General features: G+C 38.7%; 1 protein-coding gene across 4 annotated transcripts; it reads left to right on the top strand.

Annotated features, from left to right (window-relative positions):
* Positions 1-38,015: 38,015 nt before the first annotated feature.
* LOC309797493 (dual specificity protein kinase CLK4-like) lies at positions 38,016-56,319 on the top strand (the record flags this gene model as incomplete). Of its 4 annotated transcripts, none has more annotated exons than XM_082646008.1 (14): positions 38,020-38,176; positions 38,944-39,010; positions 43,008-43,094; positions 43,770-43,905; positions 44,956-45,046; positions 45,443-45,509; positions 48,464-48,580; positions 48,673-48,839; positions 49,046-49,140; positions 49,391-49,520; positions 52,298-52,380; positions 55,193-55,272; positions 55,995-56,085; positions 56,170-56,319. In XM_082646008.1, the coding sequence occupies 14 exons, from the start codon at positions 38,074-38,076 to the stop codon at positions 56,308-56,310; spliced, it is 1,455 nt and encodes a 484-aa protein (XP_082502134.1). In that variant the 3' UTR covers positions 56,311-56,319. The 4 variants fall into 4 exon arrangements, with proteins under 4 accessions (XP_082502132.1, XP_082502133.1, XP_082502134.1 ...); XM_082646009.1 differs by having other exon boundaries at positions 43,008-43,098; positions 43,774-43,905; XM_082646006.1 differs by lacking the exon at positions 38,944-39,010 and having other exon boundaries at positions 38,016-38,176.
* Between the last annotated feature and the right edge of the window lie 15,770 nt (positions 56,320-72,089).

Here is a 72,089-nt window from a genome sequence, read left to right as displayed (position 1 = left end):
TTGGAGCAAAAATTCATTTACATTTAAAGGAATTATTGATAGGTATATACTCATTGCCATTTTAATTGTTTTGGGGTTGTTTTGTAGTCCTTTTTCATTTATTTCTTCTTTCCCTTACTTCCCTTGTGATTTGATGACTATCTTTGGTGTTATGTTTGGATTCCTTTCTCTTTTGTGTGTGTGTATCTATTATAGATTCTTGGTTTGTGGTTACCATGAGGTTTATATGTAACAACATATATACATATATATATATATATATATGATTATTTTAAGCTTAAAATCTCTTAAATTCGAACACATTTAACAATGCTGAATTTTTACTCCCCTCGTCCATATGTACTGTTCTCTGCATCATATTTTACGTCATTTTGTTTTGTGTATCCCTTAACTACTTATTATAGGTATAGATGATTTTACTACTTTTGTCTTTTAACCTTTCTACTAGCCTTATAAGTGGTTGATCTACACCTTTACTGTATATTGCCTTTACCAATGAGGTTTTTCCTTTTATAATTTTAATATTTCTAGTTGTGATCTTTACTTTTCCACTTAGAGAAATCCCTTTAATAATTGTTATCAATCAGTTTAGTGGTGCTGAATTCTTTGAGCTTTTGCTCATCTGTAATATGCTTTATCTTTCCTTCAAATCTAAATGATAGCCTTGCCAAGTAGAGTATTCTTGGTTACAGGCTTTTTCCTTTCATCACCTTAAATATATCATGCCACTCCTTTCTGCCCTGCAAACTTTCTGCTGAAAAGTCAGCTTGTGGTCTTACAGGAGTTCCCTTGTAGCTATCTAGTTGCTTTTCTTGATTCTCTCTTCATCTTTAATTTTTGCCATGTTAATTACAGTGTCTTGGTGTGGCTCTCTTTGGGTTCATCTTGTTTGCAACTCTGTGCTTCCTGGACCTGGATGTCTGTTGTCTTTCCAAGGTTAGGGAAGTTTTCAACTATTTTGTCTTCAAATATGTTATCAGTCCCTTTCTCTCTCTCTTCTCCTTCTACGACCCCTATGATGTGAATGTTAGTATATGTGACATTGTTTCAGAGGTCTCTTAAACTATCCTTATTTCTTTTAATTCTTTTTTTCTGTTCAGCTTGGGTGATTTCCACTATTCTGACTTCCATTCACTGCTTCATTCTTCTGTATCATCTAATCTATTGTTGCTTCCTTCTAGTGTATTTTTTATTGATTGTTGTATTATTCAGCTCCATTTGGTTCTTTATATTTTCTAGCTCTTTGTTAAGTTCTCACTGTGTTCTTCCATTCTTCTCCCAAGTTCGTTGAGCATCTTTATGATTATTTCCTTGAACTCTTTATTGGGTAGATGGCTTATCTCCACCTCACTTAGTTCTTCTTCTGCAGTTTAGCCTTGTTCCTTTGTTTACAACACATTCCTCTATCTCCTCATTTTGCTGAATTCTCTGTGTTTATTTCTGTGTATTAGGCAGTTCAGTTATGTTTCCCAATCTTGAAGAAGTGGCCTTATGTAGGAGATGTCCTATGGGGTCCAGCAGCACCCTCCCCTCTGGACATCAGATCTATATGCTCTAGGGGTGCCCCCTATGTGGGCTGCATGGGCCCTTCTGTTGTAATGGGGCTGACAACTGTGGGCATGCTGGTAGGCAGGGCTAGCCCCTGGGCTTACTTAGCTATTAGGCCCTGCTTTGTGTGTAGGCGCCAGCTTGCTGATGGGTGGCATCAGTTCACAGTGTGCCTGGCTGCATGGCCTAGGGGACCTAGAGTTGTGGTGACCCACTGGTGGAAGGGGCTGGGTCCCAGCAGCTGGCCGTGAGCCTTGGGGGACAAGGCCCAGGACTGGTGCTGGCCCACTGGTGAGCAGGGCTGTGTCCCTTATGGCTGAATTCTGAGCCTGGGGAGTCCTGGGACTGGTGCCAACCAGTTGGTGGACAGGTAAGCTCCCAGCACTATTAGGCCTGAGGGAGGACTCCAAATGGGGTTTGCCTGCACCAGTGTCCTCATGGTAGAACGAACTTCCATAAATGGCTCTCACCTGTGTCTGTGTCCCCCGAGGGAGTCCCAGTTGCCTCTTGCCTCTCCAGGAGGCTCTCAAATATCAACAAGTGGATTTAACCCAATCTCCTTTCAAATTACTGCCTCCACACTTAGTGTTGAAGCATGTGAGATTTTTCATGCGCTGTATAAGAACAGAGTCTCTGTTTCCTACAGCTCTCCAACTCTTCCATATACAAGCCCCACTAGCCTTCCATGTCAGGCATTCTAGGGGCTCATCATCCTGGTGTAGGACCCCTAGGCTAAAGAGCCTAATGTGGGGCTTGGACCCCTCACTCCTTTGAGAGACCCTCTGCAATTATGATTATCCTCCAGTTTGTTGGTTGTGGATCTTGACCATACCTTGTCTCCGCCCCTCCTACCCATCACATCGTGGTTCCTTCTTTATATATTTTGTTATGGAATATCATTTTTGGCTAGTCTTTAGGTCATTCTCATCAATAGATTCTCTGTAAATAGTTGTAATTTGGCCTTTCTGGCAGAATATCTGTCTGGCAGAACATCTTCTGTCCATCTGTCCAAACATCCAGTCATCTGAGGTTTGTCCTTCTGTCTGATCATCCATGTGTCAGAACAGCCATCTGTTAGTATGTCTGTCCACCGTTTGGAACATTCATCTGCCTCATCATAGGTCTCTGTGTCTGAATACAAGCATACTGTGGAGATACTGTAGGTTCAGTTCCAGGCCACCACAATAAAGCAGACAATGCAGGAGAGTCACATGAAGTTTTTGGTTTTCCTGTGCATATAAAATGACATTCACATTGTACTGTAGTATATTAAATGTGTAATAGAATTATGTCTAAAAAATAATGTATATACCTTAATTTAAATGTACTTTCTTGCTAAAAATTGCTAACCATCATCTGAGCCTTCAGCAAGTTAGTTGTAATCTTTGTGCTTGTGGAGGGTCTTGCCTCACTGTTGATGGCTGCTGACTGATCAGCATGGTGGTTGCTGAAGGTGACTGGGGTGGTTGTGGCAATTTCTTAAAATAAGATAATAATGAAGTTTGTGGCATCGATTGACTTCCTTTCACGAATGATTTCTCTGTAACATACAATGCTCTTCGGTAGCATTTTACCAAGAGTAGAACTTCTTTCAAAATTGTAGTCAATCCTCTAAACCCTGCCACTGCTTTATCAACTAAGTTTATGAACTATTCTTAATCCTTTGTTTTCATGTCAACAATCTTCATAGCATCTTTACTAGGAGTAGATTCTATCTCAAGAAACCACTTTTCTTGCTCATCTGTATGAAACAACTCCTCCACTAAGTTTTATCATGAGATTGCAGCGATTCGCTCACATCTTCAGGCTCCACTTGTAGTGCTAGTTTTCTTGCTATTTCCACCACATCCGCAGTTACTTCTTCCACTGAGGTCTTGAACCTCTCAAAAAGTCGTCCACGAGGGTTAGAATCAGCTTCTTCCAAATTCCTGTTAATGTTTATATTTTGACCTCTTCCCATGAATCACGAATGTCCTTAAATTTACTTTGCCAAGATCCATCAGAGGAATCACTACCGATGGCATCTATAGCCTTACAAAATGTGTTTCTTTCTTTCCTTTTTTTTTTTTTTTTTTTTTGCTGTGCTGCATGGCTTGTGGGATTTTAGTTCCCCAAAAAGGGACTGAACCCAGGCCCTTGGCAATGAGAGCATGGAGTCCTAACCACTGACCACCAGGGAATTCCCAAAATGTATTTCTTAAATAAGAAGACTTGAAAGTCAAAATTACTCCTTGGCCCAGAATGGATGCAGCCATGAAAACATTAATCTTGTTGTACATCTCCATCAGAGCTCTTGGGTAATCAGGTGCATTGTCAGTGAGCAGTAATATTTTGAAAGGAGTCTTTTTTTCTGAGTGAAAGATCTGAACAGTGGGCTTAGAATATTCAGTAAACCATTTGAAAACAGATGCGCTGTCATCCAGGCTTTGTTGTTTCATTTATAGAACACAGGCAGAGTAGATATAGCATAATTCCTAAGATCCCTAGGATTTTCAGAATGGTAACTAAGCATTGGCTTCAACTTCAAATCACCAGCTGCATTAACCCCTAATAAGAGAGTCAGCCTGTCATTTGAAGACTTAAAGCCAAGCATTGACTTCTTTCTAGCTATGCAAGTCCTAGATGACATCATCTTCCAGTATGAGGCTGTATTAAAAATCTGTTGTTTGATATAGCCACCTTCATTAATTATCTTAGCTAGATGTCCTAGATTACTTGCTGTATCTTCTACATCAGCCCCTGCACTTTGATGTTGTAGAGACAGCTACTTTCCGTAAACTCATGAATCAACCTATGCTAGCTTCAAACTTTTCTTCTGTAGCTTCCTCACTACTCAAAGCCCTCATAGAATTGAAGAGAGTTAGGACCTTGCTCTGGACTAGGCTTTGGCTTAAGGAAAAGTTGTGGCTGGCTTAATCTTCTATCCAGACCACTAACACTCTTTTCATATCAGCAATAAGTTTGTTTCACTTTCTTATCATTCATGTGTTCAAAGGAGTAGCACTTTTACTTTCCTTCAAGAACTTTTCCTTTGCATTCACTACTTGGCTAATTGTTTGGCATAAGAGGCCTAGATTTTGGCCTATTTGAGCTTTTGATAGGCCTTCCTCCCTAAGTTTAATCATTTCTAGCTTTTGATTTAAAGTGAGGCACATGTGATTTTTCCTTTCACTCGAATATTTAGAGGTCATTGTAGGCCTCTAGATCGACCTAATTTAAATATTGTTGTGTCTTAAGGTAGAGAAAGGCCCAAGGAGAGGGAAAGAGATGGGGGAGCAGCCTGTCAGTGAATCAGTCAGAACACACACATTTATTAATTAAGTTCACCATCTTGTATGGGTGCCATTCTTGGCACCCCAAAACAATTACAATAGTAATATCAAAGATCACTGATCACAGATCACCATAACAAATTAAATGATAATGAAAAAGTTTGAAATATTGCAAGAATTAGCAAAATGTGATACAGAGACACCGAGTGAGCGACTGGTATTGGACAAAATGGCATAGATAGACTCACTTCATGCAGGGTTGCCACAAAACATCTGTCAGCACACCTGTCTGCTGAAATGTCTGTCAGAAGAATTGTTTGTCTGAACTTCCCTCTCTGTGAATAACTGTTCATCTGCCTAACTGTCCATTAGTGGGGACATCCATCCATCTGAACACTGGTCTGTCTGAACACCCATCTGTCCACATGCCCATCTGTCAGAAAGTCTGTCTGCCAGAAAGGTTCTCTGTCAGAATGTGTGTCCATGTGATTGAATGTCCATCTGTAAAAATGTCTTTCTGAATATTAATCTGTCTAAATATGAATCTATCAGAATATCCATTTTTCAGAAAGTCCATCTCAGAACATCTGTGTGTCAGAACACCCATCTCTAAGAATGCCCATCTGTCTGAATGTGTATCAATCTGTTCCAATGTCCATCTGTTTGTATGTCCATCTTTCTTAACTTATGTCCATCTGTCTGAACACCCACTGTCCGAACCTCAGTCTGTCTGTGCGAACATCCATCTGTCTGCATGCTTATCTGCAAAAATGGCTCTCTGTCTGAACATCTGTCCATCTGTCCAACCAACCATCTGTCTGAACATCTGTTCACTTTTCTGAATGTGAGTCTGTTTAAACGTCAGTCTGAACCCCTGTCCATGTGTCTGATAATCGTGTTTCTGAATGTCCGTGTGTCCAAAACTTGTGTGTCGGAACATCTGTCAATCTGTTGAAATCAGTCTGAACATCTGTCTGTCTGTTATACCAAGCAGGACTCTTTAGGACCCTCTCAGGTATACAAGCCCACCACCCCGTGCTCCGGCTCTCTTAAGTAAAAGGCTTTGCTTCAGGCTCCCCTGAGTCTCAAAAGCTGGCTCAAGAGTTAATGATTAGGAAAATGTGAACATGTAGAAACAAAGAATAGCTGTCAGGCAGGGAAACTGGTAAAAATTTAAACAATAGATCAGCCATATAGCAGAGCCACCAGACCTTCCATTTCTCACTGAAAGACATAGATAATAAGGTCTGACGCACATTCCTAAGTTGTTTTTACAGAAACCAGATTCCCACCAGATGGAAACTGCTGACCACAAGTACACAGACTCTGAACTCATTGGGACCAGAGGTCGATGATTCAGATTCTTGAAACTTCACCCTGTTACCTCACCACCAACCAGTCAGAAGAGTGTCCATGAGCTGATCAGACACCCTGAAACCCACAACCCTAATGTTGCCTTTAAAAACACTTCCCTGAATGCCATTAGGGAGTTCTGGTCTTTTGAGCAAGAACTGTCCTTTGTCTTTGCTTGGTGCCTTGCAATAAGCACTTTACTTTCCTTCACTACAACCAGTGTCAGTAGATTGTCTTTGCTACATGAAGGGCATGTAGATGCAAGATTGCCAGTAACATCTGGACATCTGTGTGCCTGAACACCCATCTGTTGGCACACCCACCTGCCAGAAAGTCTGTCAAGGGAGGCATGCCTCATTGGAAGGCCATCTTTGGAGAAGAGCCTCCACACACCTTTATTAACCATTCTGGAGGCAGAATTATGTGGTCTGCCATTTATTTGGGGCTGTGGACAACTTTCCTATTCTCATACATCAGGCCGCTCCAGGTTTTCAGTTTTTGCCTTAATTTGTAGTATGTGGCCTCATGGCCAAGAGATGGTACTCAAGTACCCTTTAGATTTAAGGTTGGTTTTACATTTCATGAATCATTACCGTTCTGATTTAAGGTTCTGTTTTACTGGATTCCTTATGCCACTTACAGAGGCTGGCCACTGACAAACAGTTCTGGTTGACAAATCAGCTGAAATATGTCATTACCAGAATTCAAAGCCATGCCTAATGCTGGTCTCTGTGGGCTAAAGTACAGAGATTAGTGCATGGGGAAGCCAACTTTGCTCAGAACCAAGGGTCCAGTTAAAATGCTCATGTGCTGTTCTCCTCAGATTTTTGCCAGCAGACACATAAGAGATTAGGAAAAACAGAAAAATATAGAAGACAACACAAGCAAAACATTCTCTGACATAAATCATAGCAATGTTTTCTTAGATCAGTCTCTCAAGACAATAAAAATAAAAGCAAAAATAAACAAAAGGAACCTGATCAAACTGAAAGCTTTTGCACAGCAAAGGAAACCATAAAACTGGGAGAAAATATTTGCCAGTGATGTGACCAACAAGGGCTTAATTTTCAAAATAGACAAACAGCTCATACAACTCAATAACAAAAAACCAAACAACCCAATCAAAAAATGGGCCTAAATAGACCTAAATAGCCATTTCTCCGAAGAAGACATCCAGATGGCCAACAGGCACACAAAAAGATGCTCAATGTTGCTAATTATTAGAGAAATGCAAATCAAAGCATCAGTGAGGTATAACCTCACACCAGTCAGAATGGCCATTATTAAAAAGTCTACAAATAATAAATACTGGAGAGGACTTCTCTGGTGGTGCAGTGGTTAAGAATCTGCCTGCAAATGCATGGGACACAGGTTCAAGCCCTGGTCTGGGAAGATCCCACATGCCACAGAGCAATTAAGCCCACATGCCACAACTACTGAGCCTGTGCTCTAGAGCATGCGAGACACAACTACTGAGCCCACGTGCCACAACTACTGAATCCCGCGCACCTAGAACCCATGCTCTGCAACAAGAGAGGCCACTACAATGAGAAGCCTGTGCACCAAAACAAAGAGTAGCACCCACTCACCACAGCTCGAGAAAGCCCGCATGCAGCAACAAAGAACCAACGGAGCCAAAAGGTAAATAAATAAAACAATAAAATAAATCAAAAAAAAATAATTAATTCTTTAAATAAACAAATCAATAAATACTAGAGAAGGTGTAGAGAAAAGCAAACCCTCCTACACTGTTGTTGGGAATGTAGATTGGTACAGCCACTATGGTAAACAGTATGGATGTTCCTTTAAAAACTAAAAATAGGGTTACCATATAGAGTTACCAGCTATCCCAGTCCTGGGCATATATCTGGAGAAAACTATAATTCAAAAAGATACATGCATCCCAATGTTCATAGCAGCACTATTTACAATAGCCAAGACAAAGAAGTAACCTAAATGTCCACCAACAGATGAATGGATAAAGAAGAAAAGAATATGTGAGATATATATATATATATATATATATATATATATATATATATATATATATATATAATGTGGACTATTACTCAGCCATTAAAAAGAATGAAATATTGCCATTTGCAACAACATGGACGGACCTAGAGATGATCATACTAAGTGAAGTAAGTCAGTCAGAGAAAGACATATATCATATGATATCACTTATATGTGGAATCCAAAATATGATACAAAATGAACTTATTTACAAAACAGAAACAGAATCACAAACATAGAAAGCAAACTTGTGGTTACCAAAGGGGAAAGGGGAGGTGGGGGATAAATTAGGAGTCTGGGTTTAGCAGATACAAACTACTGTACATAAATTAGGTAAACAACAAGGTCCTACTGTATTGCACAGGGAGTTATATTCAATATCTTATAATAAACCATAATGGAAAAGAATGAATATATATATATATATATATATACACACACACACACACACACACACACACACATATATAACTGAATCACTTTGCTCTACACCAGAAACTAACACAACATTATAAAGCAACTATACTTCAATTTTTTCAATTAAATTTTTAAAAAAGAAAAGAAAAAGAATAGACTGGAAATGTAAGGCATTTTTGACTCTAAATTAGAGGATGTTCAAGGATTTATTGTATTTCTTATTGGTGCATATTTGAAGAAAGTTTGTTTTGCTTTTCTCCTAAACATTACTCCTATAATGACATAAAATTAGTATATATGTAAAGGTTATCATCAAAACACTAAATGCTGCGGTACAGAGGCCCTTACAGTCAGCTCTTACTTTAATAGTATTAATGTTGATGATTTATGTACTTTCAGCTAATTCTTCTCTGTGTAAAGCTCACATTTTTGTATCAGTTGTTCCCCCAGGTTCATCACTGTTAGCAAACACGTTGATGTATTGTCATGAAAACAACCGTGCCAACGATAATAATACGTACATAAGTGTAGGGTCCTGCGAATAAGAGCAGAAGATTTAGGAGACTGGAAGGTGATGAGACTTATGGCACATGTCAACAGACACAGAGAAGATGAACTTCATTTAGGAGATGAAAACCAAAGGAGACATTTACAGACAGCAGGAATTACATGTTCTGATGTCTCTAAAAGAGCTCTCATGAGTAACAGAGATTGGATGAAGCCAAGCAAGGGAGTGGGAATTCCACCAGGCACAAGAAGCTTCCTTCATCTCTCATAAGGTTTTGATCTCCTTTCCCTAGCATCTCTCCTCCACACACAGACATTCATAACTGTTCTCAAGAATGACTATGTGTGTTCACCCTCTCAACAGATATAAGGAAATGGCACACTACTAAAACACCAGTTAATAAACAAAAGTTTGAACATATCCTGTCTTTAAGAAGAAAGGTACCATTGAGGGTGCCTGGGAGGGGATATATTGTCAAGCAACTGTGACGACACATATACATATGCATATGTTTGTATGCATACATACAAATCTGTTGCATGTGCATGTGTGCATTATTCCAGAGAAATAAATTTTTGTCAGAAATTTCATTACCAGAGTTGAGGAATACCCTCTAGAACCTTGCTATATAAAGTGTGGTCCTTGAGCAAGCACCATCATCACCTGGGAGCCTTTTAGAAACTCTCAGGCTCTAACTCAGACCCACTGAATCAGAATCTGCATTAACAAGATCCCTTATGATTCATGTACAGATAAAATGTTGAAAATGCTGATCTACAATACTTTTTTCAAAGAGCCTAATAATCACTCATGAAATCAGTTTAGGCTGTTGGACCCAGCCCTTGAAAGAAAAATCAGGACAGGGGGATGGAAGAAGAGATGGCAGGAGACGGAAAGAGAAATGGAGAGAAGGCGAATCAAAACAAATAGGAGATATGAGAGCATACTGCAGTTAATATGGATAAGTATTATTTCATGAGCATGTGGTTTCCAAGGTCACCATAGCAGAGGAGCAGATATGGAGGCTGCACACTGGCTTTATACAGCCTAAACCAGAAATCTATGAATGCCCACAGTCCATTGGCCAGATTTAGTCCCATGGTTCCAACCTCACTGCAAGGAATGCTGGGAAAAAGAGAGGAGCACATGAATATTCAGTGAACACTGTCTCCTCCACAACCCATGCACTGTTTTACCCCACAAACTTGAATGTGACTTCTATGAGAGATTTATCTGTTAGGCCTCCCTGCTGGATCCCCAGCCATGAGCTCTGTACCTGGCACAGAGTATGCCCTTGTTAAATGTGTAGAGAATGAATAAATGTGCCTTTACCATTAAGTTAACTAGATACTGAGATTACAAAAATAACTCTGATGCCGTTCCTCTTTTCAATGAGCTCCCAGGATTCTTCTCTCACATTTTGGAAAAAAACAGGTTTAAGAAAGTTCACCTTGCCATCTCTATATCTCCTAAGAACTTCCTTTGGCCTTAACTACATCAATCATCACTTCTCTCCCTTGGTCATTACTCTTACTCTACACTTACAGGATTCTCCTGCTGCTCTCCAAGTGGCTTCACATCGTCCCCAACCTAAAATAACCTTCTCTCAAAACTGCTTCCCCTACATGGCTCCACACCTCCCATTCACATGCCACAGTCTTCTATCCTCACCTATTTATACTCTATTTAAAATGCTTCCTCAAAAGCTATTGGTGACATCCTAATTTTTAAAGCAGATTTATTGATATATAGTTCACATACCATACAATTCACCAACTTAAAGCTCAAAATTCAGTCATTTTTAGCATATTCACAGATATGTGTACTCATCACCACTCAATTTTAGAGCATTTTCATCACCTCAAAAAGAAACCCCATACCCTTTAGCAATCACTCCACATCTTCCCACCATCCCATACCAGCCCTGAGCCATCATTAATATACTTTCTGTCACTCTCTTTTCTTTCATATGAATGGAATCTTATAATATATGGCCTTTTGTGACTGGCTACTTTCCTTAGCATAATGTTTTCAAGGTTCACCCATGTTGCAGTGTGTATCAGTACTTCATTGCTTTGTTTTTTTTTTTTTGGTGTACATGGCCCTCTCACTGTTGTGGCCTCTCCCGTTGTGGAGCACAGGCTCTGGACCCGCAGGCTCAGCGGCCATGGCTCACGGGCCTAGCCGCTCCGCGGCATGTGGGATCTTCCCGGACCGGGGCACGAACCCATGTCCCCTGCATCGGCAGGCGGAGTCACAACCACTGCGCCACCAGGGATGCCCCCTTCAATGCTTTTTATTGCCAGATAATATTCCATTGTATGGATATGCCACATTTTGTGCATTATTCATCAGCTGATGGACATCTGGATTATTTCCACCTTCTGGGTATTATGAATAACACTGGTGAGAACATTCATGAACAAGTTCTTATGTGAACATGTGTTCATTTCTCTTGGATATATACCTAGAAGTAGAATTACTAGGTCATATGGTCATGTGGTAACTCCATATTTAACATTTAGATGCTATCAGACTGTACCATTTTAATTCTCTCAGCAGTGGACAAGGGTTCCAGTTTCTACATGTCTCACTAGACTAGTTATTCTCTAACTTTTTGATTTTAGCCATCCTAGGGGCTGTGATATCATACCTTATTATGGTTTTAATTTGCATTTCCTTGAAAATGAAAGACTTCCTAACTTTTTAATTCATTTTTTTCCCTCATTCTTTATCCAATGTGTCCTTTCCTTAGCTTTTAACACAATTCTTGACACAACTCAGTTCTCTCCCCTTATATGGTACCTGAGATCTGCTGCTCACCCCAGGTTCTGTTCCTGAATCTCTGGCCTCTTTTTCTCAGTCTCCTTCACTGTCTCTTACACCCACCCCATAAACTCTGCTGCCCCCCAGGACTCCATCCTCACCCATGCCCATGTCCCTCCATTGTCCGTCCACTGACCCTGTCCCTGCCTGTGCCTCCAACCATCACCCAGATGGAACTTTGGAATGTATATACTTCCCAGGTCTTAATACCAAATTTACTTTTAAAGTAGTTTTAATAAGAAACCCAATTAAAAGTTCAATCAAATATTAATAAAACGTTCATGGCTAAGATGCACAGAAAATATTATAAACTATAATTAGTGATATGATCCCTTCATCAAGCTATCAGTTAAAAATAGGTACATAGATAACATTATATATTAAAAGAAATCCCCAGATAAAAGAACATTAAGTTGTATCGTACTGTTTTCTCAGTGTCTTTGTGGTCCAAGAAGGCAATTCATGCTGTAGCCCAGGAGTCAGTAAACTTTGCTTAAAGAGCCAGATATTCGATATTTTAGGCTTTGCTGGCTATATGGTCTCTGTCATAACTTATCACTCCATCTTTGTAATACAAAAGCAGTTATACACAATATGTAAATAAATAAGCAAGGCTGATTTCCAATAAAACCTTGTTTCTAGAACAGCCAGCCAGCCCACGGGTTGTGGATTCCTGCTCTAGCGGATGTGATGACATCTGCATCACAGCCAGCAGGAGGAGGAAGGAGAATAGAAATGTATACCTTCAACATTTAGGAACATTTCTACTTACTTATCATTGCCTGAAATTTGTTCACAAGGCCTTACCAATCTGCAACAGAGTTGGCAAAATAGAGTCTTTCGTCTGACTATCAGCTGCTAAATATTGGGGAGGAGAACTATTACTGAGGAAGTAGGAAAGAGTAGATTTAGGGACAATTAGCATTCCCTGCATCAGTAAGCTATTTTTATGGGAGAAAGACACGTACTATATGACCTCACATGTAGAATGTTTAAAAAAAAACAACAGAGTTCATCGATACAGAGAACAGATTGGAGGTTGCCAGAGGTGAAGGTGGGGTGAGAGGTGGGGAGGGGGAAACACAGTGTGGGGGGAAGGCCAACATAGGTGAAGAAGTCAAAAGGCACAAACTTCCAATTATAAAATAGATAGGTCATGGAGATGTAACATACAGCATGGTGACTCTAGTTATTAATACTGTATTGCATATTTGAAAGTTGCTAAGAAAATAGATCTTAAAAGTTTTATGACACAAACACAAATGTGTAACAACATATGGTGATGGATGTTAACTAGACTTCTTGTGATCATTTTGCAATATATACAAATATCAAATCATTACATTGTGCACCTGAAACTAATATAATATTATATGTCAATTATACCTCAATAACTTAAAAAATGAATATCAGGTAAAAGGGAAAATGAACCCCTACCATCAGAACATTCCACTATAGCTCCTGAAAATTAATATAATATTACTATTCCTAGGTTCATTTTACATTGGAATAAAATGAGAACATGTATCTTTAATTTAAAAAAATATTATTCTTATGTTGATCTAATTTTTCTGAAAAGTCTCTCTGGTAAACTTTCCCCAGCTTGGGATTGGCTTAAGAAAACAGAAGTTATGGAAACATATGGTCACTGAAGACAACTAATCCCAATCTACATGGCACATGAAGACATGAACAAAAGAATCAGCATTAACAGAATTCTTGGCCAAAAGCAGCCACATTTCTTATTTAAGAAAAATAATATGAAAGTGACATAATGCAACTTCACATTAAGGATGTTAACCAAGAATGGGACCCATCCCTTCACTAGATGCAGATATGGCTCCTAATATTCTAGTTGGGAAGCCTACACCTCATTCTTGCGGTTATATTTTGCAGTTCTATCATCTATTTTTCTCCACAAAATACTCTCTACCCTATAAGAAAGAGAACAAAAATAAGGAAAAGTGAGCTGTTGGCTCAAAAAGGTAGCTTCAACCTGATTGAGACCAAGAAGACCTAAAGTTGTCACCAGCCAGCTCAAAAGTTTCTCTCAGGAGCTTCCATTCACTGAATTCCTTAACTCCCCGTCTGAAATATCCTATCCCTAAATCTCTCAGAATGCCACCGCTTCCATAGGTACCTAAGAGGCTGAGTTCCCTGTGATTCAGCTCAAAATATGACACTACCCTCACCCTCCTTCTCAGCTGTTTAAAAAGGCAATACTTATAACAAAGCAGGGAAGGGGGAAGAGGAGCAGGGAGAAAAAAAGAATATAGATCTACCACAGCAAAAAGGATGCAAAAAAAGGCCAGTTTTCCCATCACCCTTGTAAAATATCTTCATGCATTACCATGACATATCCCTCCCCCTTCATTAAACACACACACACACACACACACACACACACACACACGGAGGAGAAGGCTGTAGCTAACACCTCTTTATCATTCCCCAAAGAATCCACCCCTGTATTAGACACATAACCAGAATTGTGTGTTAGTGAATATGTTCATGCACAAACCTATTCAATCTTCTCATGTCTAGGTAAAGATCTCCAGTGACCCATCTGCTCTTTTACATGCCTACACTCCCATGTTAAAAAGGTATTATGCCCCCGAATGGTAAACACATATCACCTTTCCCTTGAACAAGTCACCTCTGGTAACTCTCCCCAGTGTTGCCCTATTCCCAAGGTCATGTCTCAGATACAGAAAAGAACTTTTCAGATCACTTTTGATGGCCCTCAGACAGCTATCTTGTGGTGCTCCTTGGACTGATGAATTAGCCTGCAGCAATGTGAAAGGGGGTAAGACAGTGAGACAAGATTTATGAGTTCCAGGTTTCTCTAGTATGACTCAAGTAATTCCCAAGACCAAATTATAGGCTATTGTGTGATGTCTCCACCATGAAAGGCATTTGTAAATATTTAGGCTGGTTTTATACAACAAAGAATTATTAACATTAAAGCATAATAATGGCATGTAATATATACATTCTCAGATTATGTAGATAACGGAAAGGTTTTTTTTTCATTTTAAATTGTGAGATATAATGCATGCACAGAAAAGAATATATTGAAAAGTAGAAGCAAGGTTTTTGAAATATTTGGGGTTTTTAAGTTGTAACAGATATGTTCATTTAAAAGCAAGGTATATTTTTTTGCCTATTGACTTGGAAAACATAAAAAAATATCATCTTGTGATATAAAGTTTTTGGGCTATGTATCAGAAAGTCTTAAAAAATGTGTACACACTTCTAGTGGAATTCCACTTCCAGGAAGTTATCCCAAGGAAATAATCTGACCAATGTATAATTATTTAGTTACAGGGATTATTGCTGTGTTTTTAAAAAATCATATTCCCAAATTGGAAAAAAAATGTATCACAGAATCAATGAAATAAGTATAAAAGCAAATGTAAGATCTGGGAAGGAAAAAAAAAGAAATGTATAAGCAGGGTTGACAAACTTTTTCAGTATAGGGCTAGATAGTAACTATTTTAGTCTTTGTGGATCATTCAGCCTGTCACAGCTTTTCAACTCTGCAGTTATAGTGCAAAAGCCACTCCAGAAAATATGTAAGTGAACAAGCATGGCACTGTTCCAATAATACTTTATTTACAAAAAACAGGCTGGATTTGGCCACGCTGGCCATAGTTTGCCCATACCCAGGGTAAAGAAAACTCACAAGGCAAATACATAAGCAATCACTAAGTCCAGAAAGAGTGCATAGCCAACATTCACAGGACTTAATTATAAGAGTAGTAGAAATTCAGAGGTTGACTTCTCAACCCCAGTAAGTCTTCTATGCCGTGGTCAGGACCCTATGTGGGAAGGGGTAGGACCTGACACTTGGAATAAGGCTATCTGAGTTGATGCACTCAAGTATCTTGAATTCTTAGAATGCTCTGAGCCTTCTGGGCATGCAGAAGTAGCCTACTCTTCCCTGTAAAAGGCCAGTGCTGCCCCCCATGCTTGAAGATACTGAGACTTCTGCTTCACAAGTCAGCATGCGCCTTACTCAGGGTCCTCCCACACCTCCCCTCAGGTGACCAACAACTAAGCTGACCAGGGAAGTCCTAGGCCTGTTAAGTGAAGAAAGGGACTGTGGGAAAAATAAGCTCCAGGGCCTTGCCAACAAATACTGGTGAGAACTGAAAGAGTATATATGGACCTGGATCCTCCAGGAACTAGATAAAGAGGCCAGGGTGAGCAGGTCGGTGAAACAGAAGCTTGGAAGAGGGAGAGTTTATCAATATGGGAGAACTCACCTGTGACACAGGATTTTAATATCCTGGCAAGGACCCTGAGAGACAAATCTAGTATGCTTCTAGAATTGCTCTTAGAAGCTTAGAAAAAGTGCCATTCACACTATGTAAAGTACAAGTGCTGGAAATGCTGTGGAAAATGGTAGAGGAAGGAATCAAAAGACCCAGAAGTGGGCATGCTAGAGGGAACATATTCTATAAGACCAGAAAACTCATCAGCTGACTACGTGTTGTAGGAGGGCCTGGAGGATGCTGCATTTCCTAAAGTGATAAGAGAAGTGCTATTGAGAGGGTCACCAGCATCACCAAGAAGCTCAGTGGTGAATATCCTCCAGTGACAGCACTGCGATAGAAGAAGTTATTCAGAAATGGAGCTCAGAGCAGGAAATGGCTATGTAGTAGGTCTAGGCTTCGGTGTACACAGCCTTGCCACTTGGGCTATACAAGCTGGCTGACCTATTGGTATTAGAGGTATCTGTGGTGGGGAAAAATATGCTATGAGGGGAATTTGTGCTCTATTTCCCCACAACTCTATGCTCCGTTGTTCCAGAGGTCTTCATTCTCAGAGGGAGAGTGCTCCCACATGGACACAGAAAGAGTCCCATAAAACTTTAAGCTACGACTGCTGCCCATTCCCTTTGTGCTGCTTGTGCCAAGAGGGAAAGGAGTGAGTCAGAATACTGACCCCGACCATTAGGAGGAGGCAGGATTGCTGTTACACGATGGAGACAGGACGAACATGTTAGACACTGAGATGATCCACTTGGTGCTCCTGGGACTCTATTTTCCAGTCTTGACAGTAAATGGACAAGTATAGCAGCGATGACCTGAGAAGGACACAGTGACTAGGGGCTCAGACCACACAGGGTTGAAGGTCTGACTTACTTCACCAGGTGAGTCACCAAGATCAGTAAAGGAGCTAGCCAAAGACGAAGAGAATCTTTCTTTTCCCCTTGGTGAAATCTCTATTTTCCTACCTGGTATGTGAACAATGTGAACATGAGTCATAAAAGTCAGCTGCACTGAAACACTTCAGCCAGTTGTGGAAGAAGGAGAACATGGTTACCAGCTGTGACCTGGGAACCAGCTGTAGTGGAAGGTGCTATATATACTTCATCCCACTAGCCTACCTCTATTCCTCAGGAGAAGAGAACAACCAGAATCCTGGAAGAGTTGTTCTGGATGGAGTGGATTTATATGAAGGAGGTGGATCTGAGTAGTAGAAGAGGATAGAGTGCTACCCAGATCCCACTTCAGGACCAAGGCACTCGTTCCTCCAGCTGCTAGAAAGTCTGGGCTTTGCTGGCTTATAACTCATTCACTCTCCAGAAAACGCCTTCAGCCAAAAGAAGCTTCTTATCTGAAGTAACATGCTTTCCCTGGTGTCAGCCTACTTCTAATGGCTAGTCAATGTGTGAACATAAATATCTGGACTCAACTGGGACAACTGTGAAAGGTGACTTCAGAACTAGATTTCCTAAGAGGATCAGCTGGAGATCACCTCCACCCAACCCTGCTTCTCTTACATTTTTAGAGGTGTTATGCCCCAAAACATTCCTTAATAAACTTCTTGCCACAAATCTCAGAGTCTCAGGGTCTGTTTCCTGGGGGACCCAACGTATAGATTTCTGTTTCTGGGCTCTCTATTCTGTTCCATTGGTTTACCTACCTTTGTGCCAATACCATACTCTGTTAATGACTATAGACTTACTATAATATTAGAACATGTCCCCTACCTTATTCTTCTTCAAGTCACTTGGCTATTTGGGCCCTTTGTAGTTTCATAGATCTTTTAGAATCAGCTTGTCAGTGTACAAAAAAAGTCTCATTCTGATTTTGCTTGTGACTGCTTTGAACCTAATGGGTCAATGTTTAAGGAACTGGCAGTTTTAAAAAAAAATATTGAGTCCTTCACCCAGTGAATTTGGTATATCTTTATTTAGGTCTTTCAAAGGTATCTTAGTAAAGTTTTTATCATTTTTGCCATAGAGGTTTTATGCATATTGTGTTAAGTTTACTCTCAGCTATCTGACTTTTTAAAAATATTTACTTATTTTATTTATTTAGGCTGCACCGGGTCTTGGTTGCGGCATGCAGGATCTTTAGTTGTGGCATTCAGACTTCTTAGTTGTGGCAGCATGCGATTTGTAGTTGCAGCATGTGGACTCAGTTGCAGCAGGCATGTGTAATCTAGTTCCCCAACCAGGGATCAAACCCGGGCCCCCTGCATTGGGAGCACGGGGTCTTACCCACTGGACCACCAGGAAGTCCCTCAGCTACCTGATTTTTTATGTTAATGAAAATGGCATCCTTCAAATTTAACTTTCCAACAATTTGTTACTTGCATATAGAAATATTTGATTTTTTTACATGATTTTACATCCATCAGACTTGTTCATAATTTATAGGTTATATTGCATTTTCTACCTATATACACTAACATCCACAATTATGATAGTTTGTTTCTTCCTTTGAAATTCATTTATTTCTTTTTCTTGCTTTGATGTGCTAGGATCTCCAGAAAAATACTGAGTAGTGTTGAAAAAAGCTTAAGGCAATGGAGAATAGCATAAGATGCAGCCAGATTTTGTAAAGCCTTATAGGTCATAGTAATGAATTTGGATTTGTTTTTAATTAAGATTTAAAATTATTGATAGCCTTATATAGAGTAATCAGTTTAATATTTTTCAAAGATTACTAGAACTTCTGTGTGGATAATGAATTAAAGGAGAGTAGAGAGAGACCCAATTTATTTCATGGACACAGATACAAAAATCCTTTTAAAAAAAGTTTGCAAACCACAACAATGACCAAAATGTATAGATATGAAAGTTTTATCAGAAATGCAAAGGTAGCTTAAGTTAGAGAATATCTAAATATAATTTTTATGTTACTATAAAAAGCATATGACCATGTCAAAAGAAGCATAAAGAGCAAATTAAATGCCTACCAAGAATGTGTGTGTGTGTTTGTAAATTAAGCAAATTAGAAATAGAAGGCAACCACCTTAATCTAAGGAAAAGTTGCTACCAAAAACCTGTTATACATATCTATCTTAATGGCAGAATCTCAGAAATATTTCCTGTAAAATCAGACAGGACAGTGTTGCCCACTATTGCTGCTTTTATTTATAACTGTCTTAGACATCACAGGAACAGAAGAAAAATAAGTGGTGTAATGGTTGGAACAGGTGAAACAAGTCCATTATTATTTGCAGATGATATGGTCTTATATATAGAAACTCTAAAAGAATCCAAAGACAGAAATTTAGACATAACAAGAGAGTTTAACAAAGTGACCAGACATAAGATTGATATTAAAAATCAATTGCTTTTCTCTACTCTAACAAATGTTAGAGCTGCATGCTCAGTAGAGTAGCCCCTAGCCAATATGCTAAATTGTGACTAATCCAAATTAAGATGAGCTGTAAGGGTAAAATACATATCAGATTGCAAAGACAGTATTTTAAAAAATGTAATGTATTTTATTAATAATATTTATATAACCAAGTCAACATACAAAAACCAGTTGCATTTCTATACACTAGCAATAAACTAGCTAAAAATAATCAAATAAAACACTCCCATTTACAATAGCATCAAAAACAATAAAATATTGGGAATTCCCTGGTGGTCCAGTGGTTAGCACTCTGTGCTTTCACTGCCGAGGGTGCGAGTTCAATCCCTGGTTTGGGAGCTAAGATCCCACAAGCCACGAGGCACAGCCAAAATAAATAAATAAATAAATAAGTAAATACTTATAAATAAATTTAACCAAGGAGGTGAAAGATCTCTACACTGAAAACTATAAGACAGTGATGAAAGAAATTGAAGAGAACACAAATAAATGTAAGAATATCCCATGTTCATGGATCAGAAGAATTAATATTGTTAAAATGTCCATACTACCTAAAGCCATATAGATTTGATGCAATTTCTATCAAAATTTCAATAGCATTTTTCACAGAAATAGATAAAAACAATCCTAAAATTCATAGGGAACCACAAAAGACCCCAAATAGCGAAAGCAATCCTGAGAAAGAAGAACAAAGCTGGAGACATCACACTTCCTGATTTCAAACTATACTAATAAAGCTATAGTAATTATGACAGTATGGTACTGGCACAAAAACAGACACAGAGACTCATGGGAACAGAATCAAGAGCCCAGAAATAAACCCACATGTATATGATCAACTAATATTTGACAAGAGAGCCAAGAACACTCATGGGGAAAGGATAGTCTTCTCAATATAGGGTGTTGTGAAAACTGGATATTCACGTGCAAAATAATAAACTCGGACCCCCCTCTTACACTTCTCACAAAAGTTAACACAGAATGAATTAGAGACTTAAGTGTAAGATCTGAAATCATAGGACTTCTAAACGAAATTACAGGAAAAATCTTCCTGGCATGGCTTGGCAATGAGTTTTTGTATTGGATACCAAAGCACCAAGCAACAGAAGCAAAAGTAAACCCATAAGACTATATCAAGCTAAAAAGCTTCTGCACCAGACACACAAAATTTAACAAAATAAAAAGGCAACCTACTGAATGGTAGAAAATGTTTGAAGCCATATATCTGGTGAGGGGTTAATGTCCAAAATGCATAAGAAGTCATACAATGCAATAGCAAAAAAAACAAAAACAAATAATCCACTTTAAAAATTGGAAAAGGGCCTGAATAGACATTTTTTTTTTCCAAAGAAGATATACATGGTCAACAGGTACATGAAAAGGTACTCAACATCACTAATCATGGAAGTGCAAATCAAAACTACAATGAGATATCACCTTACACTTGTTAGAATGGTTGTTATCAAAAAAAGAGAGAGTGAGAGAGATAAGTGTTGGCAAGGATATAGAGAAAAGGGAATCCTTGTGCCCTGTTGGTGGGAATGTAAGTTGGTGCAGCCACTATGGAAAACACTATGGATGTTCCTCAAAAAATTAAACACAGAATTACCATATAATCCAGAAATCCAACTTCTGTGTATACATCTGGAGAAAATGAATTCACTGTCTCAAAGAGATATCTGCACCTCCATGTTCATTGCAGCATTATTCAAAATAGCCAAGACATAGAAACAACCTAAGTGTCCTTCAAAATTTAAATGAATAAGGAAAATTTGATATATGTACAGTGGAATATTATTTGGCTGTAATAAAGGAGAAAACCCTGCCATTTGCAACATGGATGAATCTTGAGGGCATTAACTAAGTAAAATAAGTCAGACAGAGAAAAACAAACACTATATGATCTCACTTATATGGACTGTACAAAAGCCAAATTCACAGAAAAAAAAAAAGGTAGCTTGGTGGTTGCCAGGGGCTGGGAAGTAGGGGAAATGGGGAGATGTTTGTCAAATGGTACAAGCTTCTAGTTATAAGGTACATAAGTTCTCTGGACCTAATGTACAGCATGGTGACTGTAGTTAACAATACCATATTGTATACATGAAAGTTGCTAAGAGAGTAGATCTTAGATGTTCTCACTGCACAAAAAATAATGGTAACTATATGAGGTGATGAAAGTGTTAACTAATCTTATTGTGGCAATCATTTCACAATATATACTTGTAGCAATCATCACACTGTACAACGTAAACTTACATGATGTTATATGTCAATTATATCTCAATAAAGCTGGAAAAACTATATAAGTTACATGTTTAAATGATAATTTGATATATTGGATTAAATAAAACAATTTAATATTAATTTTAGCTGTTCTTTTTATGTTTTAACCATAAATATTAGAAAAATTTTAATTATACTCATGAAGAGTTTCCAGAAGAACAGATAGAAGACCTTGACACATCTTTTCTCCAAAAGAAGCAACTAAAAAACTGATGAATTACTAGAAACAACCATTTCAGAACTCTGGAAATTAACTAAAGGTATACAAGTTGAGAAACATTTATTCAAGAAAAACTACTGAGCCTCGGTAAGAACAATAGGGTCTGTGACATTTTAACTTGGAACTTGTTCCATCCTCACTTTCCCCGACTCAGCAACATGGTATTATAGACCTTGCTGGTGCCAGAAGGGATTGATATGATTTGGAGTTCCAAGGAAAAGCCCCATGTCCACAGCTCTGTTAAAAACAATAGTGCTTGGTAGCAAACAGTCAAAGGCCAACACGGAAGCTGCCTAAGGCTGTAATAACAATAGGGGCAAGCAAGAGACCAGCCAAAAGTTTAAAATGAAGGGAATAAGACAGTTCAAATAAGGATATGAAAACTCTGACTTTTTCCTGCTGATTTGGAACGCTGTGCACACGGGTAGGCCTACATTCACACACAGGAAACACCAGAGAGGACCCCAGTCTACTGTTCATATCTGACTGACATTTAGACCCTGTGCAAGCAAGAAGTGAAAGCCCAGGCAGACTTGTTAACTCCCTGAATTTTGAATGCATTCCCTAACGCATACATAGATCACCTTTGCACTGAATGGAAGCCTAACCAACTCAAAGTGATAGAGTAGGGTAATTAAATGGTTAATTTGAATATCCCACTGGAGGATTGAAGACAGAGAGAGAATTTTAAGGGAGTCTGCAAGACTGTTGTAAGCTAATGACCATGCAAGAAAAGAATCCAGTAACCTAGCAACAATCTACACTACTTGAAGGAAGACCAGGCACATTCAAGCACCAGGCACACTCAAGCCACAAGTCCTGATAATTAAAATGCAAGACAGTAGATATGGGTTCTGAATCTTGTTACATGAATTCAGGGAGTTAATGGTTCTTGAAGAGTAGCATTTCTGCATGTGGCCAAGGCAGGAATATAGGTGAAAGGGGAAAAAAAACTAGGTGAAAGGGGACATTATACTGAAACCTGATATGAAGTACCATATTTTAGTATATGTTACCACCCCTCTGCTAATATACGTATGTTTAACTAGTACCATGACAGTCCCATTTAGACCATATAGGGCCAAAGGAGGAACTAATGATGTAAGCCTTGATATCCACCACAAAATGAGGAAGAAGGTGGTCTTCTCCCCTCCCCACTTTTTCTTTGATTATAAAAACATAGCCTGCTTTGTTCTTGGGGCTGCTGTGCTCCCTTGCCTGCCCATTTGTATCTCTCACAAGCATCCTATGCTAATAAGCTCACTCTTTGCCAATCACTTTGCCTCACACTGAATTCTTTCTGCATTGAGAAAAAAGAACCTGAGCTTCAATAAGTCCTGACACCAGGTGAGCAGTTTCAATTAAAAGACAGTGGGTGTGAGTCGTCTCCTAAGTCAGGGATCATGGGTTCAAGTCCCAATCTGAGTTTTGGCTGAGTTCGAGTCACATTCAAGAAGGAGTGCGGTTTCAGCAGCATTCAATCTGACTGACTACTAAACTATGCTGACCCAAGGTAATCCCTAGGAAGCCAGAAATGACAACAACCCCAGGAGGTGGTATCAGAACAATATATTATCTAAAATGTCCAGTTTTCAACAACAACAAAAATAAGACGTGCAGATAAACTGGAAAGTGTGGCTATACACAGGATAAAAAGGCAGTCAATAGAAACTGTCCCTAAGGAAGCCCAGATATTGGGTGCAATTCATAGAGACATCAAATAGGTATTAGAAATATGTTTAAAGAACTAAGTGAACTAAGTGAAACCATATTTAAAGAGTTAAATGAAAGCTTGACAAAAATTCACACACACACACACACACACACAACCAAATAGAAATTCTGGAGTTGAGAAGTAAAATAACTGAAATGAAAATTTTACTAGAGGGTCTCAACAGCACAATTGAGGCTGCAGAAGAAAGGATCAGCTGAATTTGGTGTAGATCAATGTAGATTATTCAGTCTAAAGAACAGAAAGTTATGGGATGAAAAAAAATAATGAATGGAGTCTCAGAGACTTGTAGGATACCATTCAGCATATCAACCAACGTGTAATGAAAGTCCCAGAGGAGAAGCAAGAGAAAAAAGGGCAGAAAAAATATTTGAAGAAATAATGGTTGAAATTTCTCAATCCGATGAAAAACATGAATCTACACACCCAAGAAGTCAATGAAATTCAAATAAGATATAATCAATGTTACAACACTTTGACACATCACAGTCAGACTGCCAAAGGACAAAGAGAGAATCTTGAAAGTATGTGGAGTATCTTTTGATGTGCTTCTCAGTCATTTGTATATCTTCCTCGGAAAAAATGTCTATTCAGATCCTTCACCCATTTTTAAATTGGGTTCTTTGCCTTTTTATTATTGAGTTGTAAGAGTTCTTTACATATTCTATATACAATGCCCTTATCAGATATATGATCTACCAATATTTTCTTCCATTCTGAGATTGCCTTTTCACTTTCTTGATAGTGTCCTTTGAAGCACAAATGCTTTTAGTTTTGATGAAGCCCAATTTATTTTCTTTTATTGCTTATTCTTTTGATGTCATGTCTAAGGATATATTGCCAAATCTGAGATCCTGAAGCTATACCCCCATGTTTTCTTTTAAGAGTGTTATAGATTTAGCTCTTAGCATTTAGGACTTTGATACATTTTGTGTTAATTTTTGTATAAGTTATGAGGTAAAGGTCCAATTTTATTCTTTTACATGTGGTAATCTAGTTGTTCCAACATCACTTATTGAAAAAATTACTCTTTCTCTATTGAATGGCCTTGATGCCCTTGTCAAAAATCAGTTGAGTATGGACCTATGAGTTTCTGAATGCTCAGTTCTATTCTACTGTTTTAGATATCTACCTGTATGCCTTTACCCTTCCCCCATCTTCATTACCATTGCTTTGTAGTAAGCTTTTATATGGAGAAATATGGATCCTCCAACTTTTTTTTCAGGCTTGTTTTGACTATTCAAGGTCCCTTACAATTCTACATGAATTATAGGATCAGCCTGTCAGTTTCTACAAAGAAGCCAGCTGGGATTTGGATGTGGATTCCATTGCATCATTAGATTAATTTGGAGAGTACTGTCATCTTAACAATACTGTTCATCTTCTGATGAACATGGGATATTTTTCCATTTATTTAGACCCTCTAATTTCTTTCAATGATATTTTGTTATTTTCAGTATACAAGTCTTCCACTGTTTTTGTGAAATTTGAACCTAAGAATTTGATTCCTTTCAATGAATGTTATCATAAATTGAATTGTTTTCTTATTTTCATTGTTAGTTTATTCATTTAAAGTGCATAGAAATACAATTGATTTTTATTTATTGATCTTGTATCCTATGACCTTGCTGGACTCATTTATTAGTTTTAATAATGCTTTATTGGATTACTTGAGATTTTCTGTACATAATTTCATGTCATCTGTGAATGGATATAGTTCTACTTCTTCTTATTCAATACAGATGCCTTTTATAACTTTTCCCTGTCTAAATTGCCCTGACTAGAACATTCAGTACAATGTTGAAGGAAAATGATGTGCACAGACATCCTTGTCTTGTTCCTGACATTAGGTAGAAATCATCCAGTCACTTACCCTTCAGGATCATGTTAAACATGAATTTTCATAGGTGCTCTTTATCAGGCTGAGGATGCTTCCCTGTATTCATAGTTTCCTTCTATTTATTTATTTATTTATTTATTTATTTATGGCTGCATTTGTTCTTCATTGCTGCTCACGGGCTTTCTCTAGTTGTGGCGAGTGGGGGCTACTCTTCATTGTGGTGTGCAGGCTTCGCATTGCGGTGGCTTCTCTTGTTGTGGAGCATGGGCTCTAGGCACATGACCTTCAGTAGTTGTGGCTCACGGGCTCTAGAGCGCTGGCTCAATAGTTACGGTGCATGGGCTTAGTTGCTCCACAGCATGTGGGATCTTCCTGGACCAGGACTGGAACCCATGTCTCCTGCATTGGCAGGCAGATTTTTAACCACTGCACCACAATGGAAGCCGTATTCATAGATTCTTGAGTGCTTTTATCACATTGAATTTTGTCAAATGCCTGTGTCTACTGAAATGATTAAGTGGTTTTTATCCTTTATTCTATTGATATGATGCATACCCTTTTCTCCTCAAATAATTTTAAAAACAACTGCATAAAACAATAATTATAGTGCTCACTTCAGCAGCACGTATCCTGAAACAATTATAAAACATTGTTGGGCTCATAATGTTAAAGATATACTTTACAGTAAAATAGCACAAAGGAGGGGGTAGGAAGAGAAACATATTTGAACAGTTTCTGTGTAATATTGGAATTAAGTTAACATTAATCTGAAATTGTTTTTTAACTTAAAATGCATATTTTATTCCTCACTTGAAAATACATGTTTAACACAAAAGAAGAAAGTAAAAGAGGACAGAGGCACCAAAAAAGATATGAGATATATCCAAAACAAATACCAGGAACACCCCACCCCCACCCCAGTCAAAGCCTCCGCCAGGCAGCACAGGTCCTGGTGGCCTGCGTGCTGCCCCCAACAAAGCCTCCTTTGGCCATGCAGGCCCCAGTGGGCTGTGAGCCATCCCCCTCCAAAGCCTCCTTTGGCCATGCAGGTCCCAGTGGTTTGTGCCATGCCCATGGAAGCCTGCACCCCAGATGGCTTACACTAGCACACATGCTCCAGGCCAGCTTCAGGAGCAGAAGCTGGTGAGAGGAACACACGCAGAGGTGGGTCCGACAAAGCAGGTCCAGAGACCTACCTAGAGGTCTTGCAGGGCCTCCTGGGGAGTCAGGGGTTGACTGTAGCTCTCTGTGGGTGCAAGGACAATAATAGCGGAGGCACCAGGGAAATTTTTACTTTTTAAATTTTTTTTATCTTTTAATTTTATTTTTTACTTTTATTTTTTAAATATATTTATTTCTAATTTTTTTGAGCATAATCATATAATGCTTTTAATAAAGGCAAATAATATAAGGCAACAGGAGAAAGGTAATTCAAAGAAACATCCAGGAACAAGCTTCCCAATGTCCTTATTTGCCTGAAGACATGATTCATCATCTCTGAATGAAACTGCTGTTATTTGTGCTGATGTACATGCGCTGAAACTTGGTTTCAGAAGAGCTCAGGCAGAAGTTTCCTGCAGAGTCTAGTCACCTAGTGAAGATAGGATATCTAACTGATTACCTCAAGTGAAAATTATCAATAAACAAATTAGTCATACGTTCGACTCAGGAATTCTTTTTTTTTACAACTTTATTGGAGTATAATTGCTTCACAATGGTGCATTAGTTTCTGCTTTATAACAAAGTGAATCCGTTATACATATACACATGTTCCCATATCGCTTCCCTCTTGCATCTACCTCCCTCACACCCTCCCTATCCCACCCCTCCAGGCGGTCACAAAGCACAGAGCTGATCTCCCTGTGCTATGTGGCTGCTTCCCACTAGCTATCTACCTTACGTTTGGTAGTGTATATATGTCCATGCCACTCTCTCGCTTTGTCCCAGCTTACAATTCCCCCTCCACATATCCTCAAGTCAATTCTCAAGTAGGTCTGTGTCTTTATTCCTGTCTTACCCATAAGGTTCTTCATGACATTTTTTTTCTTAAATTCCATATATATGTGTTAGCATACGGTATTTGTCTTTCTCTTTCTGACTTACTTCACTCTGTATGACAGACTCTAGGTCTATCCACCTCATTACAAATAGCTCAATTTCGTTTCTTTTTATGGCTGAGTAATATTCCATTGTATATATGTGCCACATCTTCTTTATCCATTCATTGGATGATGGACACATAGGTTGCTTCCACCTCCGGGCTATTGTAAGTAGAGCTTCAGTGAATATTTTGGCACATGACTCTTTTTGAATTATGGTTTTCTCAGGGTATATGCCCAGTAGTGGGATTGCTGGGTCATATGGTAGTTCTATTTGTAGTTTTTTAAGGAACCTTCATACTGTTCTCCATAGTGGCTGTACCAATTCACATTCCCACCATCAGTGCAAGAGTGTTCCCTCTTCTCCACACCCTCTCCAGCATTTATTGTTTCTAGATGTTTTGATGATGGCCATTCTGACTGGTGTGAGATGATATCTCATTGTAGTTTTGACTTGCATTTCTCTAATGATTAATGATGTTGAGCATTCTTTCATGTGTTTGTTGGCAATCTGTATATCTTCTTTGGAGAAATGTCTATTTAGGTCTTCTGCCCATTTTTGGGTTGGGTTGTTTGTTTTTCTGTTATTGAGCTGCATGAGCTGCTTATAAATTTTGGAGATTAATCCTTTGTCAGTTGCTTCATTTGCAAATATTTTCTCCCTTTCTGAGGGTTGTCTTTTGGTCTAGTTTATGGTTTCCTTTGCTGTGCAAAAGCTTTGAAGTTCCATTAGGTCCCATTTGTTTATTTTTGTTTTTATTTCCATTTCTCTAGGAGGTGGGTCAAAAAGGATCTTGCTGTGATTTATGTCTTAGAGTGTTCTGCCTATGTTTTCCTCTAAGAGTTTGATAGTTTCTGGCCTTACATTTAGATCTTTAATCCATTTTGAGCTTACTTTTGTGTATTGTGTTAGAGAGTTAAGTGTCAAGACACTTTTTAAGAGGGACCTCATTAAAATGGAAAAGAATTTCTCATTTGACGTAGGTAATTTTTATGAAATTGCCAGGACTATCTTTTGAAATGGATTTTATTACTTGAAAAACTTTATTTTTTTTTACCTAGAGTTTGATGAAGAGATGCTAAGTAATACTGAAGAATGGAAAGATAGTATTATGCACTTCAACAAATCAACTTGGAAGGTCAATTCTCAGTTACCAATTTTATGCCAACACATGTTCAGTAGAGTGGGTCATAATGCTGATTATGAGAGTCTTTTTTCACTAAAGAATAGTAGTGGACAAAAGAATGAAATAAGGGACTTCCCTGGCCATCCAGTGGTTAAGACTTCCCCTTGCAATTCAGGGGATGCAAGTTCAATCCTTGGTTGGGGAGCTATGATCCCACATGCCTTGCAGCCAAAAAAAACAAAAACAGAAGCAGTATTGTAACAAATTCAATAAAGACTTAAAAAATAGTCCACATTAAAAAAACTTAAAAAAAATGAAAGTTTATGTACAGTTTAAATAGAACACAGATTATAACTGCATTAAATGTCTAAGCAAATTCTACAAAACAAGGAACTGTTGAGTTCCAAACCATCAGGGAAACATAATTAAAGAGATGTAATTTAGATATGTAGAGTTTGTTTCAGATAAATAATAAAAAATTATTTTGTAGTAGAAGTATGTCCCATGTAATGTTTCTTTTATTTTAATATATGTAGTTGATTCTCGTTATTTGCAGGAATTAGGTTTTATAACGTTGCTGAAAACACTGAATTGGTGACTAGTTACTCATCACTCCTAGGAGAAATAAGGTTGGGTTTCTGTGAGCCTCTGGTTCACAATACTTTCATCATCCAATCAGCCCATAATTTTTGAAATGTGGTTTTCTGTTTACAAATACCTCATCTAGAGCTTCCCTGGTGGTGCAGTGGTTGAGAGTCCGCCTGCCGATGCTGGGGCCACGGGTTCATGCCCTGGTCCAGGAGGATCCCACATGCTGCGGAGTGGCTGGACCCGTGAGCCGTGGCCGCTGGGTCTGCGCTTCCGGAGCCTGTGCTCCGCAACGGGAGAGGCCACAACAGTGAGAGGCTGGCGTACCGCAAAAACAAAACAAAACAAACAAACCTTACCTAATAAACCTCGATGATTCATTAACATTCACCTCATGACCAAAAGCACTATTACTCATGTCTGAATGAAGCTTATCTAACATTCATATTTTCTCCATAAGGTGCATGATAACTTTCTTGCTTTTAGAAACACTACATAGCACTTCAGCACTACACTTAGGGGCCATTTTAAACAGGGAAGTCACCAAGAAAAAGCACAAAAATGTACTATTAAATAGACTGCGAAAAAGGCACTTCTTTTCAGTATGAGAACTGGAAAAGAAGGCAGAGCATTGCCTTGCTTGACTTCAGCTGGGAATGTACACATTGAGAAATTTTTTGCTGCTCTGCTCATGCCCATGAATAAGCATGAAGGCACTATGAGTATTGATTTGGGGGGTTACAAATAAATTTTAATGAGTAGCTGAATCCACCAATAATGAGGATTGGTTATATATAAGTATTAACTGGTATGGACCTATTTCCACAATACATTGAGAAGAAAAGTTACAACATGAAACTTAACTAAAACTTTAGAAGCATTCCCTTTACAAAGAGGAATAAGGCAAGGATGTCCCTTATTGTTGCTTCTAAGAGAGAAGGTGGTGAAACAGAATAAAGAACATAGCCCTTTGGGTCCAGGAAAAAACTCTCACTGGTGGTGAACTGGGATGAGGTTCAGATGGAGGTGAAACATCAGCTTATGCAATAGCTGGAGGCACTTGAATAGTATGGGGACAATTGCAGTTGTAAGAGTTATTGAGTTGTCTGCCTTTGGTCAGTTGTTTTAAAAGCTCTGAAAATGGAAACTGAGAAGATCAGGTCAGCCAGCTGTCAACTTAAGGCACACTATTGACTCAGCTGTCTCCTGTAGCCACAGGGAAGACTGTGTTGAAAATTAGACCCAGGGCAACAAAGCTACAAAGTAAACTGAGTGCATAGCCTAAATGGTCTCTAGGCTAAAGTTCAGAACTCTGAGAAGCACATCTCTAGTGTATTTAATATATTGTCTTTCCAATTCACTCTCTAACCTTTATTTAAATATATACGTATCCTCGAAAACATGTGGTGTAGTTGCAGTTTTTAAATATCTGCCTAAATGATATTGTTTTATAAATCACATTTTCTTCTTCATTCAGCATTAACTTTTTAGGTCTATTTATATTGCTATATGTCAATTTAGCATAAATTTAGCAAAATTGTTCATTGCTTTTAACTAATGTGTAGTATATATCCATTTTACTTATATCCATTCCCCTAGTTGAGTCCTAAGGAGATGAAAGCCAGTAAGAAATTCTCTGTGATAAGAAATGATTGGGACCTTCAGAATTGTGAATTCTGATACAAAATTTCAGTTCTTTTTGTTTCTGTGCTGTACCCACCCTCTGGTATTCTCAAAATTTTAAGCCTATTCCTCATAAAAGGTACCTAGTCTTTGGAGAATCAAGGAGAAGTCTGTGTCAATACTTGGTACAAAATGTTCTGAAGCAAAGACAGCAACTGCAGATGAGATGGTATAAGGGAATTGAGGGATAGAGCCAGGAATGGGAATTTAGAGTGAGAGGTGACAGGAAGCCACCAGAGAAGTTAACACCTCTATAGAAATCATCAGAATACTCTGAAGGATACTGTACTTCCTACAATTACGTGAAATAGGAGCTTGATATTTATACATTAAAATAAAAGGTAACCCCAGAAGATTTGGAGACAAATATATATTACATGTTTTCATATGCTTATGTAGGATTCTACAATATTCATAGGAAATTTAGAACTTAGGAATTTACTTAGGCAAATATATTTTCCCTTCAGTGGTTTCACTGGATGGTTGATAGTTGAGACTATTGGTAGCAGGTGTTGAGAAACTAATTGATTAACCTAGTTCCAAAGCCCTTTCATTAGAGGTAGTGAAAATTGACGAGGAGATTGGAAAGATCAGCTTATCCTATTCCCAAAAGAACCTCTGAATTAAATCACTCCTGGCACCCCTCCACTCCCCACCTTTGATACACTGCAAAGTGCACTGTGTATCAGGGAATGTTTCTGGCACTGTTTGATGATTGGATCCTGCTTCATGGTGTGCTGTATGAATCTCCTCACAACCAGTCTCAGGAAATATTGGAGAAACCTGGGATGTTATCCATCTTAGGCAGCATGGGATGCACGGGAGACCCTTTGTGACTTGCTGTTGAACAGTGAATAAGGCACCCTGGGACCTTTGATGACCTTGATGTGCTGGAGATAGTAAACTGAGTCATTGTTTCATCATGAGGAGCCCTTGATGATATATCACCTTGAAAAGTGCTTTTTTTAAGACGAACTCCTTTGATCTTGCTGAAAGATGAACTCAGCCTGGTTTCCCTAATGACTAAGTAAAGTAAGTTGCTTTGTACTTTGCTGTATGAGTTGAAGCAGCCAGTAGAACGGGTTAAACACAAGAGCTTTGGAGCAAGTAAGTCCTGAGATTGAATCTCGGTTCTGGTACTTGATAACTTGACTGCAAGCAAGTAACCAATGATCACTTTACAGTGCTGTTTAGATTATTAAATGAGATCATGTATACAAAGTAGTTAGCACATAATGAGTATTTAATTGATAGCTAAAAACACAAAAAAAATCTAATTAAATACAGATTGGTAATTATCAGTAATAGCAACTTAGAAATTATAAACTCATAAAGGTTTATAGCTTTGTAAAGATTTCTCCATATAGCTGACAATCTTCTGTTAAACGTAATTTACACAACAATTTAGACTTTTACTCTGGAACTCTGCTTTCAGAGATGACTGTTTCCTATATCTGAAGTTAAACTTGTAGAATGTCTGTGCTAGAATATATGATAAGAATATTCCTCTGGTTGCTCTTCAAAGCTAAGATTTTCTTTATATATGGTTTAACTTAAGGATTTCTTAGACATACTTGTTCTTGTGTTGAGACAAAGTTACCAGATTGGACAGATTTTCTGGTGTTAGTAGTAGATTCTGAGAAATTAGACAGACTTTTTATTAAGTCCTCTGACACAATGTATTCATTTTCCAGGTAACTGACTTAATAGAAAGGGTTAAGGTGCCAGGTAAGATTATTAAGCCAACTGGCCCAGGGATTCTGGGAGTAAATTTCAACCTTTGATTTAATCCAACTTAACCCAACTGAGCAAAACAACCAAAAGCAGCTTCCATAAACAACCTACAAATATGTACTGGGTTGTAGCCACTGAGATACCAAAGATAATATAAATCAGGTCCTTGTCTCCAGTCAAAGCACATAAGCCACAGAGAGTAAATAGGAGCACCATACATGTCGACCTCCTCCTGATCATGACACACTTTCAAATATTAGACCTTAATATTTAAGTGGCAGACAAACTTGAAGATTCAAAATGACACTAAAATAAGATAGCAGCAACTACAAAGCAGACTCCACTACTGGGTAACGTTGTTTTGTGATGTCTATAAATCCCTCTGTAGGGGGCCTTTCCACTTGGCTGTCTTTTAACTTTCTATTGTTGTTTGAGCAAAACTGTGCACTGTCCTGACCACATTCTCTTTTAGCCTCACAAGACAAAGATCCTTCATGTGCCAGGAAAAAAGGGGAACTTTTCTTTGCTGCCAGCTTAATTTATGCCTCTATATGCCTCAAGCTGAGTCCCACTTTACCTCGCAAGATGGCCCAGTCTACTCAGATAAACATTCCAACTGATAGATGTCCCTGAAATAGTAGGTGTAATCAATTGTAGAACCAATACATTTCACACTATGGGCAAAATTGGTCATCATATTTTGGTGGTTCCAGGCACACCAGTGTGCCTTGGCCAACTGATTAAGGACCTCATCTCTAACCAGAGTAGTCAAGAGCAGGGAGATGGGTGGGAACTCATGTAGTCAGAGATAGCATGTTAGAGATAGACCTCAAAGGATGGGTAAGATTTACAATTGTAGATGCATAAATGGTGGCTATTCCAGGTGAGGAGAATAACGTCTGTTTCATTCTACAGCATAAAGAATTTTCACTTCCAATTTTCCAAGTATCTTTTCAACTTCACTTCTTCACTTCTTAACATGGGGTACAATCTCCATAACAATTCAATTTATCCAAAGTACGTGGCACACATTTTCTACACTATTAGATCATGAAATGACAGGGCCCTCCTTTCACCTAACAAGGTACAAGGTACAAACCCACATGTTATTGGATTTATGCCTGCAAGAGTCCAACCGTGCCCTCCCAAATCTGATTTCTGACTTTCTCTTTTATCCATCGAATGTTTGTCAGAACACAAAATCCCCTTGACACTTTTCAGGACCAACCCTACCTGACTCCTTCCCAGCATTTGTCACTGTCGGCCTTTCCCTCATTTAAACCCTTCTCTCACTTACTCTGACACCAAACTCTTGGTTCTCCTCTCCTGCTGATCATTCCTTCTCAGGCTCTTTTCCTCTGTCCCTGAAGTGCTCCCCAGGGCTCAGATTTTGGCCCTCTTCTCTCTTCTCACTCTACACGCTCACAACGGGAAACTGTCTGGGGATCTTTAGAACTGCGAAATACCTTATTTGAGGTAAGCAAGCCCCTTAACGGGGCTCACTAGCTCTCAGACATTACTCTGCATTGGTTAACTAAAACTGACTCACAGGAATAAATAGTGGGGAAAAGTTTGTTAGGGAAACTTCCAGCTACCGAATCTGCCCAGGAGGCAGGGATCACAACAGGAAAAATTTTGTAAGGAGTCTCAACTGAAACTTATTTTTTTTGTTCTTATCAGGAACACAGGCCTTAAAAAGATAAGCACCTCTGAGCTTGTTTCCTAAGACATCTTATTTATCAGAATCCATTTTTAGACAGGACGTTCCAAGCGGGCTGGACTACACAATCGCGTTCACTGAGCTAACCCCAGCACCAGCCTGGGCCTAGCACCGAGACGGTTTGGGGTTTGTCTATTGCACGGTGGCTCTGCCTGACAGTTCAGCCGTGCTGCGGCCCACTGGGGTGGGAGAGCAGGAAACGGAGCCAAGGTTGGCTCGGCTAAGAGGTGCTGCATTCAGCATAACTCCTCGAGTAGCAGCAGACACGTGCCACAGGCTTAAGTCGTCTCCTCCTGACTTCAGCCAGGTTCTCCCGCAATGAAAACAATCTAAGGAGTCGCCTCAACCACTGCACATCTCAGGGCCGGGACTGCTCCGCCCACGCAGCAGCGTGGTGGAGGGCCGGGCGCGGCCCTGACGTCACACTGGGCCCCGCCCCTTAGGGGCGGGGCGGGAGCGCGGGAGCTCTGTTACGCAGGCGCCTTCGTCCTATATAAGTGGCGCTAGAGGCCGACGGTGGGGTTTTGGGGAGATGGTTTTGCTGTCATTTTGTAGGGTGTGTGTCGCAGCGACAGGGATTGAAGACGGCGGTTTGGTGACAGTTATTGGCCAAAGGGCCTTTTGCTTTTGAGGAGGTAAGGTTTCGGATAGGGTGTTCTGGGCTGGGCGGTTTCCCAGTGTTTTAGGTCTCGAAAGCCAGGTGTCAGAAAAACGACGGGATTCGGGGCCTCGGCGACCGGGGTTTCTTCGGGACACAGCTCTGCTCGTGGCATTTGAAACCTAAAGTTGCCCCGGTGTCATGGTAGATTTAAAATCCTAGGGCGGAAAGGCCTCGGCTCTGCCGCTGACTCGTCTCAGAGAGGCCAGGCCACTCATATCACGGCTCCTTAGGCCCGTGACCCGTCCCGCCGATCAGAGTGAGACCCTGCGAGAGCCTCCTGGGGCAAGTGTTGTCCTAGATCAAGCCTTACTCTGGGTCCCTGGCCTCGGCCGTTTGTAGCATTCTGGGATTTTCCGAGGTCAGACTTCTGCCTCTGAGTGCGCCAAAGGCCCTGGCCAGGTGCCCTGGCGGAGAGGCGAGGGGTGGGGACTGGGCGTCCGAGGAACTGCTCGTTTGCGAGTCCAGGTGGTGGAATTTAGCTCGTGCTTGTGAGAGGTAAATACGGAGAGGCTCATCCTTTGTGCGAACTGTTTTTTTCCTAAAGTGGAGCATAGTATTGTTGCATCAGATGTGCATTTCTGATACTTTTGGATCACCCTGTCCTTGATTACTTAAGTAACGATGAAACGCTTATACTATTCTTAGGAAACAGCGCTCCAAACTGACCACGTCAACCACCTGGTCTTATTTTAGAGCTATCTTTGTATGATTGTGCTCCATACATACACCCACAGGCTTCTTGTTATCCATTCCATACAGTCCTCTTGGAGCCATCTAATCATAACTTTAACCTACATAGATATTTTTATATAGATAACATCAAATTGTCGGGTAATATAGGGTGTTAAAGGGCAGTAGAGAATCAGGTTTCTACGATGGATATAAACATCTGATGTTTGTTGTATCTGATGTTTTTATTGAAGGATGTCCGATGATTCTAACATGTAGGATTCTTTGTTAATAAGAAATAGTGTGATAATTCTAGCTAGTTTTTCTCTTTTTTTGTATGCGAAGGAACCTAATCTGTATAACCTGGATCTGGGATTCTTCTCTTGGCCTCCTGAGAAAATATTTCTGAACAGTAGTGTTGGGGGGGGGACGGCTTCCTATCAGCTGAATTAAATTTAAAGTAATGAACTTGGCTAGAGAAATAAAAACCTTTGGCTCTCCCAAGATGCTTATTTTAATATTTGCATATTGATAACTGTGGTTATTTAAGAATTCTGCCTTGGTGAGCTAGTTATGGCCTACTGATAGTAGAAGGAAAAAACCAAAACTGAAGCAGACACACGTGTTTTGCAAAAAATGCATTATAATAATCATAGTAATAAACCTCAGTCATCAGATGTTGTAATTTTGCTTGCTATGATTTAAGAATGCTTAACTAAACAATTTTAAAGAGTTCCTATGTGGTTAAAATATAATTTGGGTAATTGAAGGGTTAGAAGAATTCCACTAGAAATATAATTTTTTTGATGGCTTTTCTGATGGTCTTTTGGCTCAGGTTAATTTGTAATGTCATTTATTTCAGTTTCCCATATTCAAATGACTATGTAAATCAGAATGCTCACTTATCAATTTCCAGTGAGAACCCTGACTCGAGTTTTAGGATTTTTGTTGGACCTAAGAATCAACAAGAGAAGTGAGTTAAAAGATCTAAATATTTGGTGGCTTCGGTCCCTGATGGCATGATACCTACATTTTCTTAGGGAATACCTCCCAGGAGATGCCTCATTTTAAAGTCTTTTAATTCATTTGAAATCTTTTAAATTTTTTACTTGAATTTGTCTGCTTGTTACTGAGTCATTTGGGCTAACTGAAGGAGGTTAACTAAGTTGGTTTTGCTCCATTTTACCTGTTTTCAGCTCCTTGCTGAGTTGTGAACCTCACCCTCTTCAACAGTTTGGACATCACTGTTAAAAACTTAACTGCTTTGTGAAAGAATTAAGATGGGAAGAGGCAGATAGGGATGGCATTGTTAGAACACAGATCGTGATCCTGAATGGAACCTGTGAGGATGTAGATGGAGTCAAGGAATTGTCACAATTATCTGATTTCAGTGTGACCCTATTCATCCTTATAGGTTCATTTCTTTAGTCACCCCAGATCTATAACAAATATGTTTAATTTTAAGAATGGTTGCAGGATGATCTGAAAATAAACAGTCATCTCCTATATTCTATCCCTAAGTGTTTCTCTGACTTCAGTTATTTGTATCACAGTATTTCAACAAAGCTGCATGACACTTGTGATATTTGTTTTAAATTAGTTCACATTTAAAGTTAACATCAATAACTTAATAATTTGATTATATCAATAACTTAAGAGATTAGTAATAATTTGCCATAGAAAGAAGGTAATGATAAAAATAAAACCAAAAAAGTTATTAATTTTTAGCTAGATATTGTTGTCTACTGAAGGCTGTAAGCCTGAATCCTGACTCTTTTTTTAAAAATGGCAGTTAGCAAGTGTTAGTTGAAGATATGCACCAAGCTGAGAATTTATCCAGAAGAACGGAAAGAAAATGCATTCAGGTCTCACAGTGTTATCATTTAGTGCTAGGTGTGTATGCCACTTAGAATCATCTGACATACCAGTGGGACAGTGCCTCCATGCCTTGGGAACCATTACCTACGAAGATTTTAGAACCTGTAGGACCCCATGTGCTGGGGTTTTTCTATTGAATTAATAGTAATGTGAAATATTTTATTTACTAAATATAACCATCTGTAAATTCCACAACTCACTTTTCATTTCCATTAACAGATGAGTCATTCCAACAGAACTCACTGCCCTGACTGGGATAACAGAGAAAGCCTGGGACATGAAAGCTACAGTGGAAGGCACAAACGGAAAAGGAGATCCCACAGTAGTACACAAGAGAACAGACATTGTAAACCACATCACCAGCTTAAAGAATCTTATTGGTAAATTACGCTTGAACTAGTACCATTTTAACACTAATAGTTGTAATGACTTGTCATTAGCTTATATAACTTTCATCTGTCAGATTGTTTTATAAATCAGTCAACAAATACTCATTCAGAAAATATTTACTGAGTGCCTATTATATGCTAGCCACTGCTGTGAATAGAACAGAGTTCCTGCTCTCACATATCTGTGTCCATTTGGGAGCTGTAGGAGACAGTTGATGGAGTCCCAGCTGCCAGTAATATAGTTGTGGGAAATGAGACACACGACAGTTAAGTAAGTGATTAAAGGACCAGTGAGTGCCTTTAACTTGTATGTAGTAGGGAGAGCTGTACATTGGGGCACTTATTTAGGGTTCCACAAATGAGAGCTAATGAAGGGTGGGGAAGAGTTCATCCAGATGAGAAAAATAGCATGTGGTGTGTGAGAATGTTAAAGTGTGTTGGGGATTAGTTGCCTATACTGTATTCTACAGGTTATATTTGTAGATAAGGCCAGTGGATATGTTTGGGATTTTTAGAAGCTTGGCTGTTGTAAGAAGGGCCTCAATAAAAACTTCCAATGGCATGTGTCCTGTTCTGTTGTATTCTTACCCGTGTAAAATTTGGAGGTACTACGTTTATATAGAATTGAAGGAATTTTTCAAGTTCCTAAATGATTAAACAAAGCCTAGGTGAATAGAGTTTCTTTCATTCTGTCCTCCATTAATTTCCCTTTCTCATTTGTTTTTGTTGGTTCTATGTTTTCTCCTTGTTTTGTGCAGATGTTCCACTGGGACTGTTTGCCAGATTGCTTTCTAAATTAGCCAACTGGGGTTACTTTAAAAAACAGTATGCAATTTTTTTCCTTCTCCATGCCAAAACAGACTTGTTCTGTAGAACAGTGAGCTTGTTGTTAATCAGTGCAGACTAATCATTCTTCACACACTATCATATGGAGGGAAGAGGGAGAATCTATGCCAGGATTTCAATGACCTGAGCTAATTAATGTATTATACAAGAATATCTGTACCCTATATTAAGATAACTACAAAATACTCTGTAAGGCTGAACATATAGTACTAACCATTCATGGATTTATTATGCATTGTATGTGTCGAAAGGAAGTGATATGAATGATGAACAGTTATTCATATTCATAATTAACCACAGAAAGATGATACTGAGTCAGTGCAATAACCACTAGGCCAATAGTTTCTTCTTTGATATTGGCACCAGAGATGTCTGGTGGTAATTGCTCTCCGTAATCTGGAGTAATCTAATAGTCATTTTCAAGATTCAAAACTTTATAAGAGTGTTTTTTTGTAAAATTATAGGAAAAAAACTGAAAAATACAGAAGCATATAAAGAAGGTACTCTTGGTAGGATGCTAGTCCCCCATTTGGATGTAAAGTTATTTCTTCTGAAAACTATCTTTGTATACAAATCTTTGCCTCTGAATATTTCCTGAAAATAGGTTCTAAGAAGGGACAGTTTCAAGTGAAAGGGTGTGAACTCTTATAAGGCTCTTGCTACATATTCACATATTTTTCCACATATTTTTCTAGAAAGTTTGTACCAAGTTACACTCCCTACGACATGCTGTCACCAATCTTGTCTATTTTGAAATGCCAAGAATAGTGTTTTCATTTGAATGTTTAAATTTCTGCTGAATTTGTCCTCTGTCATGTGCTTATTGAACACTTGAGTATTTTTTTAATTGAAGTCTAGTTGATTGTGAACATTATGTTTGTATTCTTAGCCTATTTTTTCTATTAAAGCATATTTTTCTTATGATTTATCAGCGCTTTTATTGTAGATCAATTATCTTACCTTTTTTCCTATATATTTCAGAGTGTCTTTTCTTTCTGATTTGTAAGTAGCCTGTGAATTGCTCCCTTCCTACAAGCTGAATCAATTAATTCTACACAGGAAGACTGATGTGGCTGTGAACACTGTGAACACATTTTATATCCTTAAATGTCTTGTTGTAACATAGAGTATCAAGCCTTAAACCAGTGATTCTCAAACTTTAGTGTGAATAGAATCACTTTGGAGGTATGTTTAAAATGCATAGTACCAGATTATTCAGTGAGTCTGACCTGGGGTCCAGGGATCTTCATTTTTAAAAATTCAGTATTTCGATATTGTTAATAAACAGACCACCCTTTGAGAAACACTGTTTTAAGCCCTTTAGCCTGGCATGCAAGATTTTGGATGATCTGTTCCCAGCTTATTTATTTGCCTATGTTCCCCTATGTGAAAATTGCTCTTGCTGAAATTGTCTACTTACTATTTCCTAAGTAGCATGTAGACAAACTCATCTCTAAACCATTCTGGCTAAAAGTACTCTATAAATGTAAGATGGTAATATGCCATTTTTCTTTCCTGGCACTTCTTCTACTTCCTACTTTATCCAAATCCTGATGTCCCTCTAAGATGCAACTCTTCCCTTCTTTTTCACGAAATCTTCCCTGACCATTTTAAGCATTATGAGTTTTTTCTCCTAAGCACTCATATCCAGGCTTTTGGCATTTCCTGCATGGTTGAGTTTTGTTTGATTTTTGTGTGAGTAATCTCAAATTGAACAGTTATTTGTTGGCAGGGATTTTGCCTCATATATTTTTTATCTTCCACAGGACCTGTGTGGAAATAAAAATGAATGCCCATAGCCTCATTAGTCTTGGCTGTTTTAAAGAACTACAGTGAAATATTCACTGGACATTCAGTGACTCTTTTTAGAAATTCAGTCAGTCTGTTCATCCTGTTCACTCTGTCCATATAGCCTTTATAATTCTGTAGACTTTGTTTATCTAATCTCTAAGGCTCGGTTGTTGTAGGCTGAAGAGGTCCTCATCTTTTTAGTTTATCCTCATAGTATTACTTCACTCCATGTTTGTTATTCTATAGATTATTTATGGATTATCAGCAGCTCTAATTTCATGCACTAGTCCAGCTAAGGATTATTAGTGTTAAGAGTTTTCCGATACATTTTAGACTTTTATGGGAAGGATGCCTTACAGAATTAAACAGATGCCCTTTAGAGTATGGTAATTTCTAGTTTGACGTATTGTAGATCTCTCCCTTAACGGTTCCATGCAACTGATCAGATCCCTGACTTAGACCCAGATTTAGACCCTAATATCCTGAGTTGTTTCTCCAATGGCTAGAACTTAAGGCTGACACTGGGGAAAGGGGGCTTCTGCATCTCCCCAGCCTGGATTTGATGCCAGCCCTGTTGAGTAGCAGTTTTAGAGATGCTTCTCCTTTATTTTTGCATAAACCAGCCTCCTGAGCAAAAAGAATGACAACATATTCTGGGAAAAAGAACGAGGTTAGTGAGGGCAGTCTAGTTAACATCTGTCACTCCATTGCTTTGCAGGATTATTTTAGCTGGTGTGTCTGACTGGGCAGGTGTCCCCTCTCTCCCTCAGTGCTCCACGTGCATCCCTCTTGAAGCTTCACACTGTTGAAAAGGATACTCATCCCAGGTAGAGAGGGGGACGGGAAACTGGGTCAGTTGACTCTGTCTTTTTCTTTCCATCAAATCAAGGCTGCTTAACTGGAATCCATTGACTTCCTGAGGTCCATGATCTCTGAAATTCCTTGCCAAGATTTGTTTACGCATTTGTGCGTTTCTTAGGGGAGAGGGCCCATACCTCTCAATTAGATTTTCAAAGGGATCTGTAGATTCAGCAGTCAAGCACTATGGGGCTTACCTGGTGGTGCAGTGGTTGACAGTCCGCCTGCTGATGCAGGGGACACAGGTTCGTGTCCCGGTCCGGGAGGATCCCACATGCCACGGAGCGGCTAGGCCCATGAGCCATGGATGCTGGGCCTGCGCATCTGGAGCCTGTGCTCCACAACGGGAGAGGCCACAACAGTGAGAGGCCTGCGTACCGCAAAAAAAATAAAAAAATCAAAAAAGAAGGTAAGCACTATGGCACCAGATGATGCTGTTTTCCCTGAATTCTTGTTTATTTCACAAGCAGGAGTGACAGGAAATTCAAAATGCAAAGGGAAGTAGGGGGTTGGGAAATCCTAAGCAAGCAATTACAAGAACCTTTTCTCATTTGAGGGGCATATATTTTGGATATTTTTGGCACATGAAGCAGCGTTCAAAAACTGTGTTGACTATTTCTCAGAAAGATACAGGAAGCTCGAAATAGAGGAGAGGAGATGGAATAGGTGGTGTGTACAATAATACTGGCACATACAATAGGATTTAGAATGTGCTCTACAACCATGGCAAATCGTTTTCCTTCTAGGGATCTCAGTGTAGTCATCTGTAAAATGAAAGGCCTGAAATATATTTAAGATTCCTTTTAGCTCTAATACACCCTTCGTGCAAGAACTCTGTGTGCCAGAGATACCTAACTTACATTAAGAAGGAAAGGAATCCTGTTTTGCCTGCCTCATGTTGTGTGTGGCTCTGCAAAAAGGAAGAGAGCTTAGTTACAGATGCATATATCATAAGATTGATGAATTTCAGAAGAGCAGTTTTGTGAATTTTTGGTCTTAACTTTCACCAGAAGGTAAAGGGACACTTAATCAAGTAAACACTGAATATGTTGAATGATTTGACCCAAGGTTTGTTCCTTCATAGCAGTATATATTAATAGAGATATATGTACCCATTTGCTTGTTGGTTAAAGTAAAATTATTTAAGTTTTGTGAGTTAAGTATAAGTTCTAATTCATCAATTTGTATTTTTTTCTTTTATTGAGTTAGCTGTTGAAACCAGGAATTCTTGAGAGAATGTTTTATTTTAACCACGTTAAAATGTGGTTAAACGTTAAAGCGTTCTAGAATGAAGAGAGTAATTTTAAATCCTTTAATGTGTTTGCAGTCATTATTTAGAAGCAAGGTTCTTGAATGAGAGATATTATCGGGACCGGAGATACATGGCTGAATACAGAAATGACTACTGCAAAAGATATGTTCTTAACATTGCTGAATACAGAAATGACTACTGCAAAAGATATGTTCTTAACATTGCTGAATACAGAAATGACTACTGCAAAAGATATGTTCCTAACATTGCTGAATACAGAAATGACTACTGCAAAAGATATGCTCCTAACATTGATGAATACAGAAATGACTACTGCAAAAGATATGTTCCTAACATTGCTGAATACAGAAATGACTACTGCAAAAGATATGTTCCTAACATTGCTGAATACAGAAATGACTACTGCAAAAGATATGTTCCTAACATTGATGAATACAGAAATGACTACTGCAAAAGATACGTTCCTAACATTGATGAATACAGAAATGACTACTGCAAAAGATACGTTCCTAACATTGATGAATACAGAAATGACTACTGCAAAAGATACGTTCCTAACATTGATGAATACAGAAATGACTACTGCAAAATATACGTTCCTAACATTGATGAATACAGAAATGACTACTGCAAAATATACGTTCCTAACATTGATGAATACAGAAATGACTACTGCAAAATATACGTTCCTAACATTGATGAATACAGAAATGACTACTGCAAAATATACGTTCCTAACATTGATGAATACAGAAATGACTACTGCAAAATATATGTTCCTAACATTGATGAATACAGAAATGATTACTGCAAAAGATGTGTTCCTAGACGTTATCACAGAGACGTTGAAAGCAGTTATCGAATCCACTGCAGTAAATCTTCAGTCCGAAGCTGGAGAAGCAGTCCTAAAAGGAAGCGTAATAGACAATGTTCAAGTAATCAGTCACGTTCGGTATGATTGATTTTGTTTTTATTTTGGGTGGATACTTATTTGTGTGTAAAAGCTCTTACTGAGCCAATAAGTTTGAAAAAGTTTATAATACTATATGAATATAATTGTGTTTATATTACTTGAATCCTTAAAGGAAACTTCCAAATTCTTACAACTAATCTGCATTTATTAGTTAGTCCTCATTTGCCCACATTTACTCATTTTCTGCAGACCAGATCATGAGGTTCTTGATTTTAATGTTAAAAATATTTTTATCTTTTATAACATAATCATACAAAAAGATGAAGCACCCATCTTTTCTTTCATCTTAAACATTTTTTACTTTAAAAGAAACCCCTTTCCCAGTACTTGGAGACAAATGTAGAAAGTTGCACTGGTGGATACTTACCCTGTGTATAGCACAATCTGCAATTAGTTCCATTGGAGTTCTGAAAGTGGGTGCTGAAGGGGAAATTATTGTCCAGAAAGCCTGCCTTTTTTTTTACACTCATGAATCTTCACTTGTTTGCAGTAAAGTATGAGTTATTATTTTCCTCCCCAAGTTTTCTTCAGTAGAACTATCATTGATTAGATCAAACATTGACATTAGCCTTTATTTTCCCCTTTTATTTTAATAAGTATGTTTAAAAATATTGCTAAGTATCAATTTGAGCTAATCTTGACGTTTTAAAACATTTTCCTGACAAACTAGACATCTCAACTCACAGCATAGGCTATTTTATAACGAGATTAATAGATCATGACATTGCATTCTTTAAATTTCAGACTTCAATTAAGTCAGTATTTTAGAGACAATTGTGTTGTTTTTTCTATTGCCACTTTAAGTAACTTATCTGAAAATCTTGCCATGTTTTTCTTCTGTAACATAAACTGTGTCCTGTGAATCTCTGGGGACTGAATTTGAACTTGCTCCTGCCAACTCTTCGTGGCCTGGTTCTTATCGGAATGCCTGAATATCTCCCCGCTGAATGAATTGCGTATTCTGCCCTGAATTCACTCTGCTATATTGATTGGCTGGACGATCTTGGTGCTGCCCACTTGCCGTTCCAGAAGAGCCACCAAAGGAAAAGATCCAGGAGTATAGAAGATGATGAAGAGGGTCACCTTATCTGTCAAAGTGGAGACGTTCTAAAAGCAAGATGTATAGAATATTTTTCAACACTTTTTAAACTTTGCAGACAGAATAATCTTTTTAAGAATAGTTTGTCAGCGGGGGGCTAAAGAACTCTTCATTGCTTTTTTGTTTTGTTTTTTGTGGGTTTGTTTGTTGTTCTTTTGTATTTCTTCTTTTCTATAGAGTTTAAATATTTCTACTCTAAAGTTCCAAAATAATCAGTGGAATTTGAGATTAGAGCAAGAAAGATAGCTATCTACATTATTTTTGTAGCATCTGAAAATCAAATAATTTGAGGGCTGGAACCTTAATTATGCTTTAATAGAGAGCATTTGAAAAAATTCCACACTTAAGCATTCATTATTTGAATAACTGATAATTTGTACTCATGTACTTACACTTCTTTCTCCCCCCTCACTTTAGATGAAATCGTGAACACTTTGGGAGAAGGGACCTTTGGCAGAGTTGTAGAGTGCATTGATCATGGCATGTAAGTTTGTTGTTTTTCTTTTTTGAACATTCTGATACTTTTGGTGGAGAAGGATCCATAATTTAGATGAAATGGAATTTAAGTGGTAGCTATGTGTTTTCCTGGGAGGTATAAGTATTCAGAAGTTCTTGAACTGTGTACGATTTATTTACCATAAGTATGGATTTTGACCAAGAATGCTGAAAATGTTTATCAGATGGAGTTCATGGAAATTAATGTCAGTGTTCAAGTGAAGACTTTCCCAGAACTTAGGTCCTTAGCTTTCTATAAGAGATTTGGAGTGCTTTACCCTACTTTTGAATTGCAGAGACAATAAATTAGCATGTCTAATCTTCTTGGTTCAAAAACTTTTATTTCCAAAGGATAATATTTGCACGTTAGGGTTAGCTTCTCAAACTATAAATAAATTATATTACTTGAAGCCTACAGAATAAAGTCCAGATTCTTTAATGAGTTATACTAAACTTTTTGTTCTTTGACCCTCTCTGCTTCATTTTCATGTTTTCCTCTAGGATCTCTATTCTGCGGTTGCAAATTTTTTTGTAAGTGAACGTCTTACAACAGTTTAGTGGAAACTGCACATTTCTAAATTGACATCTATACTTTTCATCATAAAATAGTTGAGGATGTAATTTCCAGCTTATTGTAAATGGTGATTTTTTTTTAAAAAAACATATCTCTCTTTCTAAATATGTTTGGGGGAATCTAAATACAACAGCTTGATACCTCCTGTCATCCATGAACAAACTTTTCTTGAATACTTAGAAATGCTTTATCTTGAACTCAACTTTTACTTCACTTTTCATAAAGAATATTATCCTAAGTGTCTTTTATTATCACCCTTTCCTCTCTATGACAAAAATGTGAACATAAAGTAAAATTTTAAGATATTTTGAAATACTTTGACTTAGGAAAGTTGCTAAGAATTCCCATCTATTCTTCACCCAGATTCCACAAATGTTAACATTTTACAGTGTTTAATCATTCTCTATATTTACATGTTATATGTATTTTCAAGTTTTGCCAGCTTATCTACAACCTGATTCACATTTCACTAGTTGTCCCATTGAGGTCTTTTAAAAATTTCTTGAGGTTCCAAGACTTGAGTATTTGAGATATTCCAATGAAGAGTATTCAATTGATCAAGTACAAATCTGTTACAAATTTTGATACTTATTAGACCTAAAACATACAATGTAATTGTAAATATATCTTTTATCGAGATGGTTGGGGCCTTTAAAAAAATGAGTTCATGTGTCCATAGATAAATCTTACTGTTTTAACATTAAGTTTCCATTTTTCTTTTTTTTTTAATTGACAAGTAATATGAAAGCTTATAAGTTTAAGGTGTATAACGTTGGTTTGAACATTTATATACTGCAATATGATTACTATAGTAGCATTAGCTAACACCATTATCCATTTTTCATTTTTATAGCTATTAGCACTGTTCATTTTTATAGCTTATTAGCAGTTAGAAAACTTGTCCATATGATGAAATAGATGAGACTAGAAGAAGTTTTGTCACAGCAGTTTTATAGTAATTCTTTTAAGTCTTGAGATATATGCTATACATCATAGGGAGATAAATCATTAAAAATTTATTTTGATGATTATATATCAGCCCACAACTTCATTGGGACCTTGTCTAAAGAAATGAGTTCGGAATAGGTTTGCTATTCAGCCACTAGAAAAATTTTTGCCTCAAAGAATTTTTTTTTCTTTTTTATAAACAGCCTGGGGCACAAACCTTGCCATATTAATTTCACGTGCATGGGGTTCTCTTTTGTAATGTGGGAAGGCCATAGTGAAAAATGCAGGGTTGACTGCTGGCTTGTATTCAAGAAGATCAGGTTTAGAAAAGAGGACAGAAGGAAGCTGAAGATTTGGAAATCCTTTTCCTCAAAATCATTTACGGCTTTTTTTTTTTTTTTTGGCCGCACCACATGGCTTGCGGGATCTCAGCTCCTCGACCAGGGATTGAACCTGGGCCCACGGCAGTGAAAGCTCATGTCTTAAGCCACTGGACCACCAGGGAATTCCCTCTGTACTTTTTAGGAAGTACTACAGATGCCCCGGTCTAAAACACGCTGCCCTACATTGTTGCTATTTATACCTCTTCGCATCCGTGAATGCACTAAACATTTTTTTGGCTTGATGACTTATTGCTGGTGTCTCCTTTGCCAGAATTATCTAACAAACTGATAGTTGTCTTTCTTCTCTGAAGAAGTCTGAGCTCCCCTAACTCTGATGGTTAGGTTCTTTCTTCTCTCTATACCTTATACCAGGCACTTCTAACCTAATGATAAGTTGTTCAAGTGTCTGTCTTTTCCATTAGACTGTGAGGTACATGGGACAAGCTCTTTTTAACAGTGATTCCAATGCAACATCTGGCACATTCGGTCTAGCCTGGCGAATGAGTGAATGTTTTCAGCAGTAGTATCTTCAAGGTTTATATTTTTATCCTTTTTTAAAAAAAAAACTACTTATAAAATCTAGGTCAATTTAAACTTTTGGAAACAAACATTAACGTTCTTAAGTATTAAGAGAAATCATCACTCTGTATAATGTATATTTTGTCAAAATGTTTTGAAAAAATGTTTATAGATCTGCTATAATATACCCTGAAAGATTATTTTAGGAAAATAGCATAGAGTGATTGGTACTTAACAAGATGATGCTTTAGAGCAGGGGTCCCCAACCCCTGGGCCGTGGACTGGTAGGAACTGGGCCTAACAGCAGGAGGTGAGCAGTGGGCGAGCGAGTGAAACTTCATCTGCTGCTCACCATAGCTTGCATTACCACCTGAACCATCACACCCTCTCCTCAACCATGGAAAAATTGTCTTCCATGAAACCGGTCCCTGGTGCCAAAAAGGTTGGTGACAGCTGCTTTAGAGGATACATGTCTTCAACGCCCTTCTGTACATTTACCATTTTCATTTTGTTTTTAAGGGGTGGCATACATGTAGCAGTGAAAATCACAAAAAATGTGGGACCATATCGTGAAGCAGCTCATTCAGAAATCAAAGTATTGGAGCATTTAAATAGTACTGATCCCAATAATGTCTTGTAAGTAAGAAACTTGGAACTGTGATCCATTATGTTCCATGAAATAATCAGAATTCTGTGAACTGAATTATTTGTATTCGGATCTGTTTCAGCCGATGTGTCCAGATGCTAGAATGGTTTGATCATCATGGTCATATTTGTATTGTGTTCGAACTCCTGGGACTTAGTACCTATGATTTCATGAAAGAAAATAGCTTTCTGCCATTTCAAATTGACCATATCAGGCAAATGGCATATCAGATCTGTCAGTCAGTAAATTGTAAGTATACTTGTTAAATTTTTAAATACCAGTCAATTAAAGGTTTTATTGGACAAGCAACATATCAAACCATTGTCACTAAAAATGCACGTTGCAAGTAAAGATGAAACCACTTTTGATCCCTACCTCTACTACTAATTCTCCTTTCCCCCGGTACAGATTAAATTTGTAAGTGAAACTAATAATGTCTTTTTGTTCTTTTGTAGTTTTGCATCATAATAAATTAACCCATACAGATCTGAAGCCTGAAAATATTTTATTTGTGGAGTCTGACTATGTAGTCAAGTATAATTCAAAAATGGTAAGTTACACTTGTTTTAATTTTGGTAGTTGTCTTTAAAATTAATTTAGCTTGGTGATCCTTGGATGAGGAATTTTACCTTTGAGGCTTATTATATCCTGACGTTTAACCCAAAAAGGGTAATCCTTTGCCTTTCTCATGGGGTTATTTTGAAAATCAAAAAGAGAATTCATGTGCAAGCCTTTTGGATAGTGCTATAAAATATTTCATATCTTTATTGATCTTTGTGTTTACTTAACTGTATCTCTAGAAACGTGATGAACGCACACTGAAAAACACAGATGTCAAAATTGTTGACTTAGGAAGTGCAACATACGATGATGAACATCATAGCACTGTGGTATCTACACGGCATTACAGAGCTCCAGAGGTCATTTTGGGTTAGTAGATACCAGACTTCCTGATATTTTAATTGAAAAAGAGATTTTTTGTTCTCTGTAGCTTTTATTGGGGGGCAGGTAGTTGGGGGATAGCTGTAATTTTCTTAGCAGTGTACAGAAAATGTTTTCTGTTTTCATAAAAGCTGTCTGGACATTGCTATAAATAATTTTCCTGAGTGGGAAAAATGTGATATCATCTGTAAAGATATTCCAGGTGGTGGTTCTTTTTGAACAAGTCAGTCTTACAAGATCATAAGAGAACAAGCTGTATTGGCTAAGTCCATGACAGCAGTGTGATTTTGAAGCGATGTGGGCACCTCTTTTCGTCTCATCACAAAGCATGGTGCTGGGGAAAATGCTAAAGATTTGGCTGGCAGACGTCTAGATGTAGGGTGGATGGAGGTTAAGAGGAGAAGAAAGAGGGGCTAGTCTAAGAGGAGAGCTTCTTTGATCATCTTTGACATGGGAAAGCATGGAAAGGAAAATTAGTTAAGGTGCAGGGTTTTTCAATATTAATAAAAGGGAACTCAGTGAGGGAGAGCACATCTTAGGCCTCAAAATTTAAAAGTTCGAGACCGAGTCATGTTGATAGAGCAAGGAAGTCAGGGATGGATTTGGGGGCTTGGAGGCAGTGGGAAAAATTCAGATCAGGTGATATTGGGAGATAGTTAAATGGTATAAGCATATTACTTTGCCAAAAGTAAGTTTCAACCGAGGTTGGATAGTAAAACATCTTTGTGGAATCAGTCTTTTCCACTTTTTACCTTTTGTCGAAGAGGACTGGGTAGTTGAGAATATGAGTGTGAAAGCAAACTAATGATGTTTACCTAGAGTAAAGAATTAGTAAAAGGGACAGGAAATTAAGAATAGTTTGTAGTGCTGGCTAGTAGAACTTTCCATGATGATAGAAATGTTGTATATCTGCACTATCCAACATGGTAGCCATTAGTAGCCACACGTAGACTACTGTGTACTTTCAGTATAGCCAGTGTGACTGAGGAACTGAATTTTAAATTAATTAAACTTTTAGATTTAAATAACCACATGTGGCTAGTGGCTACCACATAGGATAGCACAGGTTTGGAGCTCATCTTTGAGATTGATGTTACTAGGATTTCTGCTTAGTATGGTCTGAAAGGAGCTGCTATGTTGCAGTAGTTTAGAAAGTGTATTCATGGTTGAGGACTGAAGCCTGCAATGAAGGTAAAAGAAAAGAGTGTGGGAGGAGATTGTGGACAGATAGGTATTTTCAGAGCTTAAAAAGAGATAACTTGCTGTGTTTTATCAATTTTAAGAAGAAGATTTTTCTCCACATTTTAACATGTGAGGAAACATAAGACAAAACAGCATTTTTTCTTGGTTATTGGTTCATAAAACAGTGGTGTATCTTACAGTTAGTTAATGGCCTCCTCCTAGATTGCGTAAGATACAGTGATTCTTAGTAATAATACAGTCCCATGTGTGGCCAGGCTGGGGATAGTTGATATAAATCTGAAATTGGGGTTATTGGTGTTTAGGAAAAGAAATGAACAGATGGGAAGATTAGAAGGGTTCTTTGTGTGTTTGTGAAGTGTTACTCCTGAGGATTAAGGCAGAATTAGGTTGAAGAGGAAGATGTTGTCAGGTGCCACCACTGAGGAGGGCAGTTAGTCTCATGTCTTGGGTGTTGGTAGTAAACAGAAGTTGGTCAAAGTGAATGATGTGAAATTCCAAAGAGTATGAGAGCTGAGCCATAAGAGAATGAGGTAGTTTACAGTCACTTGGGAGAAAGCTGGACTGGGAGACAGGAGTGGCTGGAAAAGAAAACTTTCATCTTAGATCCAAGCTCTATCATTTGCAGATTTTGTATGTGTTACTGTAAGTAGAAACCATGCTCCATTATCCTTTTGTTCAAGTGATAAGTACCATGAGGGTTAACAAAAATGGCTAAATCATAGTCAAGTTCCTTGAATATATTGTTTCTTCCTTTGTCTTTAAATTCAGTAATGTTGCTGAAAGTAATTGAAATGTCTTTTAAAGTAGGTTTTATTTGTACATTATTTTTTTATTAAAAACTTAATCTTTAAAAGGTTAAAACATCTGTATGGTTTAGGTTTACTCTTTTCCTTTCTAAATAGATAGAGACTTAAGGCTAGGTGTTTTTTTCTTTTCTGAATAATGTTACTATTGAGAATTCTGAAGGAGAAAGTATATATGATCATGTATAGACAACCTGAAAGTACATATATAGATACCTCTCTATGTGAACTTTAAATATCTGTATAATTCTGCTTATGGGTGACACTGCTTATAATATCCATTATAATTCTTACATAATTTATGTGACAGTACTATTTCTTTTAATGGAAGAAATAAACTCAGATATCAAGCTGATGGTAATTGATAAGGGGTTAGTAATTACACTCTGAGGATAATTATTGACCTATGTTTGCACTAATAAAATGTAAAATTTCATAGAACAACCGTTAAGTGGGTATAACAGTGCTCCTCATTGCACAAGCAATTCAGAGACTATGGACTATTTGCTCACCCCTCTTACTTTCCATAAAATGCCTCCTCCCCCAGGTTAAAATACTGTAAGTTGATACAAGGATATGGAGGACTCTGAAAGCATACTGAATCATGTTTGGTATAAAACTAAAAATGTAAACCCTGAATTTACTATCATATTCTCCTAAATGGGCTATATAAAGAGAGCACCCACATAGGAAAAGATATTGTGTATTGGCAATTAAAAATTGTTGCCTAATAAAATGTTTGGTTTTGTTTTTAAATAGCTTTAGGTTGGTCTCAGCCATGTGATGTTTGGAGCATAGGTTGCATTCTTATTGAATATTACCTTGGTTTCACAGTCTTTCAGGTATGTATTTAGTAAATGTTACTTACTGATTCATAATGAGCTTTAATGTTAAAGGCATGTTAAAGTTTTGGTTTCCATATTGGAAAGTTGCCATAGTGTCATTATTCTTAAGATGTAAACTTCCATGTGCAAAATAGTCATCCTTCTCTAAAACCACAGTTGAATGAACTACTCTCAGTGAATGGTCATAATTCATTCTGCATGTGGAGCTTTTAAACACATGGTTCATATTGACTTCCTATGATCCATTTTACTGTGATGCTCCTTCATAAATTTACATTAGTGTTACTATGGTCAGTTTTAATTCAGCGCTGGTTATGTTGTACTTTTATTGAAAGAATTCAGAAACAGTAAGTTGTATTAAGCATGTATGACACCCTAGGCACATTTCTAAGCACTGTGTGTATAAAAATGAAAAGACAGCATCTCTCTCCTCAAGGAAGACATACACAGGATAGACATGGGAAAACGTACAGTACAATATGATACTTGCTATAATGGAACAATGTAGAAGGGAACCCAGAAAAGGTGAACGGTTAAGTTTCCTTCGAGAAGGCATCACTGAGGAATAGGGAGTTTAATCCAACCTATAAGGAAGAGTAAGAGTTTGTCAGAAAACTAGAGTGTGTGATGGCCATATCAGGAAGAAATGGTATTCATAAATGCAAGAGGCATAAAGGAAGCTACTCTAGTTGAGGAAGGATGAATAGTGCTGCCGGAGTGTCTTGGATAAATAGGAAAATGGTGTCAGTAGGCAAGTACTGATTCATAGTGGACTTGTTTGCCATAGAAAGGTATTTGTTTTATCCTAGGAGTCAGTGGTTTCCAAATGTAGACCGGTCTAAAATGAAAATGATTTTGTAGGGTTGCCGTTCTGGCTTTCATTTAGAAATTATCTCTCCTGTTTTTTTTGGTATTAAAATGTTCTTTCTATGCAATGATAATAGTTATTGGCTTACTTGGCAGAACAAAAAGGAGAAAATGTTATTTAGGTCTCTACTTGTTTTCCTCATAATTTTGCTTATGTCGGAAAACTAAAAGTCTTGAAAGCTTCAAGTGGTGTAAGCATTGGAGAACTTTAAGAGGGTTGTGATTTGATCAAGGTGTGTTGTTGGATGGGGTGAGGGTGGTTAGGAAGTTCCTGGCTAATACTGTCAAGGTTGCTTTGAGGTTATGGCAATGCAGGATGAGGAGGGAGGAAGCTGTGATGAATTATAAGTCACTTAGGTGGCTGTTGCAGAATATATGTGTTCGCCGCTATGGGGCGCCTCACCAAACTTCTGTCTACTCCGTAGAGATCTGTTAAAAGTACTCTGAGTTTGTAGACAAGTTTGATATCTAGAACATAGCTGTCGGACATTTCTAGGGGGTGGTGTCTGGTTTTGTGGTAGTAAGCTATAGGGTCAAGGAAAAAGTTGAGCACAGTGCATGCTTTCTTCATTCTGACACATATAAAATCCTTCAGATGGTTTTATGATTGTAAATCATTCTGAGACCTTAAGCGTCGATTATTAACTTTGGTTTGAGATGTGGTTTATATTTTAATTCCACCCTCCAAAATAGTCTTCAACTAAGGAACTTTTTGAAGATAATGGAGCTTGTATTATTTATTCCTGTCATGACTTAAGAACATTTTGAAAGCAGTGTGCTAGGCACAGTAGTTAATGGATTTAAAAAGCATTGCACATAGACTCTGCTCTTCAGAGCAAGGATTGGCAAACTATATCCTATCTGATGCCTGCTTTAAAAAATGAAAAAGAATATGTGGTGGAGACCATCTGTGACCATCCAAGCCTAAAATATTTACTATCTGGTCCTTTATAGAAGAAGCTTTCCAGCCTCTGCTTAGGAGTGTACCATTTAGTTTAACAATTTATTCGACTTTAGCCAAAGCTCTGTTACTGTGTAATTTAAGAATATGAGTTTTGACTTGGGTTCACAGCTCAGGTTTCCTCATTGATGAGCTATATGAGCTTGAGCTAGTATCTTAACCTCTTTGAAAGTTATGTTCCCACATTCCTAGCTCAAGGTTGTTGTAAGAATTATTGGGACTGTATTTTTATTGTCTAGGATTAGTGTTACAAAGTTGCTATCCATTGGGTAATGGAGGTTAGTTAAGCAACCGATAAAATGAGTAGCCAGGTTATTGGTAATCTTCCCAGTCATCCCTCAGTTAAACAGTGCAAGTAATACAAATAAGGAAAACTGTTCTGTTTTACATTAAACAAATTATTCGAACATTGTAAATCAACTGTACTTCAGTAAAATATACTTAAAAAGTTGTTCCTCAATCAGCTCTACAAACCTTACCAATTCATTTCAGAAATCAGACAATCAGTGTAGCTCATTCAGTTTTATTCCATCTTTGAAGTAGAGTGTAATATAAATTGTATAGCTGTCTAATCTAGTCCTTTTATGGAAACACTATTTTCTTTTTTTTTTCTTAACATTTATTTATTTACTTTTTTTGGGGGGTTGCATTGGGTCTTCATTCCAGCACGTGGGCTTCTCTCTTGTTGCGGTACGTGGGTTTTCTCTCTCCACTTGTAGTGTGCGGGTTCCAGAGTGTGTGGGCTCTGTAGTTTGTGGCTCGCGGGCTCTCTTGTTGTGGTGGGCAGGCTTAGTTGCCCCGCAGCGTGTGGGATCTTAGTTCCCCGACCAGGGAGCGAACCCATGTCCCCCGCATTGGAAGGTGTATTCTCTACCACTGGACCACCAGGGAAGTCCCGGACACACTGTTTTCTTGTGTTATCCTTTTATGTGCGTGTAGGGAAATGGAAAGTGCTAAGTTTCTTTTTCCTATTTTTTTTAGACTAATGATAATAAAGAACACCTGGCAATGATGGAACGTATATTAGGACCCATACCAACACACATGATTCAGAAAACAAGGTATGCTTTTTAAGATTAAAGTCCTTATTGGGTACATGCAGTGGCCTATATTCAAACTATAGAAAACCCATCTTTGTTGTTATTGCTTATTCCAAAGACTGTAGATTTTGAATTCTTTTTCATGAAGTCAAGTTTTTGAAAAGTAATGCAATATTTACTTTGTGATCCAGTAAATAAAGTGGTGTTTTTATACTCAGGTTAACCTTTGCATAAATGTTTTCCTAGGTTGATTTAAAAATAATACATAGAGTAGTAAAAAGAGCTTGATTTTGGAGTCCTATCTAAATTTGAATTCCAGACTGTTGCAAACCACATGTACGTCTTTGGACAAGAATACTATAAGTGGTTTCAAAACATAGCTTCACCGCAGAAGTCATCCAGGGAATTGTTAACGATTTCTAGCCCCATTCCAGATCTAGTGAAATCAGAATTTACAGGAATGGATCTAGGAACCTCTGTTTTTGAAGCTGGCATTGTTTCACATATGGTACAACTTAGGTGGGATACTAAAACTTCAGAGGGTACAAGATTAGGAAAAATACCATATAAGGTATCCAATATAATTATTGCTGAGATTTTTAGAAATTGTATGTTTATGTATATATAGAGAGATGTCTATGGTTCCATCTTTTCCCCCAATCCCCTGTTTGGGGCAGGGTAAGAATGTGGGTTTGGGGTTTCTTTTTTTCTTAAAATTTAATCCAGACTTCTCTTTCCTATAGGAAACAGATGTATTTTCATCATAATCAGCTAAATTGGGAGGAACATAGTTCTGCTGGTAGATATGTTACGGGACACTGCAAACCATTAAAGGTAAAACAAAAAAAAAAACAAAAAAAAAACCTGTTTTAACTATTTTTTATTGTCTTTCTTAAACAAAGTCATTTTTCCCCTCAGGAATTTATGCTCTGTCATGATGAAGAACATGAGAAACTGTTTGACCTGATTCAAAGAATGTTAGAATATGATCCAGTGAAAAGAATTACCTTGGATGAAGCATTGCAGCATCCTTTCTTTGACTTATTAAAAAAGAAATAAAATGGAAATCAGTGGCCTTACTATACTTGTCTAGAAGAGATGATTTAAGACTGTGTCAGTCAACTCTAAACATTCTAATGTTTTTATAAACCTTAAATTATTTTGTACAGTTAAGTGTAAATGCTGTATGTTTTGTATCAATCGCATAATTATCTTGTTAAGCAAATATGGTCTTGATAATGAATGAAATATAAAAGCTAAAATTAATTTTCCTTTTTTGAGATTAATTACCATTTTTAAAGACCTTTGGAATATCCTTTGTGTCCAGTGATTGATCTTGCCTTTTTGTACATGGAGGTTGACTCTTGGAAGTGATTTTTGTGTTTGGTTTTTTGTTTTTTTTTGAGTAAAAGGAAATCTTGACTATTTCATTCTTAAATGAATATTCTTTATTTACCTCAAACTTTCCTTAACTTTAAAAGATTTTTCTGTAATTGTTGAACAGGTAATAAGTATTATTAACTTTAGGTAGGCAGGTATTAGAAACCAAAACCCATAGGAACTGTTTGCTGTTGGAATTTCATTAAATTGTAAGTATTGTGTTCTGTTTCATTGGTTGATGTCAGTGGTGGTAAGTAGCATTCATGGAAAGACATCCAACTTGTGCATTGTAGTAGATTAATAAAACCACATACACACTTCGTTTAAGATTAAAGTCTAACTGGAAAGTTAGCTTGGAAAGTCCTGTTTTCCAATGGTTATTTATGTAGTTAGTCACAAACGTAGAAATAGGAATTCTGATGACTGAGGTTTTTGTTTTTAATGCCAAATCTTCAGGAGTCTAGAAATTGTCCAATATCTGTCTCCTTACCATATGAAGTATAAATACTTAAACCTCAGCCTATGAGACTTTATGGTTATTATTAAACAATTTGTATTTATGTTACTGTTTAGTGGAAAACAAAAAAAAAGATGATTTGATCGGAGAACACTTGGGAAGAAAACTGCAGAAGTTTCCAGACCCTGATTGGTTAACATAATGAACTTTTTGTTTGTCTGTAGGTATTTTTTTCTGCTTACCTGTTTACACATGAAAAACTAAGTGGTAGGGGCTTCCCTAGTGGCACAGTGGTTGAGAGTCCGCCTGCCGATGCAGGGGACACGGGTTCGTGTGCCGGTCCAGGAAGATCCCACATGCCGCAGAGCGCCTAGGCCTGTGAGCCATGACCTCTGAGCCTGCGCGTCTGAAACCTGTGCTCCGCAACGGGAGAGGCCACAACAGTGAGAGGCCTGTGTACCACAAAAAAAACAAAAAACAAACAAACAAAACTACATGGTAAATGTTAATTTAGTAAAAAAAAACCCCAAAACTATTGATCAGTCTGCCAGGTAAAAATATTTTTTGTTGTAGAATTCATGATTGCTTATCCAGATAAAGATTTTTGTTAAAAGTATTCCCATTTCTGAAGTGCATTACCAAAGATTTGAGTTTCATCTGTATTCTGAACATAAGATGCATGTAATTTTTTGGTATGACAAATGGTGATACCAAGTGGGTTTCTCTACATGATCCGCTGGTAGCATTTGCACATAGAGTAAAGCTATGTTCCTGACATTGACTAGGAATTTAAGAGAGCTGAAAGAAGTTTTGCCATAGAATCACTGCCTAAATTATTCTTAGGCCTCTGATGCAGTCCACATATAGTTCAACTATGTTATATGTTATAAGGTTTTTTTAAAGGAGCATTTGATGTAAAGAAAAGGTTTTTCCTTAACACAGCAATCTCGTTATAGAGATTCAGAAGTCAGCCATCCTTTATTTTCCTCTTCATTTCCATACTGCTAGAGCCACTGTACTACCGAAGCCTCCTGACCTTTCCCTACAAGTGCTCCAGGTTCCCAAATTAATGTTTACATTCTCCCCCATCAGAAACTCATTCCATTGGAGTAGCTGATCTCAGGATATAGGAGAAAAGAAAAATATCCACACTCTTTCTTACTAAGAAGGTAATGATTGCTAACCCCTTTCCCTGCTGAAAAGTATTTACATTCTTCACTAAGGGTATTTGCTAGTTCCCAGGCCTAATTCATGGAAGTTTAGGAATTAAAGTGAAACTTCAGTGAATTAGGTAGGATAGAAGAAAAGTTTAGTGGTGAGGATGGTACCTCTGGTATCATATGAGTGTCTCCTGCTAACCTTCCTTCCCATCTTCTGTGAACTCTCGGGTTCCTACTCTTACTTGCCTTTTTCCTTGTACTTCTGGACTCAATTTCTGAAAGCACCAGGTTTTTATTTGACAGTGTTGGGAGCTTCAGCACTAACAGGAAAGGTTTAGAATGGCCAGTGTATAAATATGGATCGTTTGTAACTGGCTATTTTCCCTCATGATTTGATGTCTCCTAGTTTACTATTTCTAGAAATTCCATTGACGTCAAACCTAGTTTTAAAAGTGCAGCTAAATAGGTTATTTCCAGTGTTTTCTGCTACTGCTTATTTGCTCAGGTGTTCTCATCCATGCATTCATCAAAATTTTTGGAGTAGACGAATAAAATTGACTTATGCAGTTGACAGTAGAAAAATACCCAGTGGAGTTTTGTAGTTCGTACAGCTGAAAACTATTCCTCTGAATAATCTTGAAGGGCTTGATGCTAGAGAAATTAGAAATGACTCAGCCACGACTCCTAATAATTGCGGCTGAATTGTGACTTAAACTCAGGTATCCTAGATTCTAGCATTGTGCCTTCTTGTGATAATACACCTTACTGAGTTAAAAACTTCAGTTTGATTCTTGTTCATGGTTCTGTGAAATGGGATGAAATGAATGTAATGGCTAATAGTTTAATTACTTGGATTCCATTTTTCTCACGTTTTTCTTTAGTAGTTGATACATAGCTTCAACCATCAAAATGGTTAAAATGGTATGATAATTTGAAAATATACTCTGTTTTAAGTAGATAGGCAGATAACCTATATTTAAACTATCTTGACATCCTGGAATGAAGAAACACTTTGTCAGTTAGTGGCCTGGCTTTTTAACTCATTTCCAGTTTGAAATTTCTGATTCCCACAAAATTTGGTGCAAGTAAGGTATTTTAAATTTAAACATCCAGGGACTTCCAGGGTGGTGCAGTGGTTAAGAATCCACCTGCCAATGCAGATGACGCAGGTTTGAGCCCCGGTCCGCGAAGATCCCACATGGCGGAAGCACCTAACTTGGTGTGCCACAACTGCTGAGCCTGAGCTCTAGAGCCCGAGAGCCACAACTACTGAGCCCATGTGCTGCAAGTACTGAAGACCGCATGCCTAGAGCCTGTGCTCCTCAAGAGAAGCCACCGCAATGAGAAGCCTGCGCACCGCAACGAAGAGTAGCCCCCACTCACTGCAACTAGAGCAAGCCCACACACAGCAATGAAGACCCAACACAGACAAAAAGAAATAAGTTTTAAAAAATTTGTAAATTTGAACATCTAGACTTCGATGAACAAGCTGCATTTTCTGGGAATTCCCTAGTGGTCCAGTGGTTAGGACTCTGCTTCCACTGCAGGGGGCACTGGTTCAATCACTGGTCAGGGAACTAAGATCCCACATGCCAAGCAGCCAACAACAAAAAAAGGCAACCTTTTCAAATAGAACAGAAGAATTCATGAGTCATTAACAGTATTAATAGCGTCAGTAATTGTTGGCTTAGTAGATTGCACGTTTGCAAATAAATAGGTAGAAACAATTTTAATTCTTAAAAGAGTTGATCCAATTAGTTGGTTAATTGGTTTTATTTTTTCCATATTTTCATAGAGGGAAGGTAAAGTTTTAAGTCAGGTTGGCTTTACAACTCCTTGGCCAGTCTAGCTTTTGCGGACAGTTTTATGTTAGTGATTTTTTAAAATAACATGCAAAAGTTGAATAATGAACCTCTAAATATATATAGCCCAGCTTAAAAAATCAAAAGCATTTTGCAAATTTTGTTTCATCAGTTCCCCAACTTATTTTCCTGTTGCATTTAAGTACAAATGTCAGATACCATTTCATCCATATTTCTGTACTGTATATCTTTTACCATGAGTTTCTAATGCGAGTATCACACCTAACAAAATAATTCCTTATCTGGTAGGGTCTATAAAGTTTCATGATTGTCTAAAGAGTTATTTTAAGTTAGTTTGAATCAGTACCGAGTCAGGGTCCACACATAGCTAATTTGTCTCAGATCTCTTAATCACTATGTGCCTTTTTCTCCTCTTTTTATGTCTTTGCTAATTGAAACTTGGTCATTTGTCTTTAGAGAGTTTCCCATATTCAATATTTCATTGGAGTGGTGTCCTTTCCTCTAGTCCCCACTTATCCTGTAAACTGATAGTTAGTGAAGTTTTTTTTATAGTATTCCTTCTGACAAATACAGAAGGGATGTTAGAAATACACTGTGTTGCTACTCTTTATGAAATACTATATTTGGGCACCAATCATCAGTGGATGCTAAAACCATGAGGGGAAAACTGATGGAGAACTTTAAAATGAAGGGATCAGGCTGAACCTCAGGTTGGCAACCAGATAGATGTGTTGATATGCGTCTGAGGTGATGCAATAGGAAATACACAGCACCTGTGGGGTATCACTGCCTTTAAAACAAAAACATTGAATTTGGATCTAGTCAAGCCTGTAGATTGAAATTGAAATATAAAGAAGCATCCCGACCCTTTTTGTTCATTTCTTACCTGTCTGTTAATTCTTTGGGGTAGCAGTTCAATGAATTAAAAGAGCTCAGACTTCTTACTAGCATGGTTTCCACTTTAGTCCTAGGTCTTCTCTGTGTTTGGAGGAGTAAGTTACTTTAAAGTAACTGTACTTCCTTACTTGGAATTACTGAGGGATAATATCTGTTATCTAATAGCCAATGCAGGGGACACAGTTTCAATCCCTGGTCCGGGAATATCCCACATGCCACGGAGCAACTAAGCCCGTGCGCCACAACTACTAAGCCCACACACTGCAAATACTGAAGCCCATGCACCTAGAGCCCGTGCTCTGCAACAAGAGAAGCCACAACAGTGAGAAGACCGTGCACCACAACTAGAGAAAGCCCGCACTCAGCAACAAAGACCCAACAGAGCCAAAAATTTATTTTTTTTAATCTAGCAGATTACCTGGCTTTTAGTTGACCCACTAGTAAATAGCAGTTATGTACTTTGTTTTCTATAAATGCTTTAACCCCTAGTAAATAGCAGTTACTTTGCTTTCTATAAATGCTTTAACCCAGGTGACTTCATGTTTTTTAAATTTTCCCAGTAATGTTGGTTGTTCCTCTTTAGGGCACCAGGAATTACAAAACTATCAAGAATTCTACATTTTTTTTTTTTTTTTTTTTTTTGCGGTACGTGGGACTCTCACTGTTGTGGCCTTTCCCGTTGCAGAGCACAGGCTCCGGACGCACAGGCTCAGTGGCCATGGCTCACGGGACTAGCTGCTCCACGGCATGTGGCATCTTCCCGGACTGGGGCACAAACCCGCGTCCCGTGCATCGACAGGCAGACTCTCAACTACTGCACCACCAGGGAAGCCCAAGAATTCTAGTTTTGACTCCCTATCATAGCAGTTTTTATTGTGACATTTCACTGAAACTGGAAGGGGGAATAGAATTTTCAAAGAATTTTCAAAGAATTTTTCCTTTTTTAACCAATCAAGAATGGTCAACTATTCAGATATATTTTCTTCTATTCACTCCTTTCCTGGTTTTAGTTTGTTTTTAAACGTTGCAATTCTGGGGAGAAGTTATATATAATTAAAAGACTTTAGCATAGATTTAATTGTAAAGGGACAATTTGTGGTCCCTTTGGGATATTTAATCCTAAATCCTAAATATCCCAAAGGAGCAGACACCTCATAGGTCTAGCTCTTTAGATACTATCAACAGCAGTTACATGTAATGAGATTAAAGATTAATTGTAGATTTGGAGGAGTTCCCATGCACCCCCTCCTCCCAGTGACTTAAAATGTTTCCCATTACAAATATAAATGAAAATTAAGGTTTTTTTAACTTAAAAAAAAAAAACAGTGCTCCTTTTTTTTATCATGAGCTTTGAATTTTATTTTTATTGAAGTATTAGTTTCAGGTATACAGCAAAGTGATTCAGTAATATATATATACATATATATGTGTGTATATATATATATATATATATATATATTCCTTTTCAGATTCTTTTCCATTATAGGTTACTACAAGATATTGAATATAGTTCGCAGTGCTATACAGTAGGTCTTTGTCATTTATTTTATATATAGTAGTGTGTATCTGTTAATCCCAAACTCCTAATTTATCCCTACCCCACTTCCCCTTTGGTAACCATTTATTTTCTATGTCTGTGAGTCTATTTCTGTTTTGTACATAAGTTCATTTGTATCATCTTTTTAGATTCCACATATAAGTGATATCAAGATATTTTTCTTTGACTTATTCACTGAGTATGATAACCTCTAGGTCCATCCATGTTGCTACAAATGCCATTTTTCATTCCTTTTTCATGGCTGAGTAATATTCTAGTGTGTGTGTGTGTGTGTGTGTGTGTGTGTGTGTGTGTGTGTGTGTGTGTGTATCCACTCATCTGTCGATGGACACTTTGGTTGCTTCCATGTCTTGGCTATTGTAAATAGTGATGCTATGAACATTGGGGTGCATGTATCCTTTCCAATTAGAATTCATTTTCATCTTTTCTGGGTATATGCCCAGGAGTGGGATTGCTGGATCATATGGTAGTTCTAGTTTAGTTTTTTGAGAAACCTCCATGCTGATTTCCATAGTGGTTGCACCAAATTATGTTCCCACCAACAGTGTAGAAGGGTTCCCTTTTCTCCACACCCTCTCCAGCATTTATTTTTTGTAAACTTTTTGATGATGGCAATTCTGACTGGTGGAGGTGATACCTCAGTAGTTTTGATTTGCGTTTCTCTAATAATTAGCAATGCTGAGCATCTTTTTGTGTGCCTCTTGGCCATCTGGATGTCTTCTTTGGAGAAATGTCTATGTAGGTCCATTTTTTGATTGGGTAGTTGGGTTTTTTGTTATTGAGTTGTACGAGCTGTTTGTATATTTTGAAAATTAAGCCCTTGTTGGTCACATCATTTGCAAATATTTTCTCCTAGTCCATAGGTTGTAGTTTTGTTTTGTTTATGGTTTCCTTTGCTGTGCAAAAGCTTATAAGTTTGATTAGGTCCCATTTGTTTATTTTTGCTTTTATTTCTTTTGCCTTGGGAGGCTGTCCTAAGAAAACATTGCTATGATTTATGTCAGAGAATGTTTTGCCTATGTTCTCTTGTAGGAGTTTTATGGTGTCATGTCTTATATTTAAGTCTTTAAGCTATTTTGAGTTTATTTTTTTGTATAGTGTGAGGGAGTGTTCTAACTTCATTGATTTACATGCAGCTGACTGTCTAGCTTTCCCAACACCACTTGCTGAAGAGACTGCCTTTTCTCCATTGTATATTCTTGCCTCCTTTGTCGAAGATTAATTGACCATAAGTGGGTGGGTTTATTTCTGGGCTCTGTATTCTGTTCCATTGATCCATGTCTTTTTTTGTGCCCATACCACACTGTTTGGATTACTGTAGCTTTTGTAGTATTGTCTGAATTCTGGGAGGGTTATGCCTCCAGCTTTGTTCTTTTTCCTCAGGATTGCTTTGGCAAATCTGGGTCTTTTGTGGTTCTGTATAAATTGTAGGATTATTTATTCTAATTCTGTGAAAAATGTCATGGGTAATTTGACAGGGCTCGCATTAAATCTGTAGATTGGTTTGGGTAGTATGGACATTTGAACAATATTAATTCTTCCACTTTGAGAACATGGGATATCTTTCCATTTCGTTGAGTCATCTTCAGTTTCTTTTATCAATGTTTCACAGTTCTCAGCAAATACGTTTTTCACCTCCTTGGTCAGGTTTATTCCTAGGTTTTTTGTTTTTTGTTTTTGATGTGATTATAAAATGAATTGGTTTTTTACTTACTCTTTCTGATATGTCATTATTACTGTAAAGAAGTGCAACAGGTTTCTGTATGTTAATCTTCTATCCTGCTACCTTGCTGAATTCATTTATCAGTTCTAATAGCATTTGTGTGGAGTCTTTATGGTTTTCTATATAGAGTATCATTGTCATCTGCATATAATGACAGTTTTCCCTCTTCCCTTCCAATTTAGATACCTTTTTAAAAAGAACCCAGTGCTTTTAAACACTGCTGGATTTACTCTTTTTTTTTTTTTTTTTTTTTTTTTTTTTTTTTTTTTTTTTGTGGTATGCGGGCCTCTCACTGTTGTGGCCTCTCCCGTTGCGGAGCACAGGCTCCAGACGCGCAGGCCCAGCGGCCATGGCTCACGGGCCCAGCCGCTCCGCGGCATATGGGATCCTCCCAGACCGGGGCACGAACCACCATCCCCTGCATCGGCAGGCGGACTCTCAACCACTGCGCCACCAGGGAGGCCCTGGATTTACTCTTTCCTAAAGGCAACATGGGTAGGTACAGTTTTGAGAATGATTGATAATAACCAGCCTAAATTATTAGAGCATGTCATTAATAGAGGAGTTTAATTTTTAAAGATCTTGCTATTATTTTTTTAATATTTTTCCCATTATTTTTAGGAACATTTAAGTTATGTTGTGTGTCCTCACAATAATTGCACACGTGAGAACAATATGACTTGTGTGACAATGCTTGCCTGCAGAGTCAGATTGAATTTAGACCCTGGGATTCCCTGTATAGGTAGACAAATTAGGTATTCTCTGTAGTCTCATCTATGAGTTGAAATACTAATACCTAACTTCCCAAGAGTGGTTGTGAGGATTAAATAAGGGAATTTATATAAAGTAGCTGTTATTTTCACCATTTCTTGATGTATACCCTATATTCTTGATTTATACAGTATTCTATAGTCTATAAATGATTTTCCTATCCTTTTGGTTTTAGTCCTGTAGGAACCATATGAAATGAGCACAAATAGATACTATTTCCATTTGTATGTTACCATGGTACATCTTTTTTCCATCCATTTATTTATTTATTTATCTATGAAGTGTTTTATGTAGGAAGTATATATTTGGGTCTTGCATTTTTATCTAATCTGACAATCTTTTTTTAAAAACATCTTTATTGGAGTATAATTGCTTTACAATGGTGTGTTAGTTTCTGCTGTATAACAAAGTGAATCAGTTATACATATACATACATCCCCATATCTCTTCCCTCTTGCGTCTCCCTCCCTCCCATCCTCCCTATCCCAGCCCTCTAGGTGGTCACAAAGCACTGATCTGATCTCCCTGTGCTATGTGGCTGCTTCCCACTAGCTATCTATTTTACATTTTGTAGTGTATATATGTCCATGCCACTCTCTCACTCTGTCCCAGCTTACCCTTCCCCCTCCCCATATCCTCAAGTCCATTCTCTAGTAGGTCTGCATCTTTATTCCCATCTTGCCCATAGGTTCTTCATGACCATTTTTTATTTTTTTTTAGATTCCATATATATGTGTTAGCATATGGTATTTGTTTTCTCCTTCTGACTTACTTCACTCTGTATGACAGACTCTAGGTCCATCCACCTCACTACAAATAACTCAATGTCATTTCTTTTTATGGCTAAGTAATATTCCATTGTATATATGTGCCACAATCTTTGCCTGTTAGTTGTGTTTAGACCATTTATATTTAATGGGATTTTTGATATTTGGGGGTTTAGATTACCATCTTCCTATTTTTTTTATTTTTCCCATTTCTTCCCATTTTCCTTTTTCTGCTTTATTTTGAACTGAGTATTTTTCATAATTCTACTTTATTAGCTGGTTTATTAGCTAAACCGTGTGTATGTGTGTGTGTGTGTGTGTGTGTGTGTATGCGTGTGTGTTTAGCATGTGCTTTAGAGTTTGTAGTATACATCCTTATCACAGTATGCTTGTAATTGACATTATACTATGTCACATACAGTAAAAGAATCTTGTAACAGTACACTACCATTTTCCCCTCCTGGGCTTTATACCATTTTGCCATACATTTTACTTAGCCATATGTTAAAACCCTGCAATACATTGTTATTTTTGCCTTAAGCCATCTATTATCTTTTAAAGAGATAATACATGTTCTTTTTTTTTCTTTTTTTTCAAGCTTTTTCCTTCTGTTTCATTTTAGATAGTTTCTACTGCTATATTTTCCTTTTTTAAAAAATATATATTTATTTATTTGGCAGTGTTGGATCTCCATTGCTGTGCACGGGCTTTCTCCATTTGCCATGAGCGGGGGTTACTCTTCGTTGCAGTGTGCGGGCTTCTCATTGCGGTGGCTTCTCTTGTTGCAGAGCATGGGCTCTAGGTGCACGGGCTTCAGTAGTTGTGGCTCATGGGCTCTAGAGCGCAGGCTCAGGAGTTGTGATGCACGGGTTTAGTTGCTCCATGGCATGTGGGATCTTCCCGGACTAGGGCTTGAACCTGTGTCGCCCGCATTGGCAGGTGGATTCTTAGTCACTGAGTCACCAGGGAAGTCCCATCTACTGCAACTATGTTAATCTCCTGCCGTGTCTAACCTACCTTTAATCCCATAGAGTTTAATTTTCATCTCAACATTGTCATTTTAGCCTCTAGATTAGACTTTTAACAAAAATCTTTTGTCTCTACTTAACATGTTCAGTCTCTCCTCTTAGTTCCTTGAACATATAGAATACAGGTGTAACCTTTAATATCCTTATCTGCTAATGCTATCATCTCTTTGATTTCTGAGGTGGTTTTGATTGATTGCTTTTTCTCCTATCATGGGTCATATTTTCTTGCTGTTTTGTGTGCCTGGTAATTTTGGCTTTTTGTTTTACCTTGTTGGTTATTGGGTATTTTTATATTCACTTGAGCTTTATTATGGAACATGATTAAATTACTTGAATCATTTTGATCTTTTCAGGTTTGGGGTTTAAGCTTTATTAGGCAGGACGAGAGCAGCATTTAGTCTAGGGCTAGTTTATGCCCACTGTTGATGCAAAATCTTTTGAGTACTCTACCCAATGCCCTCTGAATTAGAAGGTTTTCCATGCTGGCTGGTGGGAAGAAGAGCTCTCCCTGGCCTGTGGGCTGTGGGGATTGCTTCCTCTCTAATTAGAGTCTCATCCTTTTGAGTGGTTCTGTCCTGGCCCCAGTAGTTTCCTCACAAATGTGATGATCTCAGGCGGAGAGTTCTCTTTCTGTGTGCAGCTCTGCTCTCCAGTCCTCTACCCTGCAAATTCTAACTGCCTCAGCTTCTTTGGACTTGCAGCTCCTTCACCTTAGGGTGGCTCTGCCTGGGTCCCCCTTCCTGCACTGTGGCCTGAAAACATCTCTCCATAGAGTAAGGTGGGACAATCCTTGGGCTCACTTCATTTTTCCACCATCTCCCAAGGGTCACTGTCCCTCGTTGCCTGATGTCCAGTATCTTGAAAACTGCCGTTTCATATAGTTTGTTTAGTTTTCTAGTTTCAGATAGAGTAAGTCTAGTCCCTGTTGGTATATCCATTTTGCAAACTAGAAAACTGGGGGTCTGAAATAGTAAGTAGCTGTGAGCTATTAGTGGAACCACAACTGGAATCTAGGCATTATACATCAATACCTGATGCTTTTTCCACAATATCATACTGCCTTTTCTAAGTAACAATTTCCTCATGGAATTGAAACTTATCCTTTTAAGACTTAAAGCTTAGTTTGAACCATTTTTGTTGGAAATTTAAAAAAAAATGTTTAAGTACCCCTGCCTTCTTAAACAGAGCATTTTGAATATATCTGAACCTCTTCATTATCAACATTATTTATAATCTTATACAGTGGTTATCAACCCTATCTGACCCAAGTAATCCCTTTTGAATAAGATATTTTATAATGCCCTTTTATTCTGAAGAGTCTGAGCCCTTGAGAAACATCAGGCTGGGTTTCTGCACTTGCTATTTACAGTTAGGATGGGCAAAGGAGTGCCAGACGGTGCCTGGCATATTCCTCCCTGTCCCCACTGTATAAAAGCAGCCTCCTCTCCCTACTGTTGAGGGTCAGGTACTCCTGCCAAAATGGTGACTCTTAGACTTCAGGTCCCTGGACACAGAGTTCAAAGTGCCCTGGGGGACAGCCATAGCTTGTAGTTGAATGGATCCCTGCTGTGTGCCCTTGCAAGTGTAACACTCTTGAGAAGTAGGACCTCCAATCCTGCAGGGCCCAGCTTTGTGAGGACGGCAAGCACAAAATCCCCCAGTGAGTCACGGGACATGATGGTGAGTGGAGCTACTCTTGCTTCTACCCGTTGGTTCCTGGACCCATGCATTATTGGAAAAAAAGGGTCATGTAGAGGTCCCTCTTTTCTTTCTTTTTTTTTTTTTGTGGTACACGGGTCTCTCACTGCTTTGGCCTCTCCCATTGCGGAGCACAGGCTCCGGACATGCAGGCTCAGCAGCCATTGCTCAGGGGCCCAGCCACTCTGCGGCATGTGGGATCTTCCCAGAGCGGGGCACGAACCCATGTCCCCTGCATCGGCAGGCAGACTCTCAACCACTGCACCACGAGGGAAGCCCGAGGTCCCTCATTTAATGAGTATTCCACATCCTGAAAGATGGCACTGCAGTCTTTTAGCATATTGTCTCTGAATACTCTGAGTTGGTGCTTCACCTGTGCCTTCAAAAGGCAGTTCCAGTGTTCTGTGAGGCTGGCTGCTTCTGGCTGGTGCAGGATGTAATACAACCAGTGGATTCCATGGTCATGGGCTCACTCCCCCTCTTCCTCTGCTGTAAAGTGGGTTCCCTGGTCAGATGCTCTGTTATATAGGACTCCACACCTGTGGAATGGGGAATCTGTATGGATAGTGGTGCTGCCTGAGGCTCTGCAAACAGGGAAGACAAGCCCATACCTAGTATAGCTATCCACCCCTGTGAGGGACAAAGTGCCGGCCCTTCTGGGATGAAGGGAGTCCAAAGTAGTTGATTTGCCACCAAGTAGCCAGTTGGTCTCCCTGAGGACTAGTGCCTATCGCTGACAGGTTAGCCATTTCAGAGGCAGCAGTAGCTAGATTGACCCTGGTAATCTATATACATGTTAGGGAATGCAGTGGATTCCTGCCCACCTCCCAGATCTGCTCTCCACCACTCTGACTCAGCTCTCTGCCCTTAGGAGGCTGACCTCTTTGCATTGCATCATCTGGGCTCCCTTGCCCTGTAGGTTTGGTCAGTGGGAGGCCCAGCAGTTCAGAGAGTAAGAGGAGAGAGAGATTATCCCCCAGCTCCTTACCTTCCAAGCCATGGTTTTGCAGAGGTGGTATCCCTTGACCAAAGGCCACAGCTCCTGTTGAGCTGACCTTTGTTGAGCTCCGAGCATTCACAGGGTTCCCACACAGTTCGTTCTTCTCCCCCCTGTAGCTAGAGATGATAGTGGCCTCCCACTGTTTATACTCCAGAGTGCTTCTTCAACATCCCCTGTTGACTTCCCTTTATCTGCCCCACCATGTAGACAGTCTCTACAATCAGACTGTCTTCAGTCTGAGGATGCCATCTGTTCCTTCCAGGACCCCAGCTTACAAAATAGAGTATTTTCTGCCTTGTCTTTTAAATTAAGCTGTAGACAGTAAACATATTTTCGCCTTTCCTTAATTCACTTGACAAATATTTGCCAGATCCTGTACTGCTCTTTGAGAAAACAGGGGTGAACAAGACAAATGGGTAACTTTGTCTTGTTAATAAAAAGGTAACTTCAAACAGTGATAAATGATCTTCCTGAGTAATCCTTCTGAGGACTGCGAGTGAAGCCTCCTTAGATTGGACAGTCTGGGTAGGTCTTTTGGAGATAGTGAGGTTTAAGGACCTGAGGACCTTGACCTGAAGGAGGAGCTTGCTCAAAGATCTGAGAGCAGGATATTCCAGATAGTGAGGCTGTAGGCAAGGGCAGAGGCCAAAGAGACCAAGGAGCTTGGCTTGTTTAATACACAGAAGCTTCTGGAATATGGTGAACAATACTTTACAGGTGATGGGCAATTTGCCTATGTGTTTGTAGCAAGAATGATGTGCCCACTTGTAACATGGTGTTGGCCTCTTTTCAAAGAAGACAATCCAGTTTGCTGAGCAAGTACTTTTCAGACAATTTATTGGGCATACGCTAGATCTTAGCAAGACCTATCTCTGTATAACCGCTTAACTGTGACCCCAAGTTACCTAAGGTCACAGCTACAAAGTTGCAGAGGTGAGATGCCAACCATTTGTTTTATTCCAATCTTGGAGGTAACTTTCCCCTCCAAATTCAGGAGTTAAGGAGGAATATGTCAGCTGAAGGTCCTCAACCGCGTTCAGAGATAAGTAATCTATCCAAAGACGCTAATAAATCCAAAGATACCCAGAGAGTGGGAAGATATAACAGGTCTTGTTTTCAAAAACGGCTGTGGATTTGCCCAAATTACAAAGGTCCAAGCAAGTCTGTTGTTTTTATTTGATTATTACTGGAGTTAGTGGGAGAGTTATGTGGGACCCATTTTAGGATACAATATGCCTGGTAGGAATCTGAGCCAGCAGAGAATGTGCTTGACTTCCAGCCTTGCCCCCCTTTCTTGAAAAAGACTGTTCCGGCCATTTGATTCTCATTCAGGCTTTCCTACTTTACCCCTGGGGTGTACATTTGCATCAGAATCGCAGTATAGGTTAAATGTGGTGCATACTAGATGATTATTTTTGGCCAAGTTGTGTTTCCACTACAGAATTAAGCCATCCGCTCATCAAAAGTTGGAGTTCTTTTCCCCTATCTTTTGCATTTGTTAAAGCCTAAATTTTCTCAAATGAAAGACTTCTCTAGGTCAGGAACAAGGTCTTTCAATTTGTTTCCAGCACCGCATGTCTGGCACATAATAAATGGTGAGAGTATTAAATATTCTAAGAGGCATCCTTCCACTGGGCTCAATCCCGACCCTGACTGCATCTGTAAGGATGAATGCACAAGAGGTCGCTTTCCACCACCAAGCGGCGCTAGGGCACCATCTAGAAAGGATTCACTAAGTTTTCCACAGGGTTTGAAGTTTCGTACTTCAAAACTTGTGACACTTCAAAGTGTCAGGTTAATTCACAAGTCGAGGGGAATTTTCCCAACAAATGAATGATGCCGCAGCCAGGGGTAGGCTGCAGAAGGCGCTCTGAGTCTCTGGGTGCACCACAGACCTCTTGGGATCGCAGCTGGAACTCGGGCTGCGGAGTCGCAGAGGTGCATGCACGGGAGTGGGTGCAGCCCGGCGTCCAGGTGAGGGCGGAGGTGCGTGCTGCGCGCGGGGTCAGCCAGGTACGCGCTGTGGGGCTCCGAGGAGCCAGCTCCGTTTCCGCCCCCGCCCCCTCGCCACGCAGTTCTGGCCTGGCCGCTCCTCGCCTGGGTGGGTCCCGGCCCCTCTTCTGGCAGGGTCTATTTGCATAGAGGAAACTGCCCAAAGTGGCCGCTGTGGAGGAGCTGGCGGCAGGGAAGGGGGCGTGCGCCGCGGTCCGCTGCTGCCTGGAGGCCAAGCCCCGTGCCGGGCCGAACTCGTTCCTCGGGCTCTCCAGCACGCTCAGCCAGCGACCCCGGCTCTGTGCACCGTCCTCTCTGAGAGTCCACCCGCGATGAGCTCACCATGAGTCCAGGCCAGGGCGCCGGCGGCGACGCGCGGAAGGGCTGCCGGACGGGCGGCGGCGGTGCGCAGCTCCCCGCGACAGCAGCCGGGGCCTGGGCGGTGAGCGCGTTGTGCTTGCCGCTCTCCGCCGGCTCAACGGTCGCCTGCCTGCTGCTGGGCGTCCAGGCCGCCACGCTGCAGGGCCGGGTGGCGGCGCTCGAGGAAGAGCGGGAGCTGCTGTGGCGCGTGGGGTCGCCGGACA

The sequence above is a fragment of the Mesoplodon mirus genome (genome assembly GCF_964341445.2).
Source record: "Mesoplodon mirus genome assembly, contig: HAP1_SCAFFOLD_631, whole genome shotgun sequence".
Lineage (NCBI taxonomy): Eukaryota > Metazoa > Chordata > Mammalia > Artiodactyla > Ziphiidae > Mesoplodon > Mesoplodon mirus.
Note: the sequence above shows the minus strand (reverse complement) of the source record. Positions and strands in the feature narration are given on the sequence as shown.